This window comes from Parasteatoda tepidariorum, chromosome 10 (genome assembly GCF_982258835.1).
Source record: "Parasteatoda tepidariorum strain Cologne lab strain chromosome 10, Ptep-v5.0, whole genome shotgun sequence".
Classification (NCBI taxonomy): domain Eukaryota; kingdom Metazoa; phylum Arthropoda; class Arachnida; order Araneae; family Theridiidae; genus Parasteatoda; species Parasteatoda tepidariorum.
The window spans coordinates 62,898,513-62,970,601 of NC_141764.1; the positions used below are offsets into that span (position 1 = coordinate 62,898,513).

Here is a 72,089-nt window from a genome sequence, read left to right on the forward strand (position 1 = left end):
TTTGCAGTAATAATTTCTACAAAATCACTGAATCATTCTAATTAAATAAATGTTACTGTAAACATTTCAGTATATTGTTGTTGTTTCTAATGTCGCTTGCCACACGGGCTAACCTGCTTAGTGACACCGAGTAAATTTAAGGTAGATAGTGCGCTTCCTTTTTTTCAGTGGCGCCATCTATGGCCAAGAATTCGACTTCTGTCACATCATACGTCGCACCCGTTTATAGGGCGGACCCATTCATACATCCATTCATTCATTCACAGATCGTAATTTTCACCTGAATCAGAGTACGATCGATCGTCAATCCAGTACTCCCAGAGGTATTGATTTGTTATGGGACTTTTGCTACTCGACAGATTTAAACGTGCATCAGTCACTTTACTGCACGGAGAGTCTGCAACAGGCGGGGTTCGAACCCACGAACTCTCGGACATGGGCCCAGTGCCCTACCGACCAGGCTATCCCGGTCATTTCAGTATATAATTGGATGATGCTCTAAATGGCACCTACAGTAGATAATGCACCTGGAATGTCGAAACTAGAGTAAAGACTGGACTATCAAAAACAAAGTCACGAGTTAGACAGCCCAGATGTACTCGTACCTGGAAGATTCTGGGTCAGAATATCGCTTCGGCCAGGGGTGTAATTTATCCCTCTGTTCTATGCGTTGTATTACGCCATCTGTATTGTGTCTACGTAAAAGTGATTATTAGGAAAGTTCGATACATTAGCCACTACGAGGTTTTTCTTCACTTTGACAAAATGCAAACTATTTTTTTTTAAATTTTGACAAAATATGCTTCCTCGGAGAAGTGATGATATTTACTTCGTCGCATTGACGAAATATTTGCTTTGAGCATAAATTAGATAAAAATTTCGTCAAGAACGCAGAAAGTTTCGTGATATTAGTTTATTCATATTTTAGAAGTAGTCCTTGATTTTAAAGTTACCTCCATCTTTTAACATTATATCACAAAAACAGTCTTAATTATAATAGCAAGTTCACAAAAACGATTTAAAGCTTATATCAAGCTTACTAACATCAAAACATTGATTTAAAATGTAGACGTACAAGACTGATCCTACGAAGTGTAAATCTATCTTGTACAAAGAGATCATTTGTTCGCTTGAAATTGTTTATCTAGAGAACAGGCAATTGACCAAAGAAAAATATTTCCTTTAACAAGTTCTTTTCAGGATATTTACTTTCTTACAAGACTGAATTTACTTTGAAGAAAAGAAGTTGACACTAAACTCCGTGTCCTGACTCTCTTTTGTCTTTTGCTTATACACAAAGCAAATAAAATTGATTTTTAAACTACTAATAGTTCTTACGAGATTTGTGGAGTTTGAAAGAGAATTAATTATCTCCTTCTAAGTGGGATTTTTTTAATATTGCTGTCTTGTCTATCTTCGTCTTATAGTAATTTCACATATCAGAGGAATTAAGTCCCATTGCAATAAGAACTATGAATTTAAATACCGGAATTTAAGGTACACCATTACCATATGAATGGAAAAATTGCCAAATGAATAGTTTAAATATTGTATATTTTTATTTTATTGACCAGAATTATTATAATTATTATTTAACAGAAGTGTCATAACCATACTGTATGATAATTGGATCGGAACATTTTGTCGGTATGAATTCAATTATTTTCTTTTTCAATAAAAATTCAATGATTTATAAATTTGAAAAAAAAATATGTTTTGTTATTTTGCAATTTTATTTTAGCATTTAAATAACAGTAACAATATTAATTTGAACCATAATAGTAACTCCAAACTTAACTCCCCCCCCCCCGTACCCCCGCTTGTTGCTAATCATGAATCTAACCCTTTAGTTGATTCAGCTCTTGCTGAATTCATGACACCCAAACCACTTCCTCTAATCCTTTCTGAGAACTATTTTTTTTTATGAAATTGCTCTTATAATCTCCCGTTTTATTTTAAAACTATTTTCAGGCCTGTTGAAATTAAATGTAAATCTCTTAAATATCATATTAGTTTTTAAAATCACTGGGGCATTTACCATATATCTAGTCAGTACATTCTTGGATACTTCGAACAAACTAGACGCACCTTAAAATTTTGAGTTAAGAAATACGACAGATATTTCAGTTTTCAAGAACACGAGAACTCGTCACTTGCTGCACATTGTTAGAATCTTGGGCATAAATTCAATGTCGAAAGTGCCAAAATTATTTGCAATCCAGTCACATCAGCTCATCTTGATACCCTGGAATCTTGTTTTATTCATATAAATGTGTTGATTCCCTTGTTAATGATATTAGTTCTCTTCCGTACTAGCTCTCCCTATTAATGGCATTAGGTGACATTTCTCCATAGCGCGTGGAAATGCATTTTACCTTTTTTTGTTCCTTTTGACAAAGGTTGTTTTTCTTGTACTGCATTTCGTCTTTTTTCTCTCACAGTGGGATTTTTTAGTTTTGTTTCTCTCCTTTATTTTTCCATTTTTCGTTGGCAATTTTACGTCTTTATTTCAACTAACTTTTTTCTTATTCTTGTCTGGTAAGTCTTAAAAATGAGCTCCTTTTTTCGAGCTCTTGAAATATGAAGACGTTTTTTTTCATTTGTATAATTTTGAAGAGAATAATGTTTTTAATCAAGAAATATCTTATCACTTAAGTTTCTTGGGATTTTTCATTTAATAGTAATAACTGTTTGTTGTTTTTTTTTTAAGCTTTGAAGCTTAAGTTTTAAAGTGGTTTGATTGTATAGTTTGTATTCACAAAATAACATTTGCTAACTCAGGAAAAATAAATGTTTATATTACTATTTATTTTTGAGAGCTAAAGTTAATTAATTAAGTTAAACGAATAGTTAAAAAAACAAATTATTTGGCAAATAGATTATCAAATGCATTTGTTTCTGAAAACATTGAAAACAGATAATTAATGATATTTATTATGAATTTAAGCGTAAAGATAATTATTTTACAACAGCGTGTCAATCCAATTAACTTAAATTCAAGCTTTAGTTATAGTAATTCAGGAAAATTTCTCTTGACGTTTTATTGTATCTATTTCTAAGAAGAGCAACGAAGACTAATAAATTGGATTAAAAGAGGTGTTGGTGAAACTTATTTCAAAATTAATTCATAAACTAATTATCCGAAAAATATATATTTCTTTGGATATATTAAATTCAGTTAGTTTCAGTGATAAAGAATAAAACTTTTGGAAATTTATATTCCTGTAGTCCGATCTAGTTAGGCATTTTTAGTTCAAATTAATAATCAGGAAGCTGAAAATGATATCTAATATATTAGAATAATAGCTGTCGAGAGTTTCTGGAGTGAGCTAAAAGTTTAAAAGTCAAAAAGTTTCCAAAATTTGGACACTTTTCAGAATTAAACTTATTTTTTTTAAATTGCACTTAATTTTACGAACAGTATAATGTACTTAAATTTATGAACGCAGCGAAATTTAAAAACATTAAATTCTGCATAGAATTCTTCTTCTTACTTTTAAGAAATTTGGAAAGAAATTTATAATTTTTTTAGTGCTCCTCACATTGTTGTATTGATATATTTTGCTTTGGCTATATTGATATAATATATATATATATATATATATATATATATATATATATATATATATATATATATATATATATATATACATACATATAAAGTTTTATTTACTATGCATAAGCTGCAAGTATATATAGAACACATATGTTGCGTACTGCCAGTTCCAAATTTATCGTAATGAGTAAACATCTACCCAATGTTTTCATAACAAGTCCAAATAAAAGGAAAACAAGTACCAGACATTCACAAACATGTTTAATAAGGATGACGGAGATACAAAGTTACATAGACAATCAAAATAGCAGACAAAACTTCGAGATCTCTTTACTCTCAAATCATAAAGCCATTTGCCCGTTCAAGGTTAACGCCTACACTTGTACTTATAGCACAGAGAGAAAAATAAAATCACTTTTCACAATAAGCTAAAAATATAGAGAAAAAAATGGAAAATAATATGATAAAAATTAATGAAAATGGAAGAAGAAAAATTATTAAAATAAATAATTTTTAAAATAAAATATTTTTTGAAAAAATGATTAAAGAAATATTAAAAAACCGGAGAACAAAATAATGAAAAGATATTACCTCATCATTAGTTCACACGATTATATTAAAAAAAGAATTACTTTCTATTATTGTAAATTAGTTGTATTAAGTTAGATGTAATAAATTTATTATCTAATTTTAAATTTTCTTGTAATTTCCACTCACATACACAAGAAGGAAAAAAATTAAAATAAGCGTAGATTTCTTCTTCCGTAATTTGTCTGGAGAATTTTCTTGCCTTCTCCTCTTAAGTCACGTTTCAGTACCAACCTTTTTCTTTACGTCATACGTGATGAATGATAAAATGATAGAAATTGGAACAATAACAATTCAATAGTAAGCTGACTGGCCAGAATCACAATTAACCTTAACTAGTATGCACCACTATAGATAAATTCTGCATTGCGTATTTTCAGACATCAATTGATTTCCTATGCATGCGAAACATTTCAATTAGATCCCCCCATCGATATCGGTGAAATTGTTTGACGATTTATTTCTTATTAAATAGTTATTTGCAATATAGAAAATATCGTGGAATTCGTATTTTTTTCTTGATATGAAAAACGTTATTATGCGGGAAAAAGGATTACACTGTTAGAAATTTCTCCTACGAAATGATTAAATAATTTATTAGATTGCCAATTCCAATTTTCTTCCTGACCAATTTACTTCAATTATTACGCATGAAGAGTTTCCAATGTCCTGCACTCCCAAATTTGTGTCCTGAACTCTTACTATAAGTTGACCATTCTCTCATTCACGCATAGATGGCAACACCATAAAGAGGCTGAACTATCCCCGATGTCTAGTTAAATGTCTTTTTTTTCGGTTTTGAAACCATGCTAGTTGTAAATGGTTGGTAAACTGAATAGTTTTGTATTTATGTTTTCACAACCGTAATTATAAAAAATGGTCTTTACCGTATATTTTACGGTTAAATGGATGAACAGACTGCTGCTGAATTTATTTACCATAATTTCAGAAGGAAAATTTCAACAGTGTATATATATATATATATATATATATATATATATATATATATATATATATATATATATATATATATATATATATATATATATATATATATATATATATATATATATATATATATATATATATATATATATATATATACATAGTAACTTATACTCGTAGGAAATTCCAGTATTGTACTATATTTTGTTCCTATTTAACTAACTTACCTTATTACCTTATTTACGATTATATTACCATTCAATTCTAAATTAAAATCGATTGTTCGTTGTCGCTATTATTCGAAGTATTTTCCTTTTCAATATATTGCATGCATGCGTACATTATGTTATAGTCCCTGTGGAATGAATGGGGGCGGCGTAGATTAGCCATAGACTACCCCTTTCTCCCATTTCTTGTGACATTTTCAAGCATTATTTCAGAGCGAAAAAGTCTTTAAATTGTACAAATTCTAGAGGTGGAAAAATATATTGACGATACTTTTGTCTGAGAAGGCAGTGATATAGATCTTCAAGGATTGCATTTTGTTGAGAACTTGGTTGATTTCAACGTCCCATTTATTTTCGATACGGACATCAGTTTCACTCTTATCTTTTTAAAATTTTCTATAAATTAAAGCTCTAGTATTTTTCCCACCCCTATTTATCTTAAACCTTTTGACGTTCTTTTTTATTGTCATGTTAATTATAATCCCTTTCTTTGATTGAAATTTTACTTCTAAATTTCATGATTTGGTTATCCATGAACATAATTTTTGCTGACTCATCTTTATATTCCAAACTGAATTGACTGCATTCGCTTGCTGCTAACCTTGGATTTAACTTTTCTGTAATTCATCTCTTGTTCTACTTACTGGACACTAACACCCCTCTCCTTTCACACTGTAGAAAGTTTGGTGTTTAGTTGCCCCCATTTTTGGTGCTGAGGTAAACTAAATATATTTAGTACAGAATTGTATTTATAGTTCAAAAATTATATAAAATTCTCTAAATGACAATTGTTTCGGAATTAGAATTAGTGCCAATGTATTATTAAAAATATGCTTGTGTTTTAAACGAAATGTTCTTGCAATCAAACTATAAACTGGTTCCAATTTCATAAAAATATTTATTGTCTGTAAACAAATAAGCAAAATATGAACAAAAATAATACCATAACAGTGAAAAAGTAAATAAAAATAAGACTTCACGCACTGTAAAAAAATAATTCAGCTCAACACAAAATTGGTGGCAACTTTACACCAAAGTTTTTGCTATGTAATATACCACAGCGAGCTTATCAATTTTCCGGTCTTATCTCCGTTTGTAACAAAATTGTTCATGTCTGACCCCATTCTTTCTTTAAAGTCATTTCTTGGTCTGTATACGAAATTAAATTGAATTTCTTCAAAGTTCATAACAGTGGGGAATACTGTTTGGACATTAACTAAATACCTTTCTAATGTAACCCTCCCTATATCAAGCAAATTGAACGTGCGTTAGAAATTTAGATAGAGGGACACAATAGATATGTCCGGCATCAAAAATTTGATAAATCTTCTATTATTGCTCAACGTTAGAAACTTGTGTATAAATTCAATTTCGGTAATGCTAAAAACTCTGGTTCATCAGCTCAGCTTGATACTCTGGAATCCTGTTTCATTCATATTAAAGTCGTTTTCCTGGTTTAACTCATGAGTTCTTCACTACTCCACGATAGTAATTTGTGCCCTTCCCTGATTTGCCTCCTGGATACTGCGGTTTTTCTAGTGTTGTTTTTCTTCTTTACTTTATTTTCTATTTTTTCCGTTGATGAATTTGCGTTTTCAATTTCAGGTATGCTTTGCTTACTTCATTTATGTTTGCTAACTCTTAAGAAAGGACATCTTTCTTTTTGGAATTTTCGAGATATGCAGATTTTTTTAAACATTTTTAACTTATGAAGCAATTGTAGCATTTACATTTTAACAATATTTATACATTTGCAATCAACTGCGTGATGTTTGCCTGAAATTGTTTGAACAGTTGTTTGCTTGAGCTGCAAGTTTGAAATTTTGTTTGATTTTATTATAAAATAATAAATTGGTTTATTAATATTAATGAAGCTTGAAACAAAGCCAACATTTAACATTTTACTTACAAAATTATTAATAAAATAGAGATTTATTTCGGAAATTGCAATTAAATGAGTTTTAGGAAATATGCGTGAAGCGATTGAGAAACTTTACTGTCTTTAAAACCGAAATAGTGAGCTAATTGGCCATTTTATTTTAATAAACTAAATTTCACCACCATCCGTTAAGCTTTAAATTTTCTAACACAAATGGAAGTTTAGGAAATTAACTGCCAACATGACTTCCTTATTTTTGAGGAATTGATTTTATTTTATATTTTCAACAAATCATTATTAATCTGGATAACTCCTAAGTGGAGCTAAGTTTTGCTGTGCTTAACAAGGACTGAATTTGCTTTGAACTAATAGATTTCAGTTTTTTTTATTTAAAAAAAAAAAAAAAAAAAAACAGTTTCGAAAAGTATGCCTAATTGGATCTAATTTTCCTTTGGAATTAAAAATAAAAAATAATAGAATAAGATTGCCTGTTGAATGTAATGATGAAAATACTTTTACAGTCCGCAAAAAAATAAACGGACCACTCTGAATAACTTTTGATTTAATGAACGGATTCTTAAATCCTAGGGCTCAACCTTATAATTTTAATGGGATGACCTCAAATATGTTAATTAATTAGTGCAGACGATATTTTAAGTTAGGAAATAAAAAACTTAAAAACATATTTTATTTTTTTTGTTACAAGAAATTATCTCTGGATATACGAATGTTATACTTGTGTGCAAATTTTTTTCAATTCACTTAAAAGCATCCCTTCTCGAGATAAGGATAAATATTAAAAAGTAAAATTAACATAAAGGGGAACAAACTTTGGACCGTTCTCCTGACCAAACTTTTGGGACCATTTTTCTAAGATGGCGGCTGTTCCCTATACTTTAAGTTTCAGAAAACCGAGTCCATCGAAAAAAATGCATGTTTAATCACAGAAAGTACGTTTTTGCGCCTGATTTAGCAACTTAAATCATCGTCTGCACTAATTAATTAGTGTATTTAAGGTCACTTCCTCAAACCATTAAGATTGAGTCCTAGAACGTAAAGATCCGATCATTAGATTAAAAGTTAAAGCGTGGTCCGTTTCTTATTTTGATCACTGTACAAGATGAAATGAGTCAAAAACTAAATGATATGTTGTATTCCATGTAAACTTAGAAAAGAGTGTTCTGCTCTAATTCTGACGAACCACTTTTACCTATAAAATACCACCTCCTCTGAAGTTAAGTTTACAAATTTTTTGAAAGGGTTTACAATTGATTGATTCCTGTTCGTTATAACAGGTATCCAAACATGAAGGATGGTTCAGAAAATATTAATTAAAATGACGAGGTAGCGATCTAAAGAAGGAATTGATTCCGTTATGCTGCAGAAACCAGTACTTTGTAACCTTCACAAATACTTTGAAATTTAATAACAAAGCTCCATAACATATGGCACTTAACAGATGATGAAAAACCTGAACTTTTAAACTTGACTATACACTGAAAAAATGGTTTGCAAGAACTACCAGAATATGGTAAAATTTATCGTGTTGCTGGCTCTATGGGAAAAAAAAAAGTTCAGTGATTTTTATGGAATTGCTTTGATAGTGATTTTGATAAAACTAAGTATAAAATATCGTTTAATAAAAAGTAATAAAATTTGATAAATGTCATAAAATTTAATAATTTTTTCATGACAATTGATCCTTTAAGAGCATGGCGTTCAAATCCTTTATTCGGTTAAATTTACTTATCATATTTGCATTTTAACTAAATTTGGGGTAATAAAAACTATAATTTTTCCGGTAGAGCGTTAGCATATTAACGGAAAAATTACGAAATGGATTGTTTATATACCGTAAATATTTTTACTTTTGTTACCAAAAATAAGTTTCTTTTTTTTACCTGAAATGTTATTATTATACAGTATGGTAGATTAAACAAGAGTTTTTTCGCCGTGCAGATCTTAATAATCAATCTATTATCAATTGTGTCTTTCAATTTTGTATTATTAAACTACTTCCTGTTGTAGCAGAGCAATACTTTCAGAATGCATTTTTATGTGTTTTTTATTATTTTTTTGTCAGCAACGTAATAAGTAGACAATATTCGAAACTTGAAAGTAACAAACATGTGGTTTCTTCAAAATGCAGAAAACCATACATTTCCATTTTCTAAATAGTTTTTCGAATTGTCACTTATTTAAGCCACACTATATTTCCTATTTATCATATTTTTTATTTATCATATTTTTATTTGTCATGACATAACATAAAAACATTATTTCAACTGGAAAAGGCATTTTTATGCCATTTAGCCTCTTAAGATAGATCTAAGTTTTCATTTATTTATTTTTATGCAGGAGGGATAAGTCACGATAAAAAATAACATTTATCTTTCGTAAAAGTTCTTAATCTTAATTGTTATTAATATTTTTTCTTTAAATTTAATCTCAACGTACTTTTTTTTATACTGGAGCCTATTGCCACAGGATAAAGTGTACAGTTTTTATTACTTTTTCCCCTTAATACCCTGTAAAAAGAAAAGAAAAAGGAAGAAAAAGAACACTTTGCGGCAATTATTTTATTACTTGCTGGAGTAGAAAACATTTCGTGGTTAAAATTTTTCTGCCTATATTTTTCCTCTGAATTATTTCCCTGTCATTATTGCAAATATATCTTTCTTTCTACATAGGTTTCTTCTGGGTTTATTTTTCCCTAGTTTAACACAGATTCTAACGAAGCAGAAAAATAAATAGTTTTACATATTTCACAGTACTTACATGCTTCCGGTTATTTTTCCAGATTAAAGCACAGAACAAAAATTCCTTTATGCTTTATAAATTCATTTTTTTACCGAAGCATTTCGAATCAGTCAGCTTTATTTTTAATACAATGCATCGATTGCTTACATGAAAAAAAATTTTGTTTCTTATTTTGTAAGCAGAATAAACAAGAGAAAAATGGAAAAAAATCTTCTTTTTTCTTGGTAAGAATAATCAATAATGTAAGGTAAATTGAGAAAAGTTATTGAGAAATTTTATTTTTTTTCTGATCTATTTTTTATATATATACATTGATTTTAAGTAATAGGATATTTTTAGAAACCCTTTTCAAAAAACAAATATTTTGTGTTTCTTTTTTCCCCACTGTAACGTTCTTTGTTGTAATTGCAAGTTTTCTTATTCAATGTTAGTATCTATTTTATATTTTATGCTTGATTAATAAAATCCCTCTAGTGCTATTATATAAATTTCATCCACCATAATTTATGCTTTTCATATTAAACAACTGTTAACCATTAGTCACCGATGAACAAAAATGGAATTATGAAAAAATCAGTTGTTCACGACAAGAAAAGTAAAAGATTAAGGAAATAATCTATGTTAATATTTATGTGTAATATCAACGTTGGGAATTTAACATCGATATTTAATATCCTAATTCAAAACTGAAATGAATGTTTTATTTTTCTTAGCGTACACTGTTAGAATTTTCATTCTAAAATTACGGTAAAATAACCGGCAGCAGTCTGTCCATCCGATTAACCGTAAAGTTTACGGCAAAGAATATTTTTCATCTTTACGGTTTTGAAACCGTTTACATCTGGTATTACAACTACCGTGGCGTCAAAACCGTAAAAAAAGAAATTTCACTGGACATTGGAGCTAGACTTCTCATTTAATAATGGACAGTGGAGAGACCAGGACACTGAAAATTCATCATGCGTGTTAAAGGCAATGCAGGTGTCATTGCCGGGACTCGAACCCCTGTTCTGTCGGTCGTGAGATTGACAGATTAGCTGTCTCGGCTATAATATGTACGCGGCTGCAAGGAACTCATTTGCATCATTAGGTGGGCTTAGTTGGTGCAGTGAAATTACTGTTATTTAACCGTTTTAGGGAAAAGTAGTTAATAAATTATTTTTCTTGCTGTTACTAGTTTCATTACCATCTTATTTATGGTTATTTGACTGTTTTGCATGAACACGGTAAAATAACAATTAAATAATTTATTATTTATCCATTTTTTCCTCGAAATTTCCAACAGTGTATCACAATTCGTATTCTTATACTTATGACGGGTTTCTACAAATACCGGTAAATTTTTGGTTTTTAATTTGTTTGTATTTAGTTTGCATCAGTTAGTTTGATCATTAGAAAAAGCTTCACAAATAAAGGCTATTAAAGCAAAAAAATTGCTTCATGACGGATTCATGCATTAAAGGTGAAACTTGTGATACAATTTAGTTTTAATAAAAAATGTCCTTCAAGATCTTGAAATTTAAAATTTTCCGCATTTTTCTTTCTTCTAAAGTGCAAAATTATGCTAAGTTATATCAGCGAATAAAATACGCTCTATTTCCTATTAAATTAATTCTGCTGTGAAATGTGAGACATGCTGTATTTCACGACATAATATTGAATATACTTAGATTAATTAGTCATGCATTTATAACGTTGAAACGTGACGGTAACGATGGAAGCGAAACCTTTTAAATGCAGTTTCGTTGCATAATGTTATCCGTTTAACTTCACATTAACGGTTAAATTACGAGTCTTAAATTATATGCATATTGTTAATTCCCATTAAACTTATAGATGGCGCTGTAAGCGTAAATTGAATTTAATTGTAGAACTGAGTGCTGGAAGCAGCAGTGTATGTGTATGTGTAATGTGTAACGGGCTCACGAGCGAGTCCGTAATGCTGGTACAAAATAAATGAGTATAAAATAAATACAGTCCAATTATTGTGTGTGAGCTATTGATCTGACCAAACTGGTCAAATGGTCCTCCGAGAACGGAGGTGAGTTAAAACCTATGGATTAACCTATTCATCACTTAAAAGGTATGTACCAGTTTTGAAATTTGATTGAGATAAATTGTGCATTGACTTTATATTGACTATATATAAATATAAACTATGTTTAAAGGAGCGAAAAAGGAGGATTTAAGGCAAATTGCCATTGAGTTAGGTGAAAATGTTACTGAGACTATGACTATTATTGAGCTAACGAACTTAATAAAAAACAACGAAACATTTGTTAAAGAGCCAGAACTTGTTACTGACATAGCAAATACTATAATTAATGATAGAAAAGCAGAAAAGGAATCGTTGTTACAGTTAGAAAAATTTAAGTTTGAGAGAACAAAAGCAGAATTAGAACTAGCTAAACTGCGAAACGAAAACAAATTTGAGAACTCCGAAAGTACTGAATCGCTGGATTCACTCGTCAAAAGTGTCCGGACTCTAACAGTTAAAGTTCCTAGTAGACCTGAAGGTTGGAGTTATTTTTTCTCATCCTTAGAAAGAGCATTTAACTCTAAAAGTGTACCCGAGAAATACAAGACGGAAATTCTGTTAAATTTATTAGGAGAAAAGGCCACAAACGTGATTACTTATATAAAAGATAACGAGTTAAATGATTATTCTAAAGTAAAATCAATCGTAATAAGAGAGTTTGAGCCCACCCCTCAATCGTGTTTAGAACATTTCAAAAATACATTCCGACAACCAAACGAAACACACGTACAATACGCGTCTCGATTGATAACAAATTATGATTATTATTTGAAATTAAGGAAGGTGTCGGATTTCGAAACATTAAAAGAGTTAATCGTATCCGACAAAATCTATCAAACACTTGACAAAGATACCGCATACCATATAAGTATGAAACAGGGAGACGATTGGTTCAAACCCTCTCAATTATCGAAAGAGATCGATCTATACTACACATCGCGTGGGAAAAAATTAGTCAATAGTTTAGAAAACGTAAAAAATCCCCACTCAAAAAATGCTTCGCGAGTATTCTTGTCAGATGCTAAAATTTCTAAATGTGTTTTATCGTGTAGTGAAAATCATCCATTATATAACTGCCCTGCTTATAAAAACTTATCCATAAATGATCGAGTAGAAGTTGTTAAAACTAATAAATTATGCTTTAATTGCTTAGGAAATAACCACAGAGTATCAAATTGCAAATCTAAGTATTCTTGCCAGAATTGTAAAAGGCGTCATCACGTGACTTTGCATTTCTCTCCTGAGAAAAAACCGTATGAGGCATCGGCGACTGCTAGTCGAAGCGTGCTTTCCCCCACCGCAGCTGAATTTATTACCAATCCTTCTAGAAGTGCGGAAGTTAATCAAAACAAAAACGAAGAATATTTTGCGGCTGCGAGTTTCGATTCGAATTCAATACAATCAAAATGTGTTTTGCTTAGTACGATTATTTGTTACATAAAAGATAATGTAAACAATTTAATTCCTTGCCGGGGTTTGCTTGATGTGGGTGCGAATTCGAATTTTATCAGCAAAAGATTATCTGATAGACTTAATTTAAGGAAAGAAAAAATAAATGCCTCAGTGTCAGGATTAAATGAATTGTCATTAGAAATAAAATCACGAGTGAGTACTACCATTACAAATGAGGAGGGAAATTTTAATTTAGATTTAAACTTTTTAGTTGTTCCAAGAATAATGGATTTTACCCCATCTAAACCAATTCAATGCAGTTTCCCAGAATTGAGAGATGTGAAATTGGCGGATTTAAGTTTTAACAGGCCAGGTCCTATTGATATACTTATAGGCGCGGAACATTTTTATGAAATTATGAGGATAGGGCAAATACAACCCCCTAATACAAAGTTAATTTTACAAAATACGGTATTCGGTTACGTTGTAAGTGGGAGCATACCAACAAAAAGTTATGATAGGGTTCACTGCGGATTAATAAAGGATAACACGGAATTAGAAAAGTCCATTAGTAGATTTTGGGAGCTAGAGTCCATTGGCATTAATGACGAGAATGAAAACAGCGACGAAAACGAAGCCCTTAAGAACTTTAATGACACGGTGAGCTTTAAAAACAAGCGGTACGAGGTAATCTTACCTTGGAAGAGGAACTGGCAGGAGTTAGATGATAATTTCAACATTGCAAAGAAGAGACTTGACTCCCTGATTAAAAGAATGAATCGTGATAATTCACTATACTTAGAATATTGTGAAACTTTAAAAATTTATTTGAGAGAAGGAATAATTGAGAGAGTATTGGATCATTCAAAACCAAACGATAAGCCTGTGTTTTACTTGCCCCATTTGATTGTCAATAAAAAGGAGAGGCTAACCACCAAAATGAGAATAGTCTTCGATGCTAGTGCACATGGAATCGGACAATTATCTCTGAATGATTGTTTGTTTCAAGGGGTTAATCTGAATCCAAATATTTTTTATCTTCTGATCCATTTTCGTTTAAATAGAATTGCATTTCTGGCTGATATCGAGGAAGCATTCCTCCAGATATCCTTGAGTGATAGAGACAGAGACGCTGTGAGATTTCTTTTTGGAAAGGATCTAAAACATATAGAGATCTACAGATTCAAGCGAGTAATATTTGGAGTGAATTCTAGTCCATTTTTGTTGGCAGCTACCATTAAAAAGCATATAGAAAAATACCGTAAAGAGTTTCCATCCACAGTACAAGTACTTGATGACTGTTTATACGTTGACGATTTGATAGCTGGAGAGGACAGTGAAGAAGCAGCCTTTGAAATTTCTAAAAGAGCGAAACAAATCATGGGAGATGCTGGAATGAACCTAAGAAAGTGGATTTCGAATTATGAAAATCTTATGAAAAAATTGAATGAAGAAGGATTTGATCTACTACACCCAGAGGACCTCGAAGGAAATCTGCATCGAGTCCTAGGCCTTTCTTGGAATCCACTTAGTGACTTTATCACCGTGGAGATAGATAGCTTGCTTGAATTTCTTCAACAGGATAAAAATACCAAACGATTTTTGCTAATGGCTGCAGGAAGAATATTTGACCCTTTAGGTCTTCTCACTCCCTTCACCATCAGATTTAAATGTTTATTTCAAGAGATCTGGCAGAGGAAAATCACCTGGGATGAAGAGTTGCCACCCGACATTGCAAAAACGTGGAAGAAGTGGTGTACAGAAGTTTCTCAACTAAAAGATCTTAAAATTCCTAGACATGTGATGAGTCCTACAGGTGATGAGAATTTATGTGTCGAAATCCACACATTTTCAGACGCTAGTATCAAGGCCTATGGAGCCGCCGTGTTCATAAAAATACGAGTCAAAGATCAAATCATTACCAATCTTGTGTCTTCTAAAACCAGAGTTGCACCCTTGAAGAAGATTACACTACCGAGGATGGAACTCATGGGTGCTGTGCTAGCAGCAAGATTAGCTAAAGAGGTGAAGAAAGTAATCGACCGAAAACATCAATCAACAAGCTTTTTCTGGACTGATGCTAAAATCGTACTTTACTGGATTCAGAGTTCAACCAAACGATGGAAACCTTTTGTGGCGAACCGTGTAAAAGAGATTCAAGCATTGACAGCCCAGACATCATGGCACCACTGTCCTAGTAGAGACAATCCCGCTGACATGTTAAGCAGAGGTGTGACTGTTGACGTTCTTCTTGGCAGTGCAAAATGGTGGTCTGGTCCTGACTTCCTTAAAGAGAACATTCCTGACGCTTATGAGGAGCAAACTGTTCATGAAGAAGAGTACCAAGTTGAACTTAAAAAGAACTGTGATTCCCATTTAGTGACATTAATTTCTATAGATAATGCTTCCCTTTTTGAGAAAATTCTTACCTTATCTAACAATTATACTAAAATTATTCATGTATTGAGTTTTCTTTTCAGATTCATTTACAATTGTAAAAATCCAGATGCAAGAAAAATTGGTCCCTTGTTAGTAAGTGAATTAAATGCAGCTGAAATTTGGTTGTTAAAATGTTTACAACGAAGTGAGTTCCCAGAGGAAATCAAAAGCTTGGAAAGAGGTAAGCCTGTTCCGAGGAACAGTAAGTTGTCTTCATTGTGTGTTTTTCTAGATGAAAATAAGCTGATGAGAGTTGGTGGTAGATTATCTCTGTCTGACTTGCCTGTTAATTCTAAGTTCCCCATCATTTTACCGGGTAAGAATTCTTTAACCACCATAATTTTGAGATATTGTCATTTAAAATATTTGCACTTGGGACCACAAGCATTATTATATCAAGTTCGACAAAAGTTCTGGCCTCTTAACGGTAGAAATAATTGTAGGAAAATTGTACATAGTTGTATCACATGTTTTAAAAACAAACCTGTTATGAGTAATCAAATAATGGCTGATCTACCAAAGGAGCGTACAAGACCTAATTATCCATTTAACATCACGGGAATTGATTTTTGTGGCCCATTTTCTATTAAGTTCAAAAACCAGAGAAAAGGGGTCACAAATAAGGTTTATGTTGCTGTTTATATTTGCTTGTGTACCAAGGCAATACACTTAGATTTTGTAACTGATTTAACTTCTCAATCGTTCATTGCCAGTCTAAAACGTTTTTTTGGGAGACGGGGCAAGTGTGCAAAAATTATGACCGATAATGCAAAAAGATTTATCGGTGCTAACATTGAGATTAAGAAGTTAAGGAAATTGATAAATTGCCCAGATGAGACGTTAGCCAGTTATTTTACTAACGAAGGGATTGATTGGAAATTTATCCCACCAAGGTCACCAAACTTCGGGGGAATTTGGGAGGCTGGTGTGAAGTCGTTTAAGTTCCACCTAAAAAGAGTAATTGGCAATCAAAATTTAACTTTAGAAGAATTCTTGACAATTTTGACTGAAATCGAAGGTGTTTTGAACTCCAGACCTCTCACTCCACTATCACCGGAGTTTGATGAATTTGAAACTCTATCACCTGGTCATTTCTTGATAGGTAGGCCCATCACCTCACTCGCTGAACCCCAACTAATAGATATAACTGAGAATAGGCTTTCTAACTGGCAAAAGATTAATAAGTATAGTCAGAGAATATGGAAGTTGTGGAAAAGGGATTACCTTAATAATTTACAGGAACGTAATAAATGGAAATTTGAAAAGAATAATGTAGAAATAGGAACCCTGTGTTTGATAAAGGAAGAGAATTTACCATCTACGCAATGGTTAGTAGGACGAATTGTTGAGGTGATGCCTGGCCGTGACGGAAAAATAAGAGTAGTGAAGTTAAGTTTACCTAATGGCAAACAACTTCAAAGAAATATTCGTGACATTTGTATTCTTCCCATAGAGTAATTGTGCAAATAGAAAATTAGCTTTAGTCTTATATCTCAATGTCTGCTTTATGTCACAATGTTATTTGTATGATTCATACATATATATTTTTTTCTATGTATAACATTATATTGCTAATTGTGTAAAATTTATTGAAATTTGCAATTTCAATCGTGGGGAGTGTTAATTCCCATTAAACTTATAGATGGCGCTGTAAGCGTAAATTGAATTTAATTGTAGAACTGAGTGCTGGAAGCAGCAGTGTATGTGTATGTGTAATGTGTAACGGGCTCACGAGCGAGTCCGTAATGCTGGTACAAAATAAATGAGTATAAAATAAATACAGTCCAATTATTGTGCGTGAGCTATTGATCTGACCAAACTGGTCACATATCATACAGTTTTTTTAGAGTATCGCATTCGAATTCGTTTATTTTCGTCAGCATTTTATAAAAAAATATGGAAATTAAAGATCTACAGGATTTTAAGCCATTTATATTATTTATGTATCTATTTTAGAATAGAAATATTAATAAATAACTCTATTTCCTTAAGCTCTGAGTGTTAAACATCTGCACGGAGAAAAAAATTCTTTTAAAATTACCGTATTGTAAAAAATTAAATTTTTGGTAATAAAAAAATAGTTAATGAAACCAAAATATACGGCATTTAAACCATTCATATGGTAATTTCGTCCGATTATACCTGGTAAACTGATGTGCTTAGTTTTATACCCCTACCTAAGCTTTTACGTTTGAGAAAATTATTATTTGATAATAAATTTTATAAAGTTATATAGTTATTTGATAATAAACTAATAATTAACCAAAAAATTCTGTTAGTTTCATACCAAATTATATTAGCTACCAAAGCTATTCCGTAGAAAGAAATTGTCATTTCTTAATAAATCAAAGTTATATTATAAAATTATATAATTATTTGATAATAAATTGAAGTTGTATAGTTATGTGATAATAAACTAATAAACCTCAAAATGTACTGAGTTTTTTACCAGTACCAAGGCTATTCCGTTAAAGAGAATTGTTATTTGATAATAAATTAAAGTGTATTTATTTTTTTAAAAACCAAAAAAATATAGATTTTTTTTCAGTATAAATAAATATAATAAATCTTTCAACTTTATTGTGACAATTTTTTTTGATTAAAGTAATGTTTCTTTTCGCAAAGTTTTGTAAATGAATTAAAAATAACTATTAGCCAAATGATAACATTGGAACCATATATTTTAATTTGTTGTAATGTATTATTTCCTGGAGATCATTAAGTTTCATTAAGGCATAGTCACAACTAAGTATAACTTTATTCAGGCATTTACCAGTTTTTGGGGGCGAAAGATCATTTGTATCTTTATTCTTGAATAAATAAGTTTCTTCTTAATACATAATAGTACTTCGCGATGAAAAGCTTTCTTCTCTGCTGAGAACATTCAATTACATTTTTGTAATATTTTTCTCTTTGCATCTAAATACATAAAAACAAAATGTAACTATAAATCATTAATACTTTCTTTAACTGTTACGATTGAATATATATAAATTTATAATCGGGACGGATTTTTAAATTTAAAGTCATTTTCTTTAAAGTTTATATAAAAAATTTCAATTATTTTTTAAAAACTTTGGTCTCTACAATGGTATGGTAGCAGTATTATAATCAGATGAACCAGCAATAAAGAATAAAGAAAATGAAAACATGGCTAAAATGTAAACTTTTATTGCATATATAACAAGCAGTTCTTTGTTTTCTTCCATGGAGATCGAAATAGATATATTATTAGATTAAAACGTATAGATATGCAGAATATATTCATTCATGTAATTTACTACGTGTTTGAAAGTTTGACATTTAATCAATAATGGACAAAAAGACACAAAAATATACATATTTCATTTGATCTCCATCAGGAATGGTTGAAAAAAATTGTTACTATGAAATATTTATAATTATGTATGCAAAATATGTCTACATTGAAAATAAAACCTTGTATTTGGAATGGCTTTCTACAGTGAAATGAAACAAGCCAGCAATAAAGAATAAAAGAACATAAACGTTTTTAAAATGTCAAATTTTATTATATACAGATCAGACTATTATTTGTGTTTTCCATAAATTTCGTAATAGATAGATTATTAAATTACAGATATTGACTCAGAATATATATTCCATCATGTAATTTACTACATAATTGAAAGTGTGGCATATCCTCAATGACGGCCAAAAAAAGGACAACAATATATTTATAATTCATTTGTATTTCATTCATTCCATTCATTGTTAGATAATAGGATATTTATTTACTGGATATATTCAATCATGCAATTTACTACATGATTGAAGGTTTGACATTTTGTCAATAATGGCCGAAAACAAAACCCTAACCATATACATATTTCATTTATTTCCCATCAAGGAGTATTGAAAAAAATGAATAAACAAGCTCATTAATTTTTCATTACACAGAGTACCTTTTGATAAATGAGGGTGTCAGTTTTCTTATCATGAAACAAACATATTTCTTCACAGAATGAGAAAACGGTAAAGTATTAGTAATTGAAATAACAAGCATATTTTTATCTTTTTACTTGAATTATTTGTATTTTATAGCTTAATTAATTTTCACCAAATTTTATTCTGAAATATTGGAATGCATAAATAAAAAATATCTCATAAACAGTTATAGTTTGATTAAATGTGCGTATGTGAGCGCTATTTCAAAAAGTTTAAAATATATCCATATTTTTTTTTAGTTCTTAATAAATAGTTGAACAAAAATATGCATTTATTCAGTCATACTATATAAAATATATTAATCAATGTCCCAAAATATTATAAAAAAATAAAAGTATTACCCGCCTTTTAAAATATAAACAAAATTAAGAAAAAGTTCTTATTTAATAAAAAAATGAGGTTCTGATTCTGTATTCAAATGGCTTTATCTTATTATGCTTTTCTTATGGACAATATTTTTTACAAAGAAAGAAAAAGCTATGAAGTTCAGCCTCTACACGTTTTAGGCAAAAAAAGTTCTGAGATTAATTTGTCATTCTAGATTGCTGAATTATTTTGGTATTTCAAATTATTATTTTTTTTTAAATGAATTTACACTGAGCAGACCCATTAAAGATTTTTTTTCTTATAATGGGAAAATGAAAATATAAAAAAAAAATTTCCGATTTTTCAGTTTTATTTTTAAACAAATTAGCTTTGGTAAGATTAAATTAAATGATGAGGAATTCTTGCTTATAATTATATATTCATAATTCTTAATTTTTAAAATGCATTAAGATATAATTACAACAGTCAGAAGATATGCTTCAGTTTTTTTTAACTCCTGAAAAAATACCTTTATTTTTATTTATTTTTACTTTTTAAATCTATATTTCTATTGAAAAATAATAATTTTGCTTTGTTGAGTTTCAAAAATTATTTTCTCTGACAGATTTGAAAGAATATTAACCATTCCTTAAAAAGTTGTTTTAAGAGAAGGTTTTCATTAAAAAAACGTAAGCTTACATTTTTAATAATATTTTATTTACGGTTATATTTGAAATTATGCTAGTCAAATACAAGAAATAAAATTTTGCGTTTGCTACATTCAAAAATTTGCTAAATTTTGAGTTATCTCATAAATTCTTCTGTTGTAAACAACATTTTTATATTTAAAAGATCAATACGTGATTTCTCGCTCTGGTGACTTATTCGTTCAAATCATTTGGTAATATAACATTGGAAGATTAGAATAGCTTAATCTGTCAAGGTAATTGCATTACTTTACTTATCATTTCGTAAAAAATTTAATTACATTTATAAATATATCAATTAAAAAAATAAATTTAGACCTAAGTTTTTCCAACATAATTTGTTAAATACTTCTTTATCTGAAACTTTAGATAACATGCATATTCATATCTTTAAATAAACTCTTCTAATAATCAAAATAAATAATAATATTTAATTGAATATACGACATACAATTTAAATATTAAACATGCACCGTAGTTTATGGTGCATAGAAAATAATCTAATTTTTCATCAATAATGCTTATTCTTTGGTTAAATGCGTAGTTTTCGAAAACCAATAGTGCGTTTATCGCTTATTTTTAAAATGAAACATTAGAAGCAATGAAAAACCTTAAAAGCCTTCATGCAAATAATAAAATCTTTATGCAATATAACATTAACTCAAGAATGTTTAGAAATTTATGATGTACATTTTAAACAATTTTATAGACAGCCATAAAGAAAATCTATAATTTACCGTAGTTAAATAATCTTTGGGTTTATAAAGCTTTACAAAATGACTTTTTTACTATGAAATACAATGCTGTTATACATTATAATCAATTTCATAAAAATGAATTTTTTAAAAGTAACTTCCCGATTTTTGTCTGAAAATATTTTTCAATAAGTATTACTTTTCAACCGTTCTCCAATTCATTCCATTCGGCACTTAAAATAATTTTCCTAAAAAAACACTCTTTGGTTTTTTAGAGTTATGTATTTTTTAAGAAAATTAGAAGGTTAAGATATTTTTCAAAAAATTAAGACAAAAAAACTACATTCTAGAATTATTGATGTTTTGATGGTTGGGTGTATGAATGGCTTCAGTATGTATAAAATAGGTAATGATATAATAGGTATTACTTACTACACACCAATTCCTTTAGTTTGGCAGTTAAAACACTCCTTTTTATAAAAAAAAATGTTTGGTTCTTTTTGGAGTTATTCATTTTTTTTTGGAGAAAAATATTAAATAAAGGCAATTTACCCAAAAACTAAGACAAAATTGCATTCTAGAATTATTGATGGTTCGATAGTTGGATATATGAATGGCTTCAGTAAGTATAGGATAGGTATTACTGGTAATGATATAATGGAATAGGTATTACTTATTACTCTCCAATTGTTTAAGCTTGACAGGTAAAACATTCCTTTCTTAACAATAAGGATTTGGTGTTTTTAAGAGTTATTCATTTTTAAGAAAATTAGTAAATAAAGATAATTTACCCAAAAATTTAGACAAAAATTCGCATTCTAGAACTATGGATGTTTTGATGGTTCGGTCGGTATAGAGTTGGTATTACTGGAAATGGTATAATGTAATTGGTATTACTTATTACTCTCAAATTTATTCAGCTAAACATTTAAAACATTTTTTCAGGTTCTTTGAAAATTTTGTATTTCTTTTGTGAAAATTTCATATTTAAGGATAATTTACCAAAAACATTTTGACAAAAATGTGCATTCTAAAATTATGGGTGGTTTGATGATTGAATGTATGAATGGATGTATGAGTAGATGAATGAAAAGAGTAAGAAAACTTTAAGTTATCAAGGAACACAACATCGACGAGTCTTTGAATTGTCAATGAATCATTATCTTTTTGTTCTTAATAAAATTCGGATATGTAAACCAAAAAGAAGGAAGTAAATCTTGATTAGCATTGCAGACTGTTATCCAAAATGGAATTAGAAGCAAAATGCTTGTCAAACGACCAGTTTTGTGGTTTGATTTATAGATAATCAAGCAGGTTTATTTGTTTTGACTTATATTGTAATAATTTTATAATTTAAACTGACATTACTTTTCAAAGATCTTCCCTATTCGCAAAATAGCAACTGCTATGATTTCTATATTTCAAAAAAATGATTAAATGAATGATTACATCGAATTTTGAGCACGCTTAGCAACAGTTGAAAAAAATTACCTTCAAGTAACTTTTCAGTAACTTTCATAACTTAATTACTCTTTGAAACCTCTATGAATTATTACTTTATAGAAATAAATCATGTTGTTCTTTTTTTCTTTTTCAGTTTGTTATTTTTTAAATTTATGTTAAACTAAAATCTCAATTTAAATTTAAAAGTATTTTTCAAAAAATTAGATTGATCATTATTTAGAGGTATAAAATAGTACTATCACTTTTTCTTAACATTTTAACAAAAATGTAAGAAGAATTCTATTTTACACGATATTTTTAGAGAAATACTGCACTAAGGATCTTTGAAGAAATAATTTTAGGAGTATTTTAAATCAAGAATTTAAAAAAAAATTTAAACTATTGGATGTTGAATAAATCCTTAAACATATCAGTATTTAAGTAAAATGTAACATTTCACATTGCTCTCAACAGTGCCAAAAATAAAAATAAAAAATATTAACTAATTTAAAACTATTTATATTTACCCAAATTATGCTCATTATTCATGATTATTACAATAATTTATTTACGACTAAACAATAAAGTAAAAACTGGAAAATAAAAAGAATAGTTAAACCTAAAATAAGGGCATCTCAGACAATCTTTAGTTAATCTAACTGATTTAAAATATAATTAGTGAAATGAGACTTTACGAGTAAAATTGTCCAATCATGGTTTATCTTCCAAGAGAATAGTCATCTTACCTAGTAGTCTCAACACGTTGAAGTCAATTATAAATAGGTAGATTCCATATAAGATATATCAAGAACACTATTTTGAAATAAAATTTGATTTACTTCTAAGAATAGAGAATCACGCTTCCTAGTATTCGATATATTTACGTTCGTTCGTTTTATATATCTGAAAATATCTGAGTTCTTTTACTTTTTGCAGAAAGTATGAAGATAAATAACATCCAAAAGTACACTTTTGCTTTGAGATAGTAAATCAAAAGAAGATCGAACAAAGAAAAAACATGTGCCAGAATGCTCTTCCATTGCTGTTGAATATCAACTTTGGTTCTAAGAATATATCTTATTTGACAAGTAAGACGTGATGTTAATATCAACGATAAAATCAAATCCTGTATTGAGGCGATATTTACTCTTTGAAAAGTTTTTGTTCTTCGTATTCTAGAATATTCTATCTTTACAGAGTTAGCTCATATTTTCACCTTTGAAGGCTTTTATTTTTTTTTTCACAATGAAAAGTTTTTTTTCCAAAACTACATTTTTAGCAAATGAAAAAGTTTTAAAACATTGTTTTGTTTATTTAAAAAAACTGCTATTTCCAAAAGATGGATTTTTAAATACTTTCTTCCTCTTCTTCTTCTTCTTCTTCTTCAAAAAAAAAGAAACTTTTATCTTCACTATATTTTTTCTTCAAAACAATAGTTTCTAACCGCTGCTATTTTACGAAATGTTGCTTTTAAAGAGATTTCGTTCTCAAAATATTAATAATAATGATCTTCAGGTGCATTTTCCTTCCAAAATACTTCTATTTCTAAAAAAGTAGCATGTCTTTTAAACTTTTATTTATTTATTTCTGCATGGTTTTTTTTCTGAAAAATATTTTCTTCCTTCTTATTCTTTAGCATACGTGCCAACTTTTAATCCCTTCGAAGATTATTTTTCCCAGTGGTAGTGATATGTAAATTAAACTATAATTTCAGGCAGAAACATACGTGTTATTTCGAAAATGCTTAAACAGACAACCGTTCAAAAGCATAACAAATTAAGTTTATAAACGCAAGGAATATATAGAAAGCATACATATCATTACCTCTTTATATATAAAAATAAAATTTTACTCAAAATGCGTAAAAGTTGGCGGGTATTCTTTTAATCTGAATCAGATTAGATTCATGAATTTTGTCACCTCCAGCATCATCCCCAGCACTATGCCAAGTTGCCTTAAGAGGTGGTCCCTCACCAAAGAAACACAACTTAGCAAATGTTGCGGAGTAGCTTCATTCGTATTGCTCTTTGTACCAATCTCCAACTTCTTGCTTCCACATGAGAATCTTAAGTGACCAGAAGTTAAGGTACGACATATGTCTTTCCTGTTCCCCTCAAATTTTAAGGTGGCTCTTTGAAGACTCCGTCGTAATATGAAATGATGCTTTTTTGTGAATAATATACTATTTTCAAAACTGTTGTGAGTTTGCAACTGTTACTCAAGTCTGTTAGATCAAGTTTTGCCTATCTAAAGTCAATTCTGTCTACGCTTATTTTGAAAATAGAGCAAAACTTCACTATGGAGAAAAGTCACAGTTTTGTGAAAATGAAAAGCGTTTGTTTCTTAAGTTTGCGTCAAATTTTTTTTTAATATTTTAAAACTTACTCCAATGATGCATTACCTGGGACTATAAAAATTTGAAAACACTGAGAATAATGCAGCGATTTTGATAATTTTCATTTAGATGAAAAAAAGCCACCAAATTGGCGATTTCTTGAAAAAAGTTTCATAACTTTTGAAATATCTATTATTTCTCTGTTCTATAGCCTAGATAATTCTTCATGGTAAGATTATATATATAAACTTTTAAATCGTCGAATTGTTTCAAGTGTCAGGCACTTAAACTGCGGCTTTTTTTATGTTCCTTGGCGACAGACATTCCAAAAAAAAAAGCGTTAAAGCAGCATCTGGACCTCCTCTTCTATACTATGCACTGGTGGTTGCCTCCAGGAAATGCCAATAGAGGCATTTCTTCTTAAGTACAACACATGGTTTATCGAAGGTTCCTTATTTGTTCGAGGGATAGCAGTGCCATCCTTGGCTTGTTTATCACCTATATCATTATATTTCAGATTAAAAAGAGATGGTATCAATTGCATATAGAGAACACAGGTCTTTGACAGAGTGAAAAAAATATTTTCACAAATTTTCCGGTGCAACTAAGCTAATTGCTTTCAATTTTTTGTCTAGATTTTATCTCTTGGGCTTATTGTAAAAAGATGTTAAAGTTAAAGTTTAGTGTCTTCAAAAAAATGAATAAATTTATGAAATGTGTTAAGTATATCAGGTATTAGCAAAAAGAAAAGAAATTATTCGATTAAAAAATCCGTATTATTGAGCAAATTCGCAGTAAAAAAATCTGTCGAAGCAACAGTTTTTTCAACATGTTTGCATAAGCAAAATTTCGATATTCATTTTATATTTGGAGTATAATTTGATTTATTTTTGCATATGACTATTTTTTTTCTACTATTATAGCTTCGAATTTGATTTAAATTAAATGCAAAGCACAGGATTACTTTCAAAAAGTAAAATTGAATAATTAGTTTTTTTTCTTCTTACTTTATTACAGTATTATTGCAGTGCAGTATTACAATCAGGGCAGTATTATTACAGTACAGTTTTACAGAATTACAGTTATTACAGTTATGACAATATTATTACAGTACAGTATGACAGTACGAGTCTTTATAGAAATTTGTACTCCAATAATTAGTCAAAATGCTTTAAAAAGTAACTCATTAGTATTTAACATATCTCTTACTATAATGCTTGAAAAATTTACTTTAATTGCCAGGTTCTAAGTGTAATCCTTTTATGTTAATTGAATCTTAATTGTTCTTAATTGTATCTTAACTGTATCTTAATTGTAATTGTTCTGAATTGTATCTTAATTTAAAATTTTTTGTTTTATACTCTACCATAGTTTAACAGTTTTATTTCTGAACGATAAATACAAGCTGACTCATTTAAGAACAATCAATTTAAAAATAAGTATTTTTTTAACAACTAAGCAGTAGAAGAATTATGAAACGGAAAATCTGTAAGGTATTTCATATAATACAGGTTTCAAAGTTAGTCACAAAAGTCAGGAGCAGAAAGCGGTGTGCAAGACTGTAACATCTAACTGATTAGATTAATTGCTGTATGCATCTGTAGAAGTAGTCGAAAGTTACCGAAAGGTTGAAGTGAACGGTATTATCAAAATAAGGAGTCTCTAGTTATAACTCAATACAGCTTGTAGGTGTCCTTTTTTTGTATATGTTTATAGCTCTTTCTATTGTATAGCGCCATCTTTAAGAAATTCTTGTAACTAATTTCAAAAACTATGTGTATAAATAGCACTGCTGTTACCGCCAATATAGTAATTTCATTCTTCGATCGAAAAACTTTTTAGTGCTATTTAATTTTTAAATTAAGTAAATTTGGTCCTGACAACTTATATTTCGAATTATATTCAACAATTTAAAAATCGATTAATCGATTATTACTTAAGATATTTTCAGTGTTGCACTTTTAATCAAACTTCAGGGGAAAAAACCCGAAAACTATTCCTGGCATCCAACGGCTTTTCTGAAAGCTTACACTAAGTTTTTTTTTTTTTTCTTTCTTTTTTTTTTTTTTTTTGAAAGCTCAGGAAGATAAAAGACATCTTCCTGACCATTCCTTTTCCGGTAACAAAAAAGTTGGTTTGCTGATATTTCATGAAACTCAACCCAGTTGTTCCAGACAATACACGAGCTACACTCTTCATTATACTCTTGGGGAAAATAACCTAGAAAAAGATCTCATTGTAGAAAGTGTTGTTGGAGTTTTTTCTATTTTAATCTTTTTTTCGTTTGAAACAACCGGAAATAAAACGAAAATATTTATACTTTCTAGTTTAAAATAGAATTGAATGTTGACATCAGAAAATTATGTTCTTCTTTAAAGATGACAGAAAATTACTTAAGATTTTATATAAAAGTAAAATATAATACTTTTTAAAATAAATGATATATTTATAAATATTAAGGCAAAATAATTATCTAGTTATTTCTATAATGTGGCTTAAGAATCCGGTATTTCTGTATCTAAATTGGTAATATTATACTCATCTATTGTAATTCATTTTGTAAGGTTTTCTTAAGTAATAATTTAAGTAGAGTTAAAAAATTACTTAAATGTTAAATATTTGTTTATTTTTATTTTGTTGAATTGTCTTAAGTAATAATTTAATTAATATTAAAGAATTATTTATAATATGTGAAATATTCGTTTAGATATATTTTTTTAGGTTGCCTTAAGTAATAATTTAAGTAGTGTTAAATAATTAGTCATACGTTGAGTATTTGCTTGGATAAATTTTATTAGTTCTAATTAATAACTTAAGCATTGTTAAATAATTAGTTATAGTTTAAGTATTCATTTAGGCACATGTTGTCAGGTTGTCCTAAATAATAATTTAATAAGTGCTAAATTTAACTAATTAGTTATACTTTAAGACAAAATATTATTCATTAATATACAATATTCATTTTGTTGAGTTGCAATAATTTGAGCAGCAATGTTCTTCAGCAATAATTTAAGTTGTATTAAATAATTAGTTATAATGCATGTAGTATTTGTTTAGATACATTTTGAAAGGTTGTCTTAAATAATAATTTAATTGGTGTTACATTTAAATAATTAGTTATAGGTTAAGTATTTGTTCAGATTCATGTTGTTAGGTTGCCTTAAGTAATAATTGAAATAGTATAAAATAGTTAGTAATATGTTAAGTGTTTGTTTAGATTCATATTGTTAGGTTTCTGTAAGTAAGAATTTAAATAGTGTTAAACATTTAGTTACACGTTTAAATGTGTTCAGATTCATTCTGTTAGGTTGTCTTTAATAATTTAAATGATATAAAGCAAAAATAATTTAATCGAATGAAATGCCGTGCTGCTTACAAGATAAGAAAATATGAATCAGACTTTTGTTTTCAAAGTTTTAAACATACACCAATCGATTACTGAGAACTAATTAAAAACAATATAGGGCCAAAAATATATAAAATTATTGAATTTTAATGTTCTATAATGAAGCTTTAAGCACTGTTTAAATCATTATTTATTAAAGCATTATGATACATATCTCTTATAATAAAATCCTTATTCTTAATATTTATTATTTAAAATCTTTATTTAAGATATTAAAAAAAGAACAATTCGAATTTTTTTTTTCAAGATTACTGTCTCTTCTGTAATTTTAGTTTTCACACATTATGATTTCTTCATTTATTTCAATCTTTTAATTTTTTTGTAACGTTTATTATGATTTTTTCCTGAGAAACGTCGAGTTTTATTTCAAAAAAAATGAAAAGAAATAGCATTTTATTCAGCATTATAAAAGATAATTTAAAATTCTTTAACATCTTTCTTTGACAGAGTGCAACAATCGACAAACATTAACTGAATAAAATGTTGAAATAAATATATGATCAAGTAAAACGTCAAAATAATAATGATACAAGTCGAAATTACTAGCGACATTACTACTCTTACTTCACTTTTGAAAAGGAATTTTAACTTTTCATTTTGTGTAGACTTACACTAATGGCACAAAGAAAGGGGTCTCAATAGTATTTCTTGCTGTTCTTTAATTTAAGTTTTTAACCATCGTGTCTACTTCTTTTATTCCAAACTTTTAACTTTCTTCTAATGTTTACTAATGATTTGTTTTTGAAGAACGTCACGTTTCATTTAGAAAAAATAAAAAATAGCATTTCATTCTATAAACTCTTAAAACATTAACCTCTCTTTAACCTTACCTCTTAGAGCGTAACCTATGTTTTTTTCTTTCATTACAATAATTTAACTTTCTTCTAACGTTTTTTAGTGATTTGTTTTTAAAAAAAAGCCACGTTTCATTCAGAAAAAATTAAAAAATAGCATTTTATTCAATAAAATAAAGACAATTTAAAGTTGATGAACATAGGTAATTTCGATAGAGTCCAGCAATAAACAAACATTGACTGAATAAAGATGTTGAATATTATGATCATGTAAAAACATAAAATAATAATGATACCAAGACAAAATTACGAAAGATATTACTATTCTTACTACAGTTTTGTAAATACATTTTAACTTTTTCGTTATTCATTTTGTGTAGACTTACACCAAAAGCACAAAGAATGGGTCACCATAGTATTTCTTGATAAGTATCTAAGGCATGTGCAATATCATAGCAAATATGACAAGCCATTCAAGAGGAAATAGCACGCATTTCAAATGGAGCTGTCATTTGGGAGAATATTACTTTTAGGTAGCGGTTACAATACTCCTTTTATGAGAATTCCCAAATATAAATAACGAAAAGTTGCCGCCGAGGTACTTACTTCTAGGAATTCCATTTCTTTTTATTTGACATGCCCACGTTATCGAAAATTTGCATCTAATTTTCTTGAAAAAGTAAGAATTTTGTACTGATTTATGAGTTCCATTGGAAGTAGAAAAATCAAAGCAGTTTTTGTGACTCAGATACCCTAGATAATTTTACATAAATTTATGGAAGACGGAGTTTTCGTTACTGTTATTTTCTTTGATGGTAATTGTTGGTACGCAAATGTTTGCTTGTAGATAGTCTAGAAATATATATGGTAATTTTTATTCTATGAAATAAATCAAAATGATGTTGCACTGATTTGTATACAATATAAAAGCCAGTTTTCCTTCAAAAGCTGATGTATGTTTTAATTATTCTTTAACAAAAAATTGACAACTCACGTTAAAGTCTAAGTTCTGTTATTGAGTGTTCTAGTCTAAATATTAATATATTTAGTTGTAATTTTTGCATTGATATATTATTTTTGTTAAATTGGTATTTTAATTTTAAAATACATTAGCTTTTGTTTTAACTCTTTGTTATACAGAGATATATAACTGACACCTACACTGTGAAAATCTGCATCGAATTACGGTAAAATCCATTTTTGCCGGATCAAATTGCGGTACAAAAGAGTCTGATATGCCTTAATTTTCAGAGTATAAATGATCGTAAAATCGTTGTTGTTGTTGTTGCTAATTCCCATCTGGTCTACTCCGTCAGACCAGATCAATAAATCCGTTGACATTTAGGAAGTCCGAAACTAAAAGGGGAGAGGAATGAATGTCGTTCCAGTTAAGCCCTAAACAGTTCAAGATTTGCTCAGGTGATGCCTGGTTTTGTTGGCATTTAAAGCAAAGTGGAAAGATCTTTTGATTGGCAGAAAATGTAAGACTATTCAAGTGTCCACTGGCCAGTCTTGATAGGCAAGTGTTGGTCTGCCTGTCACCAGGAAGAGATAGAGAGAGTCCTGGTCTTTTTGCTTTATACCAGTAGTGAAAAGGAGGAAGCAGCCACTTCTGTTTGTTCTTGTCCTTTTGCCTTGCGAAAAGTTCAAGGTATGTAAGTTCTGAGGTGGAGGGGACTGGAAGGTCTAGTCCCTTCTTTGCAAGAGTGTCAGCCAACTCGTTTCCGTGGATATCGACGTGGGACGGGATCCATTGACAGCGGACTTCATGCTGCTGTGAAATGAGCTTTACTTTTTGCAAGATCAAAAAACTGATTTTATCTCCAATGAGGGCCCAATTTTTGAGGTGGTAAAATCATTGAATCTCTCTAATGGATTAAATATACTGCATAAATAATAGCTATTTGTTCAACTGTTTAATTAACTATTTGTTATCCAAGGATATATAAATGAACCCTAAAATATAAACAATTACAAACCAAATTACGGTAAAATCAACTTTTATCGGAATTAGTTACGGTACTGAAAAATCTGATATATCTTAATTTTTACAGTTAAAATTACAAAAAAAAATATCTAGACACACTAATCAAATAAATATTACTGTAAAAATTACGGGTTAATATTTCAAGGTAAAAATGGATTTTACATTATAATGGATTATACTGATGATGCATTTAAAGTGCCGGTACTTTGTACCGTAATTTTATTTGGAATTATTTTACAGTGTAATTTTCATTCAATTATATTACACTCATTGCATTATCAACGCTGCGCATCCTTGTCGATAGCTTAAATATTTTTACCCACAGTAACATAAAAAAAAATTAAAAAAAAAACATTTTCCCCCGCTTCAGAACACTGCGTTTTAATACTGTAAAATAAGAATAAAGCTATAAACTTTTAAAAACATTGGTAAAAACTATTATTCATCTCCCATGGTCGCTTTTTCAGTAACAGAGTTTTACAATTTTCATATGGCAAAACTTGCTTTTTTTCCACTGAAACTTGATACTCACAGTGGATGTAGTAGCAAAGATATATTTAGCATGACATGAGTAAAGAGAGGAATGCGGTACGTAAAGTACTGTATTTTCTTTCTTCTGTCCATTAATGCCATAGCATGTTCAATAAAAAGTAATCCTGACACATTGAAAATTCAAAAAGTACTAATTTCACCCCGTTTTATTGTGTTACGAATGCCGTTTTAACTCTCTATTAACATTTATTTTACCATAAGCCTTTCTTTCAAATAAAAGAGTGCTGATGATAACACTTGAATCTTAAAAAATCTGCCTCTCTAACCCTGACTGTGAAAGCGGATTAATAATTTTTATCACAATTCTAAAGTTTACACTATTCAATTCTAAAGGTCATATGTCAAAAGTTACTTATTTTCGTTGAAATGTGATACTTACTTATCTGTAGGGAATGTAGTTGGAATGATATATTTAGAATGACTAGTGGCGATGCTAGACATAGAAAAGAAAAGAGAGCAATGCGGTACATAAAAGTACTGTATTTTCTTTCTTCTCCCGGTTAATGTCAGAGCACGCTCAATGAAGAGGAATCCTGGTACGTAAAAATTCATAAAGTACTATCTTTCCTCCGTTTTCTATGTTAAATGTTAAGAATGCCATTTTAACTTCCTCTTTTTTTCTTCTTTTTTTTTACTGTAAGAATCCGTTTTGCATAACAAAGTGCAGATGTTCCCATTTGAAGTTTTAAAATTCTCCATTTCTAAACCCAACTGTTTAATTACGTGAATAAAATACACTACGTATCATAGAAAATTAATATGAAATTGCACATCTAATTTTCTAAAACTGAGTAAAATATTCTAATTTACATGCAAATATCATTTACAGTTTTTTCAAGAAATTGAAAACTAACAAACTTTTTGCGCTTTATTTTAATATTTTTCAACAATTTCTTTAAAGTCTCAGTTATAAAATATTTTTCTTCTTTGTTAAGAAAAATATAAATTAATGACGGTAAGTAGGCGTGCAGTTTTGCTTTTCACTCGTTCAAACCTTTTTTTAAATTTTTTATAATGTTATTTTTAATGTAAGCACCAATTTATCAAGACATGCCGTGAGGATTTTGAAAAAAAAAACACTAAAAAAAAAGTTGGAGTTTAAGAAAATAATTTTACACAAAAAAATAAACTTACAGTTAGAAAATATTTTTCGTTTTTTTTGTATTGTTTATAATTTTTATAAAAGAATAAAAAGCTGTTACTAAATATTTCATAAGTAAAATTTATTAAGAGATGTCAAATTGTTTGAAAATATATTTTATTAAAAAAGAAAATATTTTGGTACAGTTAGAGTGAATATTACTAACAGTGTAATATTTTTACATTATATAATTGATATGTATGAGTAAAAATGTATTAGTTTTTTTCCATTTTATTTTGTTACCAGCGTTGAATAGCCAACCCAATTTCAAAGTTTACTAAATCAATGCTCAACTCCGTAACCTTCTAATTTTAACTTCTGCATTCGCTTTACATGGAGAAGAAGATGAGAAAAATCTTCCTCGGTTAGCCCGACAAAAAGATGATTGTAACCCATTATCCTACTACCACTTATGATATTTTACTCAGAAAATTTTCTCCTTAATCAGCATCCGCTGGAACTTTTTAGTGTTACCATAATGTTTATGGAACAAAAAAATCTGATGTACCATAATTTTTGAACATTAATATTTATCAGATTTTTTGTTCCATAAACGTTATGGTAGAATGAATTTAACGCTAAAAAATTCCAGTGGTGGCTGTTGAACATTGATATTTTTAACTTAGAAATTGGGTCAGCTGTTCAACGCTGGTTATAAAATAAATTAAAAAAAAAAATAATAATTTTTTATACAGTAATATTTGCTGCAACAATCACAAAGAAAAAAGCAGAATATAGGAAGGTACTAGGGAAGGCTTTGGCCGAACAAAGGGCTGCCATGCCAATAGAAGAAGAAGATGAAGAATACTTACAGTAAAATCACTGAATCACTGTAATTATATAATTATTACTGCAAAAATTGAGGAATAATATTTGACAGTAAAAATGGATTTTACTTTCAAATGATTTTCGGGGATGCTGCAATGAGATTGTTAGTACTTTTTACCGTGATTTGATAAAAAATGTCTTAAAATGTATGAGCTAAAATTTTATGAATTGTTGCAAGTAAAATACTGTCAGTTTCGTAAGCAAGAAACATGTATACATAATTTCCTAACTGTTTATGTGAAAACGTTCAGAAATATCATTTTGGTAATAATTTAAAGTTTTGAAATGCAAATGTAATTTTCTGATACGCGTTTACGAAAGTAAGCGCGACTCTACATTTGATAGACTAACAAACGTTTATGGAAATTTTTAAATGTTTTAAGTGTGATAAAAAGTATTAAAAAATTTATTTATCTGTAGTATGCAAAGGGTATTCCATTTAAGAAACATGAAAGGAAATATTGAATTGCCAACGAAGATAAACTTTTATTTCATTTAATGACAACAGACTTAAAAAAAGTAAGGAAGATGTACCAATAAACAGCATAATCAAATTATGATATATATAGAATTTCTTAAAATTAATTTATATAAATCACTTAAATACAGACATTTCCTAGTTATTTTGATTATAAATCATGCAACATATCTTTTTTTTCCCTCTCATTTTTTTAAAAAAAAATGCTGTGTAGTTTCTTAAAACATAAATTCAAAGGGAAAAAAATAATTCAATAACATTAATCTAATTTCATAGGAAAATTTAAGTGCAGCATTTTTGATTAATATGCAGTTGTTCCGATATTTGAAACTATCAAATATGTATTGAAACTAAGACAAAATTAAATTTATTTCCGCAGAGGAGAGGAACAATAAATATATGCGAGGCCCAGTTCATGACACTTATTTAATTAAAATATGTAGAAAGAAATTTTTTAGCATGCTACAAACACAATTTATTATCGCTGTTGTTTCATTACACCATTATTTTTGTAATAAATTAAAAGGAGTAAAGCTGCATATCATTCTTAATTTTCACCAAAAACTTTGAATAAGCGACACAAATATTTCGTATTTCATTAAAAGTTTAACGTTTTTGTAACGTTTTTACAAGTAACGTTTAACACAAGTAACGTTTTTGTCAATTATTAAAATTTTACATAGTACTCTCCTAGAATTTTTATTATAAAATTACGGTAAAGAAACCAGTCGCACTCTGTAAATCCAATTAACCCTCAGACGGTTTTGCACATGAAAAGCCGTATTTTAATCAGCAGTTTCCTCTGCTTAGCAAAACCGATTTTTCTACGTTATTAGATAGGGAAACAGTGTGAAGGGAAGAAAAAAATTTTCCGAATTTGTCCGTTTACTAAATCGCCAGTGGGTTAATCGTACAATTTAAGGTAAAGAATTTTTTTCTCCTTTACGGTTCTGAAAAATTTTATAACCAGTATGGTTAAAAACCATGAATACATTTAACAACTAGCATGGTTTCAAACCGTAAACGCGAACTTATCAGAACGTTTGAGCTAGGTTTCTGTGGTTGACTTGCATTTTATCAAATTAACAAGTAAAAGTGGTTTAATTAGTTTATCTGGTTGTTTCACCTATCGCGAGATATGGGAAATACAAGACATTTTATGTCAATTAGCTTTATGGTGCTGCCATCTAAGCGTGAATGACAGTATCACATTCCAAAAGTGAAGGGTCACAAATTGGGGAGGGCAGGACTCTAGAAACTCTTCATGTGTTGAAGAAAATGGTGCAAATATTGTGGTGTCAACTCAGGACACGAACCCCCGTTCTATTAATCAGGAGATTGGTTGATTTGTTCCTTTGGCTGTATTATGAATCTAACTATAATAAAATAAATGGCTTCATTATAGGAGCAAGGTTGATACGACAAAATACTGGTTTTTAACCGCATTAGGTGAAAGTAATTAATAAAGTTTTTTTTTTCACGGTTAACAGTTTGAATATCATCTAATTTATGGTTATTTGACTGTTTCGATTGAATACGGTAAAAAAAGCAAATAAATTGTTATTTAACTACTTTTTCGGAGAAATTTCTTACTGTATATTGTAACAGACTTCTACTTCCAGCTAAAAAGTTTTGTTATGAAATTTAAAGCATAATAGTAATTAAAATACAATGATCACTCTAAACTTTTAACAAAATGAGCAGCTACTAAATTTAATTGCACCGAACTTGAATTTAAATTTAAAAATATGACACAAATCATGCATTTAGTTTTTATAACTTTGATCGAACTATATATTCATTGATTCTGTTTTTTAGATTAATTTAAGGATATATATTAGAGGTTAAAATGCCCCTATGTCTCAAAATGCAGTCTTATCTCTGATAATTACATAAAAGCTCTGAGGATTTTCATTGCAGCATCAAAAGTTAATTTTAACGAAAATTTGTTAAATTTCCATACAAATTGTTTTTCTGGTTAACAAATTGTGTATTGAAACATGCCCACACAACACACATAAGTAAGGAATACAAAAACAAACGCATGCACACGCAAGTTATAACACACGTCATTTAACACGAAAACACATAGTATTAAGTTTTAAGAAAATATTGAAAACATTTATAGTTGTTTTGGCTTAGTTTTTTGAAGCTACGAAGTTAAACTAGTTTTTTCTTCAAAACAATGGTTTGAAAAATTAGAAGTTAATGCAGTTTTTCGACACAAAGAAAAACAAATATATTTACACAAGATCACACTTATTGGATTCGACATTGTTGGAATAATACAACTGTATCTAAAATAAAGCATCTTCAGAGAATGTGCTGGCCAGAATAAAGAAAATTGCTCTTTTTTGGATACCTTCTTTGATAATCTAATGGAATAAATTCCTGTTGTGGTAAGATAAATAGTCATTAAATTAAGATTGATTATTCTTGGTGTGGAAATTCGCCCCAACAGTGATCAGTTACTGTCTCTATAATTAGAGGAACGTGCAAGATAGCTCACTCAAGGCCAAACAGAATAGTTTAATCCTTGATAAAGCACTAAATGGATGTATTATGGTTTAGATATGCGATGAATTATAATTTGTCTTGTGTACTTTAAATGGGATATAGATATGCCTAATGTAATCAGTTAGTTAACAATTCTTCAAAATAAAAATTCTTTATTAATCCTCAAATAAACATCATCCCTTTTTGAGATATATCTAAAAATGTATCATAAGCTGACTTACATTGCTTATTGCTATATATTTTACTTGAATGTATTTTAAGTTCCTAATGTATTACGATTCTATTTTATTGGAGTTTAATTTAAATACGAGCTCTATGTGTCTAATGTATTCAATTAGAGAGTATTTCTACAAAATAAGACCTCTCTACTACTCCTATATTATCCACCGTTTTTCAAGATTTAAATATGCAATTAGTTATAATTTGTCTTATGTATTTTAGTATACTTTAAATGGGATATAGACATGCCAAATTAATTCAGTCAGCAAACATTTGTTTACAATAAAAACTCCTTGTTAACCCCCAATTGTATAGCTTCCATATATGAGCATCATGTATGGACCTATCTTTACACGCGAAAAGTCCCCAGTTCGATCTTGGGAGGAATCAGATTTATAAATTTGCATCATTCAGTAAACAAATCTTTTGAGCCGTGAAGGCTCATGGGATAGAGCTTTCGCCTTCCAATGAGACGAACCGGGTTCGAATCCCAAAAATGGTTGGTCGTTACGAATTCCGCCTCCGGCATGCAGCCACCACGATGCTGACGTAACATATCCTCAGTGGTTGACTAATCATGGGTTAGAGTCCCCTTGCTCTCAGGCTAACCTCGGGAGGTCCTCGTTATCTTCCTCTCCATGTAACTCAAATGCGGGTCAGTTCCATCAAAAAGCACTCCACGAAGGCAAATTTCTCTCAATACTTGATCCAAGAGCTCCGTGGCCTTCTGGATTGTGTTCAAAATTATAAGGCTACAACGTTGAACATTAGCAGTCATAAGCCAAAAAAATCGGGTCGACTGTTCAATGACGATTATAAAATTAAAAAAAAAATACTTAGCATCTATACTTTTACTTTCTTTACTTGTAAAAGAAGTAAAAGTAAAAAGTACGTACTTCTACTCATACTTCGTTATTTTTTTAAATTTCATACGTTTACTTGTTTTTTCGTTACTCTTTTTAGGACAAATAATAAATATTTGTAACGAAAATTTCGAAAAAAATCGTACATTTTTTCTGAAATTCTTAAAAAATTTCGAAAAAATTTTTTTTTTCTAAACTTTTGAAATTATTTTTCTTTTTAATTTTTAAATTTAACGTATTATACATTCTTTAACGGCTAACATCCTTTTCCAAACACCTTCAAGGATTGCAATTAAAAGGAATAGGGGGGGGGCGGCTCCCTTGGACGTTCGATGACAGTACAATGTACGACGTGAATAACTGTGGTGTTGAAAGGAAATTGTAAAGGTCTAAATTTTTAATTAAATCGATTTAATGGGGTTACCAGTATATGGATTTTTTTTTTACTTTCATATACATGTAAAAATCCTCGAATTTTTTCAACAAATTAATTTATTACTACAAATTTCGAAAGTGAAAACAAATTTTTTTAAAACTTTGTTAGTTTTAAAATTCATAAAGCTCCCTTTTATTTATATGCAGACAACATTGAATTTTAATTTCTGGTTCGGTTTCTGAATATTTTCAACATTCAATATTTTCCATGAATTTTGTAAAATTCTCAGGCATTTTAAAGATGTTTACATTTCAATAAAAATTTTATGCATTTTGAATTAAAGTTAAATTTTTTCTTTAATTCTTTACAGAATTTTAAAATCGACCTTTGAATTTTTAAATTGATTTCAAAGTGCTTTTAAATTTCATCGAGAAGTACTTTAAAATTGTTAATTTTTCTGGTTTTGCACTTGCATATTTTACACGTCCAGCTTTTACATTTCACTTTTCACTTCAACTTTAACGTCCAACTTTTAAATTTTAAAATCCAAACTTTTTACTTTTACTCGACACTTTTGCTTACAAATATATGAAAATTTCGATGTTTCTGATATTTAAAAGTACTCGTACTTTAACGAGTAAGAGTACTTGTACTTTTACTCGTTACTTTTTAAAAGTACCGCTCCTATGATAACGTCTCATTTCAAAATTTATCTCACAATGCATCATAAGGTGTCATAGATTATTTATAGCTATATATATATTACTTAAATGTATTTTAAGTTTCTAGCATATTACGATTCTATTTTATCTCAATATGATTTAAATAAGGTATATATGCGTCTTATATATTCGACTAGAGATTATTTCTACTAATTTATATTACTCCTATATTATGCAGTGTCGTTTTTCCAGTCGACCTTTTTTTCAACAAATGGAAAATTCACAATCAAAATTACTTGTTTTAAACCATTAAATGGAAGCTTGAGATGGAATGCGAAGAGTAAATAAATTAACAAAAATATCATTATTTGGTTCTTAAAATGTGGGTACTATATTGAGTTCAAATTTAATTTCACTTTGCATATTTGACAAAATTCGAATTCCAGATCGGAAAAAAAATTGGAGAATGAAATGAGAACAATACGCGTTTCAATGTTTCTAAAACCATATGCAAGTTTCGATATAGATGAATCAGTTTTGCATCGGCTTAAATATATCCATGTGATTTTCAGTGTTTTATTCTTATAATTTCAAATAATTAAAATCTTTTTTTTTAAAACTATGTTTTACCATTACAGTACATAAGTTTTCAAGATAAAAAAAAGATTTTAGCTTTTTTTTGTAATTATTATGCTTACTAACAATACTATTATCATTTATTATGTAATTATTATTTTAAAATGAAATAAAATTCCGATTTTTTATTTTTTTTACATTTCTAATGATTGTATGGAAACAAAAATGAAGAGAAAATGCCTGCAGATGTTTCAACAATTGTATTATTCAGAAATAAACAAATTAAAGTTATTTGTTTACAATTAATACTCAAATTAATCAAAACAGAAAAATAGTTTGTTACTTGGCATTTAAAATACAGTCGTTTGTAATATAGGTATTTTTAATAACTTAAACACCTCTTATGTAAACGTAAGCTGAATTACCTACATAAATTCAGTTATGAAAGCATTAGATAAGTTGTTGCGGCAAACACTAACTCCAATTAGTTTGCGCCACCCAAAGTATTCAGAATATGTAGGTTACTCTGAGTATGGCAAGAGAAAAAAGAGAGAACTGAAAATATCGTTGAATGGGTTTTTTGAAATATCTTTGGAACGCTGTGTTTTGTTTTGTTTTTTGTTGTTTTTTATTTAAAATAAATGTTTTGTTTTGCCTGTTTTTAAACGTTATCAATCAATAGACAAGATGCCTCTCACAAACACAGTCAATCCGGTTAGGAACGACATTTCTGGCGCCCCCGGGTGGGCGGCCTTGTCTTAAGGATTGGTAAGAAAGGTAGGCGAAGATTTATTAATTTCCATTTTGAAGATTAAATATTTGACAATTTGAATACTTTTGAAGATTTGAAATATATATATATTTTTTATTTGAATATTTGATACCATAACGGTAATTTATATGTGCTTAGAATCGATAGTTTTAGAAGCTAAGAATTTGATATTAAGATAGTAAAAATGGAAATAATAAAAAGAAATAAAACCGCTCAAAGAGCTTCATTTACTAAGGCCTACAATAAACTAGAAAATTTATTAATTGGCGATAGTGTGACGTATGACGAAATTGAAACGGATCTTTGTTTATTTAAACAAAAGGTAGACATTTTGGAAATAACTCATAATAGTTATTTAGATAGTTTGCAAGATGAAAAAGAATTCGAAGCTGAATATAATTCCGTTGAAGAATACAGAGAAAAAGCTTTGAGAATTCAATTAAAAGCTAAACGTTCCTTAGATAATTTGAAAAAGAACTCGTGTGAAAACGAAATTGTTACTTCCGAAAATAACGGCGAATTACCGAACACTAAATCTCCGAAAGCTTTATGTCAACGGCTCCCCAAAGTTGAATTATATAAATTCGGCGGAGACTTGAAAGATTGGTTAACGTTTTGGAACCAATTTAAAAATATTCATGAAAATGTTAATTTAACGAAAGCTGATAAATTTCATTATTTAATTCAGTCGACGAAGCTGAAATCGGAAGCTAGGGAAATTGTGGAATCTTTTCCTGTAACAGATGAAAATTATCCTCTAGCTGTTGAAAGTTTAACCGAAAGGTATGGCCGAAAAGATCTATTGATAGATTTTTATGTTAGAGAACTCCTGAAACTCGTATTAAATAATGCGAATAAGAATAAGAATGATTCTTTAAGTTGTTTATACAATAAACTGTCAACTCAATTGAGAGCATTAAACTCACTAGGAGTTACATCTGAGATGTGTGGTGTAATTTTGTATCCCCTTGTTGAAAGTTCATTACCAATAAATGTGTTACGCTCATTTGAACGCCAAAGAAAAAATTTAGAAAGCGAACAAAAACTATCCAGTCTTGATGCGATAATTTATTTTTTGAAAAACGAAGTACAAGCGGAAGAAAAAATAAAATTGAGTAGAACTGAAATATTTCATCCCCCCTTCGAACGAAGGAGCTTGACACCACCGGCGAATCTGAATTTGAGAGATCGGAAATCGTCTGCGGCTGAATTAATTAGTCATAATTCAAACGATGATATCCTTTGTTTATTTTGTTTTAAAAACCACGAGACTCGTTTTTGCAAGAAAGCGTTTTATATGCCTTTAGAAGAAAAACAGTCTGTTATTAGAAGGAAGGGTTTATGTAAAATTTGTTTATTGAAAGGGCACCTGGCTTTTTCTTGTAAATCAAACATTAAATGTTCAATTTGCACAAGAAAACATTTAAAATTTATGTGTCCTGACTTAGAATGTAATCGATCGGATGAAAGAAAACAAGATAATAATGAAAGCAAAGAAAAAGAGACTGGCACCTTACATTCGCGCGTGATTGCAACTAAAGAAGTATTTTTACAGACTCTTGTAGTAATTATTAAGGGAAATAAAGCGCAGCGTAAAGCTAGAATTATTTTAGATACGGGTTCTCAAAAGTCTTATATTATGAAATCTACTGCAGAAGAGTTAGGTTTTGATTTTGAAAGGGAAGAAGAATTTTCGACCTCATTATTTGGGGGAAAGAAAACAGAAATTCAACGGCACAAATGTTATAAAATATATCTCGATAGCCTTGATGGTAAATATAGTTGTAATTTAGATGCATTGGATCAGGAAATAATTTGTAATAATGTTTCTAGCATTAGACAAGGGCCGTGGATTCATGAATTGAGACAAAAAAGGATATTTATAACTGATTGTGGGAATTCAGGACCTATTGAAGTTCTTTTAGGGGCTGATGTTGTTGGTAAACTATTTACGGGTAAACAAGAACAATTAAAATCTGGATTAGTCGCCATCGACACTAAATTAGGATGGACATTAATAGGGAAGGTTCCTCAGTTTGAAAACCATGATAATTTAAATATGACGGTTGTAAATATGCTTTCTCAAGAATTACCTGTTTCATTTTTATGGGATTTAGAATTACTTGGTATTAGAGACCCTGTGGAACAAAACACTAGAGAAGATACACAGAGGGCAGTTATGATTCATTTTCGAGACACAGTTTATCAAAATTCAGATGGAAGATACGAAGTAAGCTTACCATGGAAAAAGGATCATGCTTTATTACCGAATAATTATGGGTTGTCTCTTAAAAGATTAAAATCTACTAACAAGAAATTAGAAAAAACGGGATATGAAAAGAAATACCAGCAAGTTTTTGATGAATGGATAGAAGAAGAAGTGATTGAGAAAGTTCCACAAGAAGAATTGTCAATTAAAGGTACACATTACCTCCCACATCGCCCAATTATTAAGGAAAAGTCAACGACAACTTCTTTGAAAATCAGACCCGTCTTTGACGCTTCAGCCAAGAATCCGAACTTCCCATCACTAAATGATTGTTTAGAGACTGGAATAAATTTTATTGAGACAATACCATCCATTTTGGCTCGATTTCGATTGTATGAAATTGGTGTTATTTCTGACATTAGAAGAGCATTTCTGCAAATCTCTCTAAATGAAAGAGATAGGAATTATTTACGATTTCTTTTGATTGATGAACAAAATGAACTGAAGACTTATAGACATCGCCGAGTTGTTTTCGGTCTAACCAGTAGTCCTTTCTTATTGATGGCTGTCATTCATCATCATCTGTCCAAACAGACATTCAAGATACAATATTCTGAAGAACAGTTGGAAAAACTCCGAAACAGTTTTTATGTAGACAATTGCGTAACGAGTGTTCAAGATTTAACTGAATTAGAAACTTTTATAAAGTCAGCTACAGAAATTATGAAAGAAGGTCAATTTGACCTAAGAAGTTGGGAAAGCAACCAATTATTAGATTGCCCGTCTGCAGCTACTGAAGCGCGAGTCTTAGGCGACGTATGGGATAAAAACTTAGACTCGTTAAAAATTGATTCTGACTCACTGAAGCTGGAAGAATTCGAAAAATTAACTAAGAGAAAAATTTTGTCCCTGATAAGCCGAATCTTTGATCCGATTGGATTTCTTGCTCCAGCTTTAATAAGACCTAAGCTTTTACTTCAAGCAACCTGGAAGACTAAAGATCATTGGGATTCGGAAGTTAATGAAGAAATAAAGAAAAAATTCAATTCATGGTTCAAAGACTTACATTACTTAAATGATATTAAGATCCCAAGATGGTTGGGAGTTACTGCCTTATCTAAACTCAGCTTCCATACATTTGTTGATGCAAGCAAAACAGCTTATTCAGCTTGTATATTCCTAAGAAGTGAATCCCCTGATGGCTCTGTAAATGTCCAGCTACTCCAAGCTAAGTCAAGAATAACTCCACTGAAAAAAATAACGATCCCTCGTCTTGAATTGATGGGAGCAACTATTGGAGCTAGACTGTTCAATTCTATGGACTCTGCTTTAAAACTCGAAAAAGGAAACATTGACACCTACTTTTGGACAGATTCGTCGACTGTGTTAACTTGGATTAAGAGGAAAGAACAGCGGTCAGTGTTCGTGAACAATCGAATATCTGAAATAAATAGACTGACATCACCTGAGAATTGGTATCATGTACCAGGAAGCCAGAACCCGGCCGATCTTCTCTCGAGAGGATGTGGAGCTAAACAACTTCTGAAGTCCAAGTGGTGGCTAGGGCTTGCCTGGCTGAAGAATTCTAAGGATGATTGGCCGATGACAGTAGCTAATGTTAATGAAGAGGAAGTTGAAAAGGAAAAACGAAAGACTGTTGTTTCGGCCATCAATGTAGACTCGGAATCCATTGCAACTACTTTAGCATCCAGAATTTCGAAGTTTTCTAAGATAATCAGAGTTGTAGCATGGTTGTTACGCTTCCAACCAAAAGCTAAAGATTTAAGAAATAATGTTGATTTAACGCAAGAAGAAATAAGAAATGCACAAAAGACTCTTCTGCGGTCCGTACAAAAAGAGTGCTTCAATGACGAAGAAGGTAAAAAATCTTTGAAAAACTTTCAAGTGTTTTCAGATCATGAGGAGATACTTCGATTAAAGTCTAGACTTTTGAATGAAGATGAAACCCCTGAATTCATTGCGCCTTTGATTCTTCCGTCAAAGCATCTTGTTGTCACCCGACTTATTGAACAAGAACACCTGTTGAATAAACATGCAGGAACGTCCATTCTTCTAACAATCCTGAGAGAGAGATTTTGGATTATAAAAGGTAGAAGAACTGTTCGCTCCGTTATTGGAGGATGTGTCACCTGCAAGAGACAAATGGTTAAAAATCTTGAAGTACCATTTCCACCTCTGCCTCCTGATCGAACTAGATTATCGGCTGTATTCGAAGTGTCCGGTGTCGATCTGGCCGGACCTTTGATGACCAAGACTAATGAGAAGGTTTGGATCGTCCTTTTCTCCTGTGCTGTATATAGAACTGTTCACTTAGAGCTGATACCTTCTCTTAGCACAAACGCTTTTGTTCAAGCATTACGGCGTTTTATTGCTAGAAGAGGTAGAGTAGCTACACTATACTCAGACAATGGTACCAATTTCACTGGCCTCAACGCCTCCTTAAAGCGCCTTGATTGGAACAAAATCATGAAAGAATTTGAAGTTTCCCAAATCCAATGGAAATTCAATCCACCATCCGCCCCATGGTGGGGAGGATTCTGGGAAAGATTAATCGGAATTCTCAAAGACCTCTTAAGAAAAAACTTGGGACGGTCATCTCTGACTCATGAAGAACTCTCAACTCTTGTTTGTGAATGTGAGTCGATCATGAACAATAGACCTTTGACTTATGTGTCTGAAGAACCAGATTTGAGAGCTTTAACACCATCTTCATTCCTTCAAGGCCTCCCTACTAACGACGTAGCCGACTTAGACAAAATTGACAAAACTAATTTAGACAAGAGATACAGATATGTTCAAAGATTGAGAGAAAGACTAAAAGAAAAAGAAAGATTCAGTATCGAATATTTAGGTTTCTTGCGTTCATCTGTTTCCAAGAGACTTGACCAAATAAATATTGGAGACATCGTCCTGATTGGCAGAGAAGACAGAAAACGAATTTTCTGGCCGTTAGGAAAAGTTATTGAGCTGTTCCCTGGAAGAGATGGACGAGTAAGACTAGTCAAATTGAAAACGGACAAAGGGACTTTACTAAGACCTATTCAAAGACTATATCCCTTAGAGGTAACTGAAGATGCCAGTGAACATTAAATAACTATGAACATTTTTGGACGTTAAATACAGATTTGTATCTTTTAAAATTTTTTTAAATTTTATAACATAACAATTGTATGTCTGCCATAATTTTAGTATTTTTTTGTAATTTATTGTGTTGAGTTTTCTCCTACATAAAACTCAAGTGGGGAGAATGTTGCGGCAAACACTAACTCCAATTAGTTTGCGCCACCCAAAGTATTCAGAATATGTAGGTTACTCTGAGTATGGCAAGAGAAAAAAGAGAGAACTGAAAATATCGTTGAATGGGTTTTTTGAAATATCTTTGGAACGCTGTGTTTTGTTTTGTTTTTTGTTGTTTTTTATTTAAAATAAATGTTTTGTTTTGCCTGTTTTTAAACGTTATCAATCAATAGACAAGATGCCTCTCACAAACACAGTCAATCCGGTTAGGAACGACATAAGTACTATTACATTATTGCATTATTTTTCGATAAAAAAAATATATAGAATAACACCCTTATTAATAATGAATGCTACTAAACATATTTTTGTGACTTGTATTAGTGTAGCGTAACTACCATTACAGTTATTAAATTCCATTTTGCTAATATATAAGACATGTTAACTCAATTTTATCTTGGGGAACGTTTCAATAGATGATGGTTGACATTGTCGGTAGCCTGACTCCTACATTGGTGACCTGCAGACTCGATGTGAAGTCGCCTACTTCCGCAGTCACAACCACTTCGAGTAAAACACGCCTGGATCCACATTAAACAGCTGACTTGTTAAATGTGACTGCGTCATTGTCCCCATCTCGCTGTTGCTCCTCAGTCTCATTTACACACGAAGGCATCCTGCGCACACTCGACTGCTAATAGCAACACGGGGGCGACCACACACACAGCAGTGAACTTAATACAGCTCTCACCACCAGCACTCAAAATCCAGTGAACACAATTCAGCTCTCCCAGTCTTTCGCAAAATTTGCAATGAATCAACTAATGGTATTTGTTCATCAAATTCTCTCACAGATAAAATTCTGGAGGGGGTGTAGTGTAACTACCTCTGTAACTTTTAAATTCCAATTCACTTCTGTGTATGCCATAAAAACTCGATTGGAGTACATTTTGATCGATGATGGTAGACATTGTCGGAGGCCCAATACCCACATTAGTGTATATGCATGAAAATGAACATGTAGTACCCATGAATTAATTTCTTAACGCTTTTTAATAATTTTTCACTGTTTTTATTCAAATTCTTCTCTTTAACAGACTTTGCCGCTTATAAATTTCATAATAAAATATTATTAATAAAACTGTTATTAATAAGAATGATATATTCAGGAAGAATAACTCTTAGCCCAATGGTTGATTTTCTTCGAGCTGCCTGCAGATAGGAGAAAGCACTTATCTATAATAAAGCTGAAACGATTTCACTCCCACACCATTTTATCAAATATCGTGGGTCACTGCTTCTCATTAGAGTTGTACTATGATAAATTTTCATACATTATTCATTTTACTTGAATGTTTGGATATGTGTATCTTATGGAAAAGTAAAAGCTGTAACCAGATTACGTTTTTACATTAAAAAAATTTTTTTTGATAAACGATAATTCGATATGACTCATTGAATTAGTTGTGAATTTGTCTGATTAAACAACTTTTGGATTTCATAAAGTAATCAAAATATAATACACTTCAGAAGAATATAATGTGTTCTATTTGAAAATAAATTAATTTTTAAAATACAAGCTATGGAAGTTTAATTAAACTGCATAAATTTTCACGCATCTTAACAACAGAAATGGTGGCAAACTACTTTACACTAAAGTGGTGTTTCACTAAGCGTTCTATTACACCAAAATCAAGGATAGTCCCTGGTGTAATGAAAACCTAGTATGTTCTTCTACACCACTTCGTGTAAGAGAACATAAAAGCGTAAAAAAATATCGTATTTCTGAACACCAAAAATGGAAGCAACTACTTCACATTAAAGTGGTATTTCACTGAGCGTTCTATCACACCAAAATCAAGGATAGTCCCTGGTGTAATGAAAACCTAGTACCACTTGGTGTAAGAGAACATAATAGCGTAAAAAAATGTCGTGCTTCTGAAAACCAAAAATTGTGCATCTAATTTACACCTAATAGTGTTTTGCTAAGCGTTCCATTACACCAAAATAAAGGATAGTTCCTGGTGTAGTGAAACACCTAATATGTTCGTTTACACCACTCGGTGTAAAAGAACGTAACACATAAAAATGTTTCCTGTGCCTGGACATCAAAAATGGTGGTAACTACTTTACACCTAAGTGGTGTTCAACTAAGCGTTCCTTAACGCAATGATCAAGGATAGTTCCTGGTAAAGTGAAGCATCTAGTACGCTCTTTTACACCATTTGGTGTAAGATAACCACCACCATGTTCGTTATTCTAAACTTTTTAATTAAAGTAATATATGATCTACATATGAATAAGTAAAGTGATTTTTTTTCAGCTGATGGAAATTTTTTTTACAGTATTTAGCGTATTTGCAAAAAAATGCCTCATTTTTGCCTAAAAATGCTCATTTAAAAAATGACTTTTTTGTTTTTGTTGCTAGTTTTATATAGTTTTTACACATAATTAAAAAAAAGGCAAATTAGTTTCCTTTAAATTTATGAAATTATGATTGCGGCAAATGAATTTATCCTAACGTATAACAAGTTTTTTTTTATTCTGTCACTTAAATATTATTCCGAGTTTTCTCGAATCCGAGCAGCTTTCACAGCCATCATCACCTCTTTGTCAGGTCTGTAATAATTACCCTTGAGATATCCCTCGGGTTGTGGAAGAAAAATATGTAACACAAAAGCATAGAATTGGTAAAAACTTCCGGTTCCGCAATGCTTCTACATTTGCCATGAGGTGTGGAGATGAGTGTTATCATGCTGCAAGTTTGTTGGCGTCATCCTAATTCTGATATGACGAACTCCAGGTCAACATTGTTTTTGTGTCTGATGCATTGAGAAGAATTTAACATTGTCCTTTTTTCCAGATTATCGGTCACTTAAATTTGGTGAGAATCAGAAAATACGATAAAAAACGTTTATCTTTGGGTGTTTCTGTATTGGTTGTGGGAGCTGAAAGAGAAGAAGATGGAAGTCGATATCCAGCACCCTGATTTTCTTTTTCGGGTTGTAGAGGTCAATCCATGACTCGTCTCCACTCACTACTTTCAAAAGTCACGCGTTTCTGTTGTTGATTTCATCTGAAAGATGGCGTGTTATCAATCATATACAGATTTTACGGTGTCCCAACTGCTCAATAATAAAGCCGACAAGTTTGGACACGTACCTTGGATCTTACAATATGTTAAATCTATGAGTTTTATCTTTTGTGATTAAATTAAATTTCATTAAAAAATGCTTCAATTTTTATGAAAAACTATATATGGTTTGGTAACACATCTGTACATATATATCAATAGAAAAAATGATTGGAATGGTGAAGCAAAGATGATGTAATTCGACGAGAGGACTTCGCACTAATGAGAAAAAGCGCAGTTACAGGGCATGAAAACAAATATCTCCATGGTAGTGAGGAACTAATGTCGTTAAAAAGGGAATCAACATTCATGTGTATAAACCAAAATTCATGGGCATCAAGATGAGCTTATGTGACTGGAGTCCATATAATTTTGAAATTGCTTTTATACCCAAGATTCCAACAATGCACAGAAATTGGTGATTACTCATATTCTTGATAAAGGACATATCTATCGTGTTCCTTAAGTCAAAATTTTAAAGTGCGTCAAGTTTGTCCGATGTTGCTACTGACAAGAATGCGGTTAATGTCTCAGCGATTATCAAAACTGATAGGATCTTTAAGATATTTAAATTTAATTTTGTCAATAAACCTAAAATGGACTTTAAAAACCAAAATGGGGGGAGGACTTTATTGCAAAGTAAAAAGTTGCGCTCTTGAAAAACTTGTGTTATTTCCAATCAATATATTTTTTGATTGAATGAAGTTTTTTAATCAATCTTACCGCTTCTTTTTCTTGGGACTAATTATTCAATAATTTTCTGGTTCAAGTGAAAAGATTTCAGAAATTGTATCACAAGAAGGATAAAAGTTATTTGCACCAAATTCATCATTGGCAAAATTATAGGTGATATCAGATTTATTAGCTTCAATTTTTTTCTAAATATATCTATAGATTTATTGCCAACCGTATTTTTTTATTTATGTATTTATTTTTGCAATTTATTTTACTTTTTTTTCTTCTCTACTTTAATTTGCTTATAAATTATTACAATTTTTGTTTCATATATCTTTGAAGCTCGTTTTTTGAAGTCTAAATTAGAATAAGGCAAATTGATTGATTAACATTACCCGTAGAACATCAATTTCATGTAAAAATGTAATAAATAAAAAAAATGGGGATCATTATGATCCCAATGTAGTATATTTCGCTGGAGCGTCTCTCATATTTTTTTTTCTCATGAGAACCTTATACTTCTCAATTCAGAGCGATCATTCACCGAAATCGATTTCGCATCAACTGTAGGTTGAGTTGAAACTTATGATGAAGAATGTGTGCTGAAAGCTAATTTTTTCTTCAAAGCAGTCTGATGTCGTATAATTTTTAATGTAAAGAAATTTTTTAAAGAACTTTTTGCCATTGAGATCTTATTCAAACTTTTTTTTACTTAAAATAAAACATATTTTCTGGATAAAGGGATTTATAACAAACAGATGTCTGTTTTCGAAAGGAAATTTTTAAAAAAAAAATTCTAATAAGCTTTGTTTCTAATAATATAAATTAAACATTAATGGCAATTTTTTTATTAATTGTTGATTAACTATTATAACATATTCATCTACTATTTATAACATATTCAAGTTTTACTTTAAGAATCCTTTATCCTTTTCAATCAGTTATAAAATACCTGGATACGTTTATTGATTAATTTGTTTAAAAAAAATATAATTATAACCAAAATATGAAAGAATGTATGTACTTAATATGTATTTATACTTAATCAAAATTGAAATTATATATGTTCTTAAGCATTTTTGTTAATAAATGCATAAAATGCTATTATACATAATTAATACCTAACACGTGTTTATTATTTATCAACTAGCTGAGAGCCCCTTCTTCCCATGGGGTCAATAAAAAATAAGAAAGAATAAATTAAATCAGTTCTGAGAAACGCTACGAAGTCAGGCTCAAAACTGAAAAGCATATACGAGGGTTGCTATTTATATTTCTGGCCTTGGCAACAGTAAGTGTTGCTAGGCGACCGCAGACGATTTTAATCGAAAGTTTGATATTTTTAAACATAAATTCAGCAAACGATTTACCATTATAGCTTTATTTGTGTTGTTGACAGTAAATTGAAAAGTTCTTCTCTTTCAAAAAATGGAATTGAATCGTGAACATTTTCGTGCCATTATTTTTCATAACTTTCGACGTGGATTGTCAAGACAAGAGTGCTTCGATGAACTTAATTCTTTATTCAGCGATAAAGCGCCATCCTACAGCACTGTAAATAATTGTTATAACGAATTTAATCGTGGTCGATGTTCGATCCAGAACGAATCCCGTGCAGGTCGTCCAAAATCCGTTGTTGTTCCAAAAAAGATCGATGCTGTGCGTGAACTGATAAAGCAAGATCGTCATGTGACATACCGTGAGATAGAGGCGTCTTTGGGCATTAGTATGACTAGCATCAATAAAATATTGCATGAACATTTGAGCGTAAAAAAATTTGTTCGCTTTGGATCCCGCATAATCTGACAAACGCTCAAAAAAAGGCTCGTGTCGATTGGTGCAAGGAAATGTTGGAAAAATACGTTCAAGGTACACCAAAGGCTGTGTATAATCTACACAGGTGACGAATCATGGATCTATGTATATGAGCCGGAAACAAAACAGCAATCAACTGTATGGGTCCCTCAAGACGAGGCAAAACCAACAAAAGTTGTTCGAGGAAGAAGCACATCGAAACAAATGATTGCCTGTTTCTTCGGCATTAACGGTCATGTGGCAACAGTGGCGTTAGAGCAACGCAGGACGGTCAATTCTGAATGGTACACGACCATTTGTTTGCCAGAAGTCATCGGAGAAATTCGAAAAAAGCAGAAGAGCAGGCGAATCATTCTTCATCATGACAATGCGAGCTCTCACACATCGACTCAAACAAAGGCATTTCTGACGGAGCGAAAGATCGAACTGATGGGTCATCCGCCGTACAGCCCTGATTTGGCACCCAATGACTTCTTCTTATTCCCACACATCAAAAATAAATTACGTGGACAACGATTTTCGACCCCCGAAGAAGCGGTTGATGCATTCAAAACGCATGTTTTGGAGTTACCTCAATCGGACTGGAAAAAGTGCTTTGAAAATTGGTTCAAACTCATGCAAAAGTGTATTGATCATCATGGAGAATATTTTGAAAAACAATAAAACCAATTTCGATCCTACATATTTGTTTTTTCATTATTAGGCCAGAAATGTAAATAGTAACCCTCGTACGAACACTAAGGAGCTTGATGTAAGAATCAGGTAAGTGAAATTGATAGGTTAATTAATGAAACAGAGAAAATAACAAAAAGTAGTTGCATAAATATTGGTATATTTAATGTAACAGAGCTGTTTTTGCATTCACTTAAATCTTAACATAACTAATCGCATCAGTTTTTAGCATGATTGCATGATTTTTGCTTTACATTAGGTATTAGTGAAATTAAATAGAGCTAATAATTATTAGTCCCGCTAATAAACTGGAAATAAAATAGTTCGGATACGGTTTTTTTTTTTGTTCTGAAACTGTCACTAACCTGGTTCTTGATCTAAGTTTTTCACTTAGTAAACTAAAATAATTTAGTTTTTTTTATTTTATATTACTTTTCGGTTGCTTTACATTTTGGAAGTAAGCAATACTCGTTTTTTTGTAGTTTGTACCATTAGAATAAATATAAAATGTGTTTAGTGTCACTTGGCATGATACTATGTCTCCCAGCCAACTCATAATAGTCAAAATTTATCACTATCAATACAAAAGAAAACACAAATATTTTTAATTCTAAATAGAAAAAATTTCTTTGAAAAAAACGCGCTAAAAAGCAGCAGAAATTTCAGGAAAAAGTATCAATAAAGGAAACGAAGGAAATAAAATTAAAAATATGACCACCGAAGCCGACGTCTTCAGGGGGTACCGGCCCCGGTAGCCATAAAAACAAAACCATTTCTAATTGAGGGAGAAGCAAATGCCTAAATTAACTCCCTCAGTTCCCCGATGGTTTTGTATAGAAGTCCAGGAAAAAAACATGAAATACAAATAACAAATTAAGAAAAGAAACTCTTTTTTTTACTTTCTATACAAAACCATCGGGGTACTGAGGGAGTTAATTTAGGCATTTGCTTCTCCCTCAATTAGAAATGGTTTTGTTTTTATGACTACCGGAGCCGGTACCCCCTGAAGACGTCGGCTTCGGTGGTCATATTTTTAATTTCATTTCCTTCGTTTCCTTTATTTATGACTATCAAGTAATTTTTTCCTGTACATATTCCTTTCGAAGAGCCGTAAAACACTTATTTCCTAAGAGTCGGTAGTATTGGCGCTTAATAATGGTGCTATCTTAATTATTCCCAAAATATATCAATAAAATATTTTATACCTATATCATACCTAAATTCATTTAAATATTAATGCACTACTTTGCTACCACTGAAAAAAATATTTTCTGAAATTGCGGAAAATCCGTTGTAGGATTCTTATGAAAACTTCACCAATTACCATAATACCAGTAATACATATTACGGTCAGTAGTACCCAATAATTAGGTGATTTTCTGCGGTTTTCCTGAACTGATTTCTTAATAAACTTTTTTCCTTTAACTTTGCTTTTTACCAGATAGCTTATTTTATTTTATTTCAATTAATACTTATTATAAAAAATTATAAATCATTAGTATCAATAATAATATGACGATTTCTTACGACTCCCAAAAATGAATAAGTATCTTTCCTCCATTATTTTTGCTTTTCAGTACATAAGTTTTTTTTATATCAATTAAAATATTTCCAACATTAATTAAGCGTCTTTGTGGTCAATGATTATGAATATATGAATAAAAATGTACCAAATGTATGATATTATGAATAAAAAATAGCTCGTGTTATCAGACAAATTTAAAAATATAAATTTGGTAACGTAGATAACACGTGCTACCACGTAATGTTGTTCATTAAATTTATCTGACATGGCGAGTATAAAAAAATTAAATATTTAAATACGTGCAATATACTAGTTTTTTTTAATCAAATAGAACTATAAGCTAGAAATTAACGCTGATGTTATGTTTAAAATATGTGAAAAATTGAATCGTCTATAGTTACATTTAAAACAATTGCTAACGTTTAACCAATCAGAAAGTTAGATTTCGTTTTACGCTCATCCCGCTCGAACGGTTTAACGTAGAATGCTCTATTGTCGACAGTGACGCATTGTCTTTCCACGTGCTTCAAACTATCTGAACGCCAACTTTCATGGATTTCGGTTGGATGTTTTAGGAGTATATAGAAACCCACACATCCGGTATATATATATATATATATATATATATATATATATATATATATATATATATATATATATATATATATATATATATATATATATATATATATATATATATATATATATATATATATATATATATATATATATATATATATATATTTGAAATATTTTAATCAATGCTTAAATTTGTTTATGCTTGTCATGCGAATTGATGGTAAATAGAGTCTAGATGCGAGTGCAATATTATGTTATTTATGTAAATGTGAAGGTAATGTGCAATATCATGTATTATGTAAAAATAATCAATATGTAAGACTTAAACAGTTATAAATAAATGTTATTCACAATTTTCTTACTTTAAACCATTTGTTACACAATATTTTCTTAATTATATTCACTATGCATAGGTTATTATTCATGCATTATCTAACATTTTTCTGAATATAAGCCATTAGAATGTGTTAAATTTCAAGTTATAACATAATGAATATAGTATATATAGCGTAAAAAATTATTACTTTTTAGAAGCTAAATAAATGCCATAAATAGCTTATTTAAGAAAACAAATTATCTTATTTCAATGGCTTACTTTTCAGGTATATGGAATGAACAAATTGTAGCAATCCCTTTTTCTTTTCTCTTATAGAAACTGAATTCCAGTTCACGCTCTGAGAAAGAAATTTTCGCTGAGGGAAGAAAGTCTCTTTAAAGAAAAAATATTACACAAAGTGAAATCTATTTACATAATGCGTTCTGAAATTGGTGCCTGAAAGTATGCTGGTTTATTCTGATTCGCAGGCATTCTTTTTGAGATTGCCTTTCGCTCTTTCGTGGTGCATTTTGAAAAGATTTAAATTTCTCTTTAGGGCATCGCAAAATGAAAATATTATAAGACAAAAAGTGCACATCGATGTTTTCAGAGAAGTTTATTACTGGAATAGTATACTTCTGATTATGGAACTGACAATCGTTTTAGTTTGAGTATGATGTAGAAAAAAATGAAGGTTTTCCATTTTCATAAATATTGTGCAATGCTGATGAAGCTAAAATATTTTGAATTGAATAAATATTTTAAACTATATTTTATGCGTTTAAGTAAGGATTTGATTTTAAAAAAATATGTATGAATAGTAGTGTTACACTCTCAGTAATAAAACTCTCACTTTGACAATTTAGCATTCCTTGGGAAACATTTCGTTAATTTCGAGTATAATTTCGTCCCGAAATTGTGCCGAAGTCTTAAATGTATGACGAAAATGTTTCTTCAATTCAAAACCAAATTGTAGTTTATTGTAGGAGATAGTTAACTAGAATGGCGGAAGACTTGAGGTTCAAGAAAAAAGTGACGATGCAAGCCGAATGATCTGTGTAGTGGTCAAGAATTTGGCCTCACGGCAGGACGATCCGGAGATCGAATCCCGCTTCGGACATGGGTGTGTTTTATTCCTCTGTTCTGTCTGTCAACTTTCTGTCGTTCTAACTACATTTATCCACCTGTACGTGCTTACCATAAAGTGATTATTAAAAAAGCTAAATGCTTTAGGAACTAGAAATCCATTTAATAAGAAATAGGATAACAAAATCTTTTTTTAAAAATTTCGACAAAATTCGTGTTCTTAAAAAGTGAAGATAGTTATTTCGTCAATTTGACGAAAAATTCGCTTGGAGCATATACCAGGAAATTGTTTAGTCAAAAGAAAGAAAGTTTAGTGACATCTGAGTATCCATTTTTCTACAGTGTATGAACTAAATTAAGTTTTAAGAGTAATAATTGATGTTTGTCTTTAGTTAAAAACATTGCTTTAGTGAAATATAGACGACATGCTACATAGTTCTTTAAGAAAAATATATTACACACTCTTAAATCTATTTACATAATGCGTTCTGAAAATTGATTCTTGATGCTTGTTTAATATGATTTGCATGAATTCTTTTCTGAGATTGCCTTTAGCTCTTTGATGGCGCATTTTGAAAAGAATTAAATTTCTCTTCGGGGCATTACGAAATGTAAATATTATAAGACAGAAAGTGCAAATCGTTGTTTTTAAAGTAGTTTAATTCTGAAATAGTATACGTCTGATTATGAAACTGATAATCGTTTTAATTTGAGTGTTAGGTTGAAAAGAATGAAGGTTTTCCATTTACATAAGTGTAAGAAACAACTTTTAAAAGAAAAACAAATCAATACTTTATTAAAATTTACACACACCGTTATTCTAAAAACTCAAAATCTATATCGTACACAAGAACTGCTGTTGCCAAAACATGGAATACTAAATACTGCTGTTGCCAAAACATGGAATACTAAATATGTAATAAGAATATAATTAATGTTCACGTTCACACTTTTACACTCGACCATCCTGACTTTTGGACGACCTCGTCCCTTCGAAATAACTTATAATCCTTCAAGTGAAGCGGCACACTTTTACACCTCTTTGGTCTACTGTTATCTTGGCTTAAATTTTTATTTGGATCGTCGTTGCATTGATTTGTACTATTGTTGTCGTTTATGGGCTCACAAGCAATGAAGTTTTTCTTACTTCCAGTAATATTGTCCCCATCATCACACGGATCTTCGTCGTTGACCAGATGAAACAGTTTCATTTGCGAAGCGTGGGCGGTAGTCGTATAATTATGTTGCCTTCTTCTTCCTTGTCCAACTGCGCGTAAATCAGTTACTTGATAAGTGTCGGGTGGTAATATTTTGATGACTGTCAAAGGACCTCTGTACTTAACTTGGGTTTTAGTGTTAGATAAGGCAGTTTGTTCAGGTAATCGTCTTACGACCACAACGTCACCTATATTGTACTTAAATGCATCACATCGATGTTTGTCATAATTCATTTTCATCTTTTCTTGTGCAATGATAATACTTTCTTGGGCATTTCTTTGCAGTTTTGTTGGATTTACGTAGTCATTTGATGTTGGTAGTAGATCTTGCGTTACCAATTGAACTGTACGCGGTTCAATCACGAACTTTTCGAGGGTCTTCAACACAACCCTATCAGGCATTTCATTAATCTGGAAATCATGCAAAAAATCCAGGTCTTCCACATGAACTAACTTGGACCTGCCTTGATTTCTAACCATTATTATCTAGGGTGCGTCAATGATGTCCTTCCCGATGAGAACATCCGGGCCTTCAAATGTATCATCAGTCACTACATAAAACAGAACTTCCTTCAGCTTTACCCTGTCTATAGTCACATTAAGTATGATAATTCCTAGTGACTTCCTTACACCTCCAATACCCCGAATTCGTGTAACTATATTTTTATGAATATTTTTATTAAGCGTTTGTGCAAAACTATATTTTAACATAGATATATCAGCAGCGGTATCCATAAGAGCACTTGTATTTACTTCTTCTATGATAATATTCTTCGTTGTACTATTACTGGAACTGGGTGAAAACGAAACTGCATTGACTAATGGGAAAGACGCTATCTTTGGACATTCCTTTGTACCATGTCCTTCTGTTTTGCAGGCAGTACAAAACTTTGGACGTTTTGGATTTACACAATCACGGGCAAAATGGCCGGTATCATAACAATTGTAGCAAACAGTTTGATTATTAGTTGTACTTCGACTTGGCTCTGTTTGTTCACCTTTGGCGACATTTTCTTCTTTCAAAAACTTATTGTTACTATATTTATTATTATACTGAATATGATTCTTAAAAACATCTTTGAGTTCAATAAATTCATCTACCTTTTCAGCTAATGTATAAGGTGAAATTATATGGGTCCACTGATCCAAGTAACGTTCTCGTATATCTGGCGGCACCCGAGCTTTCATTCGATCTGTGATGATCAGGTCTTTTAAACTCTCAAAACTATTTATTTTAAGTCCTGCAGTCCACCCATTAAAATACGTTTCAAGCTCGTGGTAATATTCTTTCCATGACTTTCCATCAGTATTCTCATGAGAATAAAAAAGTTGTCTAAATTTTTCAGGACTTAGTCTGTAGCACTTAAGCAAAAGAGATTTAGCATAGTCATAATTTTCTGACTGTTCTTCTGGTTCTCTCATTATCATTTGGACAATTTCACTTGGTAACTGGTTAATTAAACATGCCATCCACAATGAACTTTGCATTTGTACTCTTTTCATTACTCTCTCGAAATGTACTAAATAAAGGCTGATATCCTCATTACTCGTAGAAAACTTTCTCAGTTGTGACTGCCAATCAACTTTTGGCGACGATGTTATTACTTCAGTTTCGACTACTTCTGAAGTTTTAGCAGCAATATCTAACTTCTTGAGTTCCAATTCATGTTCCCGATCGGCTTTTTCTTTTTCCAATGCATGTTGGCGATCGGCTTTTTCTTTTTCCAATGCATATGCATGTTGGCGCTCGGCTTTTTCTTTCTCTTCTTGACGAAGGCGCTCGGCTTTTTCTTTCTCTTCTTGACGAAGGCGCTCGGCGTCTTCAATTAAATTTTCTACCATTCCTCGAACCATTTCTTCATCGTATTTCTCGCTATTCAATATTAACTTTCTCAAGTCAGGGATTTTCAAAGTAGTAGACGAAGCATCTTCAGATAACTCATTAGCTACGTAACGTAACTGATCTTTGCGAAGTCGGGATAAAAATGCCATTTCAAACTCAAAACTCAAAATTAATTACAGTTGCCTGTTAATCCCACTTCTGATAATGTAAGAAACAACTTTTAAAAGAAAAACAAATCAATACTTTATTAAAATTTACACACACCGTTATTCTAAAAACTCAAAATCTATATCGTACACAAGAACTGCTGTTGCCAAAACATGGAATACTAAATACTGCTGTTGCCAAAACATGGAATACTAAATACTGCTGTTGCCAAAACATGGAATACTAAATATGTAATAAGAATATAATTAATGTTCACGTTCACACTTTTACATAAGTACTGTGCTATGCAATATTAATGAAACTAAAATGCTTTGAATTAAATTAATATTTTTAAATGTATTTTGTGCATTTAGATAAGGATTTTATTTTAAAAACGAAGTATAAATAGTACTATAAACTAAATTAAGTTAAAAAAGCAATGACTTGCTTCTTTTTGTTCAAAGCATTGTTTTAGCAAAATATACAATACGCAAAATAATTTTAAAAAAGCAGATTTTTTTAAAATCCAATTCCTCAGGAACTATTCGACAGATTTTGCTATATATTTGTATTTTGTCATTTAAAGGTGCATTCTTTAAGAGGTTGCAAAAATTGTATACCGTACGATTCAAACTTTCTAGTCTATTATTAAATATAATATTATGAAATAATAAATATTTGTGGATGGTATTATGCTTGGATAAAAAAACTTTATTATTGTCTGGGAAAAGTATATTAACTCGCTTAAAAAATTCTCATGTTATGGCGAAATACTCAAACAGTAGCAATAACAATGGTCTAATTTTTGAAATCCAAATCCGTCAAAAAAAGGGTTAGTTTATTAGGAAAAAGTACGTTTTTGTGTCTGATTTCGGAACTTAAAACATTTTCTGCATAAATTAATTAACATATTTGAGGTCACGTACTGAACTAATTGAAATTGAGTCCCAAAACCTAAAGATTCTGTCATTAGACCAAAAAGTATTCAGGTTAGTCCCCTTTTTTACTTTGCGCACTGTAAACATCCTGCAAAACAGTACTTTAGGGAGACATATTAGACACTGCGAAATCTATTTATAATAAGTACTCTGAAATTGGTGACTAAAAATTCTGATTTTCTTTGATTGGAATTTATTTTGATTGTCTTTCGCTTTTCTTTGGAACATTTTGAAAATATTTAGCGTCAGATCAACATAAAGTGAGTTTTATTAGAAAAACAGAGAATATTCGATATATCAATAGTAGCTTATTATTTGAATATTTTTCTTTTGAATATAAAACTGACAATCATTTCAGTTTGAATATAATACAATGCGAAATAAAGGTTCTCTCTTTTCAGAAACACTGTACAACGCCGAAGAGTCTATTTTATTTTGAAAAAAGGGTTGACCTTTCTTTAATGAATAAATTATTTATTTAAATATATTTAACGTGTTTAAGCAATGATTTATTAAACATATGTGCAGACGAAGAGTTGATTGTACAATGGATCTCAAAATTAAAAGAATTTTATATGTTTCATGGCTGATCTTTAGAATCTCAATTTTGATATTAAAATTTAACTACTTTGGTACAAATATAAATTGATATATTATAACTAAAATCACCATTCAACAATTATAAAGTCTACTTGTGATTGTGCGTAACACTCATTAGAATAGAAAAATATGAAAAAAATTGTTATCGAATCACTAATAAAAAGGGTTTCACGAAATTAAGCAAAAATATGTCATAAAAAGCTCGAATACAAATACTGTCGAACTCAAAAATCCCATGTATTCAAAATTAAAACAGCGTAAACTCATTTTTCAGCAAAATGCACTGTCTCAAAAGGGATGCAGATAGAAAAATCTCTGTTGACTGCCAACAGGGTTCAAATTAAGGACCTCCGAGATCGTAGTACGATGCTCTCCCCGTAATTGTACACCACAGTTTAGGGAGAATTAGAAAGCTTTATACAGTTACCTTCCACTTAAAGATTTTTAGTTGTAGAGAAATAACGAAAAGGTAAACTTAAAATAGCAGATAACCCTTACAAGAAAAATACTGTGTTTTTTAGTTTGTTTTGAGGTTGACTACCAGATGTAAAAAATATCCATGAGATAGAAAATGAGGTTATGTTTCTCACCAAAAATAACCACATTGATAAACCTCAATTTCAATCTCTTTTACACCTCAAAAATTCAACCTCATATATAACTCAGAAATACTTTTAGTTTAGATCGGGTGAAATTATTCACACCTCAAATTTGCTTGAAATGACGAAAAATAATCTCTACTTCTCAAAACAAATTCCCGAAGCTAGTTTGCTCAAAAGTAGATTCCTAAAAGCAACCTCAAGTGTGAATAAAACAAATTTATACACCTTGATTATACACCTTGGGAGGTTGATCTTTTAAGGTTGCTTTTGATATTGACTTCGAATAAATCTCAAATCAACCTTGACACTTCAAAACAACCTCATATTAACCTTACTTTCTGTTGAGACCATATTCTCCAAATCGCGAACCTTTGTACAGTTAAAGTATGGTATAAATGATGTCATCTTGTGTCAGAGAGCAATCAGAGAACAGCCAATCTTCAATCCAGTATCCCAGAGGTATAATTTGTTACGGGAGAAGGAAGGACTTTCTGACCCAACAGATTTAACGTGCACCAATCACCATTTTCTGCACGGGGAGTCCTCTTTGCCGGCTGGATTCGAACTCCCGTTCCCATGAACGTGAGTCCACCCCACTGCCAACCAGGCTATCCCCGCCTATTGACTATATTAAGTAGTTAAAATAAGTAACATTATATTTTAGCAATTGCTTAACAAGCACTTGGGTAATGTTCTTTTTTAAAGTAATTTTTAAAGATTATTCTATAGGACAGGAATGATAAATAAAAATAAGTAATGCTCATGAAGTATTGCATCGCTATAGATTAAGTCTTAATAATTTTCAGAAAATTAGCTGAGACAGAAAACAGAAGTTAAAGCGTGCAACATGATTTGATTCTATGAATTTTTTTTAATTGAAAAATACTAACTTTAAATATCATAAGCAACTTAAAGTTCATTTTAAACATTAGCAACAACGAATAAAAATAAGCATATATTTAGAATTGCATTCCTATTAGCTTAGTTTCCTATAATTTTAGAAATATTTACTAATAATATGAACTATAAAAAATGTATGACTAATTTTTAAATTCATAAATTACTAAACATTATTTGTAAAAAAACATTTGTCAGCATTATTTGTATGTATAATATGATTGGAAAAAGAGCGAAATAAAACTTTTAAAATTGTAAGCACAAGTTTAGATAATTTAAAATTTATTTAGTGAATAAAAAAGCAAATTTATAATTAGAATCTCGATAACTAAGGAAATAATTATGCAAGATTGAGTTTATTTATTATTGTAAATCATTTCAATAAGCAAACTTTATTCAATGTAATTATCAAAGCCATTATTTTAAAATAATCGAAATTTCTTAAAACATTACGAATAAAACAAACACAGCAAATTAAAATAGTAATTAAGCCAAATCACGCATTTTTAAATATTCTCCTTACGAAAACATTTTCCATAATTTAAACTTTTAGAGAATAATATTTTATAACAAGAAATTCCATTAAAATAATTCTTACGCTATTATTTTGTCTTGACTACGTAAATATTTCATAACTCAAATTGTTTACAATGGGAAGCTTACGAATTACTTTATCGCTTCAATTAGAACAGCAACTAAAGATAACATATTTCTCAACTTTTCCTATTAATGGAAAAACTGCGATGCATTTAAATATGCAAACAAAAATCATAAAAAAATCTCAGTAAAACTTGAATAGATAGCAGTTTAATCCCAGTTCAAATTACGTGCCTCACATTACCTTGGATTCGTTTTTATATTAAGAGTTTTCGGATTTCGTATAATCATTTTAAAAATAACGAAGCTTCTAGAACATTATTTCTCTTTAAGGGAATTTGAGATTTCTAATGATACGAGCATAATTTAACGATCCATATTTTTAGCATGTTACTTTTATTTAACTGTTATGAAATCTTTAAGAACATTTTAAAAATTTATTATAGTGAAAAAAAAGCAAGGCACATTGTTTTATTGCGTTTGTTATTTATTTTATTATATTCTTTATAAATAGAGCATTATGTTTTGAAGTTTTTTGATTTCATTTCATTATTATAAAATATTAGTATTGTTCGGAGAATAATAGTATATATGATTTATATGAACATTATTTCTAATTAGATGAACATTATTTCTCTTTAAGGGAATTTGAGATTTCTAATGATACGAGCATAATTTAACGATCCATATTTTTAGCATGTTACTTTTATTTAACTGTTATGAAATCTTTAAGAACATTTTAAAAATTTATTATAGTGAAAAAAAAGCAAGGCACATTGTTTTATTGCGTTTGTTATTTATTTTATTATATTCTTTATAAATAGAGCATTATGTTCTGAAGTTTTTTGTTGACATTTCATTTCATTATTATAAAATATTAGTATTGTTCGGAGAATAATAGTATATATGATTTATATGAACATTATTTCTAATTAGATGAACATTATTTCTCTTTAAGGGAATTTGAGATTTCTAATGATACGAGCATAATTTAACGATCCATATTTTTAGCATGTTACCTTTATTTAACAGTTGTTAAATTTTCTGGAATACTTTAAAAATTGATTATAGTTGGAAAAAAAAACAAAGCATGGCACATTGTTTTATTTATTTTGTTTTTTCCTTTATTATATTGTTCATAAATAAAGCATCATATTTTGAAATTATTTGTTGACATTTCATTTCATTATTATAAAATATAAGTATTGTTCAAAGAATAATAGGCTATATAATTTATATGACAGCGCAAAAAAATCTCAGCGTTACCATTCAGAGTTGAAAGGGAAAGTAATAAAAGTGCATCGTGCAGCTTATTAGCCGGTCAACATGAATGCATTCAAATTGAATATTAAGTCATGTTAAGCACACTCTAAGAAATAACATTCTCACTTTTGATGATTCAGCAATCCTTGAGCTGTATTTCGTTAATTTTGAGAGTCATTTTGTCACGAAATCACGCGATTTGTGACAAAATGCGAAGTCTCAAACATGTGACAAAAATATTTCCTCAACTCGAAGCCCAATTGCAGTGCATTGTGGGATTGCTGACTACTATCTGTTTGAAAAACTATCTGTTCGAAAACTATCTGTTCGAAATTAGAATAGCAAAAAAAGACGACCGAGTGTATTGTGGTCAAGGAGTTGGCCTCAGACCCGGAATATCCCGAGTTCAAATCCCACTTCAATCTGTTCTATCTGCTCCTCTTATTTTTTGTGGGTGACGGTGATCCACCTACATGGTGTCAACGATGAAGTTGTCACTAGTAGATGACCACACCCTTTAGAAAACATCACAGGTGGGTGACAACTTGGATTAGTCTGCGTAGGGACCGAGGGTGTGCAGTATTGATCCTCGTTAAACTGTCTACCTTAAAGTGCTCGACTTCGCGAGCAGATCGTCGGGCTACCGAAGAGGGGTTGCCATCGCCTCTGCAGAGGATCAAAATTGTGACGGCATGTCTTCGGATCATACTCAGGGATGTTTCCCTGACCGTCGCCAATAGCCCATTGTGCAGCTCTAGTGCGACGTAAATTAACTACAACAAGAAACCATCACAGATCAAAAATAAATAAATAAATTGACGAAATAATTCATTACTTTTGACTAAATAAATTTTTTTGTCAAAATGTTCACTCGGAACATATACCCTGAAAAGGTTTCTACAAAACCAAAGAAAGTTTCATGGAATTTGAGTATTCATTGTTTTATAGTGCATACGAAGCGTATAGAGCAGTTTTCAGAGACAGAACGAGATTGCATCATTTCTTTTCCCAAGACATAACAAAAAGTTGCTCAAATGGCGTAACCACGATTCGTAACTCTCCGATTACCTAATTATTACATCAACGAAAGTAATGGAATCCTAAAATTGTGTTTGCGTGCCCTAAATATGGACTGAATCGATATTGATAATAAAATTTTCGTAATCACGATATAATCACGTAATTACGCTGCAAAGAGTAAATGCAAAGAGTGCTCACTGCACTTACATTCTGCAACAAAAAATTGTTCTTGTATGATTCTATTCCAGGCGCCTTTACCTTAATATGATTTTACATTCACTTTGCAGCTCTTATGCTGACTAGCTAATCAATAATCTGTATTTTAGGGCAAACTTCGTTTATCTATTAGTATAAGGATAAAATTAGGCATTTACTTTCGCCGTTTCAAATTCTCGCTATCTCGCTTGTGTACATTTCATTTGGAAAACCTTCCTATCTTTAACTTTACCATAAAATACTAAGACTTTTTATGTATAGATGATAACTGAACAATGAATGGCATAGTTTTTATGCATATTTTAAGCATAAAATACGTCTTGTTAGTAGATATTTTCTAATGTTTCCTAAAAAAATTATTTGTTTTGTGATGCGAGAAAATGTTGTTCAATATTACAATATTTTACAAATTCCTTTTGATAAAAAATTCAGTGAGTAATGCATCTGAATATTTGTTCAGATAGTATTGTTGAATATTTGATTATGTAGATAATATTATGTGGTGTAGCATTAAATATGTATTAATATTGAACATGATCATGTAAAGCCATAAGACGAAATTAAATGTGAAAAGTATTGGACACTTCATTATATGGGACGCAGTTGTTTATTTTCTTTGCATAATTGCTAATATTCAGTATGATATGTTACTGAATTTTGATGCTGCGTTCATTTATATGTCTTATTAACAAAATATTTTTGGGAATTTTTTAAAAAATGTCAAGAAACAGTGGTATCTAGTAGAAATATGACTTCCTAAAAAATAGTAAAGAATAGTAAATCATCTAGTAACAACACAAAATAGTGGGTTTAGTTAGAATGGTTACTTTTAGTAATGAAAAACTACAAAAACGTATAGAATATTGGACTTCAGTATTAAAATCTCAAGTAATATAGTTTGTTAGGTCAAAATTATAGCTGTCAAAAATAATAGCCACAGTGGTATCCATTAATCATTTTGTATTGTTTCATAATCAATGATTCAATTATACTCATTAATTTGGTCAAAAAAAGAATTTATTGTATTTGGATCAAAATTTTTTTTAATTAACTTGAAAACCCGTATAATCCTGAACATCAAATGCGCTTTTCTAAATAGTATTTAAAAATCTTTATTATGAGACAGTTTAATTACTTATGGTCCTTTAGTCTTCTTGCGCTTGTTTACATTTTTCAAACCCACATACAACATTTTTGATTGTAACGTAGTTACACTTCAAAGCAAATGTTTGCATGGCCGGCAAACACGACTAATTACCGGCAAGTGCTTCCGTTTAAGCATTCTCTTCTTTATTTGAAAGCTTCTTTTTCTCTCTCCCAATTTGATAAGCTTTTTACAAATTTTAGGTAACTTGGATTAGTAAACAGAGCTGCGAGTTAATTGGAAGCTTTTACTTTAGTGGCTTAAATAACATTGGGCAATGATACAAAACACCACCATCTAATTTAGAAACATATTCTGCACTATAATTTGTATAATGTATTAGTCATTTTATAATTCTGGGCAATATGTGACTGAACAATTTATTTATGTATTAAACACGTTCGTAAGCAAACGAGAAGAACAAAAATTTTAAACCCACAAAATGTACTTTTTAATAAAAAAAAGTTTTTTAATGATAAGTAGTTTACCTAAAAAGTTTAATTAAATTTAATTTAAAATTAAATTTAATTGAATTTATTTTAAAAAATCAGGTGCTGATCCAGAATTCAAGCGATGGCTAGTTGGTACGAATTCTGCTCCCGGATTACACCAACCGCAGTGTTGACGTAAAATATCATCGGTGGTAGTCAAAATCAAGGTTAGAATCCTTTTGCCATCAGACTAACCGTTAGATATTTTCGTGGTTTACCTTTCCCCGCAATGCAAATGCAGGTCAGTTCCATTAATTCCATAGTTAGTATTAAAGAGTCCTGTACGAAGGCTAACTTTTTTCGATGCTTGATCCAGGATTTCCCCTGTTTTCTGGGTTGGGCTTAAAAATACAAGGCTATGGAGAGAAGAAATTAATAGTAGTAAATTCTGAATTGGATTGGTTGTGCGGCACCAGTTATAGTATGATATTCTGTGGCTTTTAAATTAACAAACCTATAGTTAATTATATTAAATTAATATACTTACCCCCCCCCCTTCTAAGCCTCGATTTACTTAGGGTCAACTGTCTGATGGACATTGTTTAACTTCGTCAGGCATTGGAGGATAAACCACAACAACAACAAACATTGTCAGTGAAACAAGTTTACTATTTCATTTTCTAACCAAAATTGAGTTGAAATTTAAATTTGTTAGGGACATATTTTCTGATAAACTGAAATCTAATAATTCGGTAAACTAAAAACTTTATTAAAAGAGCATCAGATAACCTGAAAGGAAATACTGTAATACAATGACTCTGTTAAGGAAATAAATAACATTTGAATATCAACAATATATTTTTTTAAATTTAAGTCTTCTTTTAAAATCTTGGGGAGACGATAAGAGAAAAATATAAATATTATTTATTATTAAATTAATTTTAAAATAATATTCTGCTAATTACTTAAAATTAACAAACGGGGAAAACTATAAACCAACTATAATTAGTTAAGTTTGAGCGTTTAAAATGAGTAATACCTAACACAAATTCAACTGAATTAAATCACAATAAATTACAATATATTTTATTTTCAATAGATAGTTACGGGAAAACCGATTTAATTATTTTATGTCACTTGAAATATTCGAATGAACAAAAGTTTTCGTATGGAATTATATAAAACCACAAATGCTGATAAATTTAATTTGTGTGTTGCATCGCGAGCTTTTCTTTGTTATTTTGCAAAATTTGTTGAACTGATCCTTGAATAACTGAATATTATCTTTATTTATGAATCAATAAATAATACCATAGGTGATTCAGACAATATATATATATATATATATATATATATATATATATATATATATATATATATATATATATATATATATATATATATATATATATATATATATATATATTGTCACTTTCATTGTCATATTGTCACTTTCGTGCAGTGCGGGAATTTTATCAGGATTTTCTTCTCCGTTTTGGAATTGCCAGTTTCTTGAAAAAAATATCAAAAACTCTTTTGCTTTTAAAAAATGTCTTTGATATTAATGACACTTCTAAAAGTACTTAAATGAAAGTAAGCTAAATAATAATTAATATAAATTATGAGAGGTTAAAACACTTTTTTTTCTATTCACATAACAAAAAGCATTATTTAATGAGAAAAAACATATTTATAAATATGGTATAAATTTATTGAAATTAAAGTTTACTTTTTTTACAGAAATCTGATTTTATTTTTATATTTGAAAGCAATTGAAGTTTAACAAAAGAAGATACTATAGAGAGAGTTTTATGAATGAAAAATGTATTTTTCATGAATTAAAAATGTATAAATCACTTAATTATAAATAAAAGGTTTAAATGTTTTACTATTTATATATCTCACATTAAATAACATATATCATTATAACTATTTCTATATTTTGGAAGTTTATATTTTTATTAGAAAGAATGCAACAAAAAATGGAAATTAAAGTGATTTAACTATCCATAAAATAACGAAACAGCAATTTACTAGGGCAGAACCATGAGAAATTCCAATTAACAACTTTAGCATCGGTTAATATAATTAGGGTAAGCTAATGCAATTTCTTCTTGCAACATCTTCCTTAGAGAAGTTGAAGAAGTTACTAACTTGTCGCGAAACTTCATTTAATCACCTCCACGAAGAGAAAAGTCGTTTTATGACGGCTAACTTTGAAGCTTTAGACTACAAATGTGAAAATAAACGCATAATTAAACAAGAAAGTCGTAAAAACTGTATTTTTACTCAGTACGTTTCAACTTAAGTTGTTTAGTTTTTTTTTTAACTGAATTTAAAAAAACTATTCAGTCTATTTCCATATCAGGCTCAATATATTAAAAATATTCTCTAAGAGATATTTTTATTCTTTTCCATGAAAAATTTCTTTTTTTGTAGCATGGAAGTTTTTTTACACATAATTAAAACTACTAAATCAAATGAAGTAATTATATTAGCAAAAGCATTGCGTTCATTGTGTAAACGATTATAACCAAAAGTCTTTTTTTATAAAACGGCCTCTTTTTTGTATGTAGTGGGTTCTGCCATTTATAAACGAAACTACCACAGCATGTGTTACAATAATTTTAAAAAAAAATTCAAACCCTAAATAGATTTGCAATGCCGGTATGAGAATTTTTTTGAACATTCATTTACTTTTCAAAAAATTAAACTTTCTAGTTATCCAGTAAGTAAATTGAACACAAAACATTTCCACTTTAAGCAATACAATAAGGAGATTATTGCTGATACTCTGACTACCATAGCGAATCTTTTATGTTAGTTAGTCGATGGGGCAGAAAATACGAATAAACCAACTATCTACACTGAGAAAAAATGTATGATCAAAACTAGCAGAACATGGTGAAATTTACCGTGTTTTTGGCTCTATAAGTACACCAAAATGTGCAATAATTTTTAACGAAGTGCTTTGTTACAGATTTTGGAAAATTAACAATATAATATGGTTTTATAGTATATGATAGGATAGAATAATTGTGGTTAAATTTTGTAAATTAATTTTATACCTTAGTGCATGGCATAAAAATCTTTTATTCGGTTAAATTTGCTTTTTAATTTTGCATTTTTTACTAGATATGTGGTAAATAAAAGATACAATTTTGAAAATCAGAATTTCCTATAAACCTCTACCACATTAATGGAAAAAGAACTAACTAAATAGTTTAAATATCATACATTTTGATAAAATTATGTCGTTTTTATTAGAAATGTCGTTACTATACATTTCGGTTATATTACCGGAATATTTTTCTTCGTTTATAGTATTAGAAATATAGGTCGAATGTTCTCGAAACTAGCATTCTGTCATCTCACCCATTCAAATTTACTTTTATTTACCATGACGCCATTACAGGATAAGCAATACAATAATGAGACCCTAATTGACCATCTTTGCCTTAATGAATGTTATGGTCTTGTTAAATGTTACTAGTTCAACATAAATGAAACTTCTTTTGATAAAACAAAAAAACTTATTAATCAAACTTTACAAATTATGCGATCAGCGTGTTCATCTATCAACAGCTCTTAAGCAACTGAAAGATGAAGAAATTATGAAATTGGCGTCACAAATTTATACGAGAAAATACAGGGCAACCTCAGTTCTCTTCATACAAACGATGTACAGTATAGCAGCGCCACGACAGGGAAACCCAACGCAGCCTGGAACACGGTCACACCGAAAATCTCACTCGATTAATCTTTATTTCAGAAAGTTGAAAAGCTGGGTGGGTTTAATCTGCCTATGCTAACAGTCTGCTTGTGGGATCAAACTTGAATCGTGAATTCCTTTGGATACCAAGATGGTACTAGATATGGTCTATTGTATGAAGGAACAAGAGATCTCTTTTTCTGTTCTGTTGAAAAAAATATGGGTATAGTTATTAAATTATTTATACAGTTTCTTTTTTTCCTGCAATGTTGTGAGTGAGGAAAAGACCTAACTCTCGTTGCAACGCCGCAAGAAAATCTCTAGTAACTAAATTTTTAGAATTAGAAAAAAAAATTCTTTAGGCAAAGTTAAAGGTGTACCATCTACCATCTCAGTGACAGAACACGATAAAGGTTCCTTCACTCTCAAAATATCCATTCGATTGAAGATGATGAGGTGTGGTATGAATAAGCATAATACCAAGAAGACTGATCAATTCTCGGAATCGATTACTTTCAAACTGTCTTCCGTGATCCCTAGTAAGCTTCTCAGGAACATGAAATCTAGGGATCCAGTTGGAAAAAAAAAGTCAAAAGCAACTAACTCTGTCTTTATGATCTCCAGTGGTATAACTTCAAACCATTGGGAAAAAACGATCCACGTATGTTAAGCAATAACTATATACTCGAGAAAGAGGAAGAGAGCTTACCAAGTTTACATGGATCTGGTCGAATCTTTGACGAGTTAAAGGATATGTACCAGGAGAACTTACCGCAAACCCCTTACTTACAATACAATAATCAGACTATTACTTATCATTATCTACCTTGATGGATGTTTTATGTCAGCGCTTCTGTCATAGCTGGTGACCCGGGAAACACGAATATACCATCCATCTATAGTATCAAGAAAATATGTCGTATGTTCTAGAAACTAGCACTCTATCATCTAAACTATTCAAATCTACTTTTGTTTACCTCAATGCATGATAAGCATAATACCTAATTACATGATAAGCGTTATGCATAATTACCACAATACATAATTACATAATAAGCTATACAATAATAAGACTATTACTTTTCATTATCTACCTTGATGGATGTTTTATGTCAGCGCTTCTGTCTTAATTGGTGACCCGGGAGATACGAATATACCATCCATCTATAGTATCAAGAAAATATGTCGTATGTTCTACAAACTAGCACTCTATCACCTAAACTATTCAAATCTACTTTTGTTTACCTAAATACATGATAACCATAATACCTAATTACATGATAAGCGTAAAGCATAATTACCACAACACAGAATTACATGATAAGCTATACAAAAATAAGACTATTGCTTATCATTACCTACCTTGATGGATGCTTTATGTCAGCGCTTCTGTCTTAACTGGTGACCCAGGAAATATGAATATACCTTCCATCTATAGTATCAAAAAGTAGGTCGCATGTCCTGGAAACTAGCACTCTATCATCTCAACTATTCTCATTTACCTTTATTTTGTAAAATAATTTTTACGAAATTCATTCACTAAAACTTTTAAGTACGCTTTTTGAAATAAGCTACCTTATGTAATATTTTCACATAAGGCTAACTAGTTTACAGTTTTTAAACTGTCAGGAAATTTATATATATTTCACCAATAAACATGCAACAATATTAATTAGTTTTTAAAAATTTTGTTGTTATTCTAGTTTTTTAATTCTAATTCGAATGTTGGTTAGTCCCTGATAATAAA

The 72,089-nt window shown here is 30.2% G+C and overlaps 2 protein-coding genes across 2 annotated transcripts; both read left to right on the top strand.

Moving 5' to 3' along the window:
• The first annotated feature begins 12,113 nt into the window (after nucleotides 1-12,113).
• LOC147802993 (uncharacterized) lies at nucleotides 12,114-17,282 on the top strand. Its single transcript, XM_087152814.1, has one exon. The coding sequence runs from the start codon at nucleotides 12,114-12,116 to the stop codon at nucleotides 17,280-17,282; it is 5,169 nt and encodes a 1,722-aa protein (XP_087008940.1).
• Nucleotides 17,283-40,631: 23,349 nt separating this feature from the next.
• On the top strand, nucleotides 40,632-48,903 carry LOC147802994 (uncharacterized). Its single transcript, XM_087152815.1, has 4 exons — nucleotides 40,632-41,015; nucleotides 41,136-41,230; nucleotides 41,864-45,740; nucleotides 48,778-48,903. Exons 1-4 carry the CDS (start codon nucleotides 40,632-40,634, stop codon nucleotides 48,901-48,903), a joined length of 4,482 nt encoding a protein of 1,493 aa, XP_087008941.1.
• The last annotated feature ends 23,186 nt before the right edge of the window (nucleotides 48,904-72,089 follow it).

Excerpts from the sequence above, each read along its gene's own strand:
- LOC147802993 (XM_087152814.1), top strand. The coding sequence starts at position 12,114 with ATGTTTAAAGGAGCGAAAAAGGAGGATTTAAGGCAAATTGCCATTGAG.
- LOC147802994 (XM_087152815.1), top strand. The coding sequence starts at position 40,632 with ATGGAAATAATAAAAAGAAATAAAACCGCTCAAAGAGCTTCATTTACT. Across the intron at positions 41,016-41,135 it reads TATGTCAACGGCTCCCCAAA|TCGACGAAGCTGAAATCGGA; the intron begins GTTGAATTATAT and ends TATTTAATTCAG. Across the intron at positions 41,231-41,863 it reads GTTGAAAGTTTAACCGAAAG|AAAACATTTAAAATTTATGT; the intron begins GTATGGCCGAAA and ends AATTTGCACAAG.